The sequence below is a fragment of the Cherax quadricarinatus genome, chromosome 76 (genome assembly GCF_038502225.1).
Source record: "Cherax quadricarinatus isolate ZL_2023a chromosome 76, ASM3850222v1, whole genome shotgun sequence".
In the NCBI taxonomy this organism is placed as follows: Eukaryota; Metazoa; Arthropoda; class Malacostraca; order Decapoda; family Parastacidae; genus Cherax; species Cherax quadricarinatus.
In genome coordinates, this window is record NC_091367.1 from 20,804,742 (window position 1) to 20,876,830 (window position 72,089).

Sequence of the window (72,089 nt, forward strand, 5' to 3'; positions counted from 1 at the left end):
AATGCTATGCGAGCGCCTAGATTTTTTGTTTATGGCGCACACCCACCACGCAGACCCGTTCTCTCATATGTAGGCCTATGAGCGTTTTCACGTTAAATTTGACGGCGCTAGAATTTTGGCGTAGATCTATGGTTTGGACACTCAACGTAAAGCCGTTGATCTACGGGACAGACCCTGAAAGGGTTAAGGGTGCTACTGAGAAAGGGTAGGGGGAAAAGAGGGGAAGGGTAGGGGGGGAAGAGGAGAAGAGTAAGAGGGGAGAGTAAATAACAGCAGCTAAAAGGAGAAACAAAGAGTGAATATTAAAATGGTATAAAAATACCGACAGGTTGTTAGGTAGCTTTATTTCGAAACGTTTCGCCTACACAGTAGGCTTCTTCAGTCGAGTACAGAAAAGTTGATAGAAGCAGAAGAGACGTGAAGACGATGTAATCAGTCCATCACCCTTGAAGTTTTGAGGTGGTCAGTCCCTCAGTCTGGAGAAGAGTATTGTTCCATAGTCTGAAACAATATGGAGTTGAAGTGACAGGATGTAGCCTTATATACCGCCAGGAGGTGAGATGTAGGCCACTAGTAGAGGTAAGAATGTAGTCGATGGGAGGTCACGTCCCTCTCAAACCAAGCCATTCTCACTAGTTGAAGTTGTCCAAATTGTTTTCTGTTCTGTACCAAGATACCATTGTGTTGCAGTGTCTAACACAGTGAATACTAAAATGATATAAAAATACCAACAGGTTGTTAGGTAAGACACACATGCAACAGTTAGTTATCTTTATTTCAAAACGTTTTGCCTACACAGTAGACGAAACATTTCAAAATAAAGATACCTAACTGTTGCATATGTGTCTTACCTAACGAGAAACAAAGAGGCCATATATCCCCATTCTCATCCAAGAGTTGCTTTGGTGTGACAGGTATTGCTGATGTTGCATGAAACATGCTCCCTACTTTACCCTTTGTGCCAGTAAATCAGCATTCAGAATGAGGACCTCATGTCCACCGAGCCACTTCAGTAGACAAGAGAGGACGGTTAGAAGCTCGCTGCAAGGCATACCCCGGTTGGCTGCCACCTTCCTGAAACAACAGGCAGTCACTTAAAGGTACACCAGCCACTTGTCATGTTGATACATTGCATCAGTTAAGGATACTGATGCCATCCTCTAGAATTCCTGAGACCACATCAGTACATCCCTTGATGATCTAGATTCCACAGCAAATAACACAACCACTGAGGATCTCATCTCAATGTGATGAATAATGATCCCCTTTCCCTTAACCTAGGAGCTGTAACTTACAAGGGGAAAAAGACCCAAACGTCAAGTGGATAGGAGTTTGAATACATAGTAGAGTTACAAGTGGAGAGGGTAACAGGAGTTGAATGGGAAAAGCCAAACTATAAAAGGGGGACTACACAGGTTTGAGGAACTTCCTGCAGGAGGTTCAGTGGGACAGACCAGAACGAGTCCCTTGTTTACCAGACGGTTGTAGGGAGGCAAAAACTAAGTGCACTAGAGAATGAAAAAAGTACAGAAGGCAAAGAACACAGGAAAATAAGGAGATTAGTCGAAGAGCCAGAAACGAGTATGCACAGGCAAGGAGAAAGGCTCAGCGACAGTATGGAAACAACATAGAATCGAAAGTCGAGTCTGACCTGAAACTGTTGTATAGCCACATCAGGAGGAAGACAACAGTCAAAGACCAGGTAATCAGGCTGAGGAAAGAAGGAGGGGAACTCACAAGACCTGAGGTATGGAAGACGGCAAATGTAGTCCCCATTTTTAAGAAAGGAGATAGAAATGAGGCACTTAACTACAGACCAGTGTCTCTGACGTGTATAGTATGCAAAGTCATGGAGAAGATTATCAGGAGGAGAGTGGTGGAGTACCTGGAACGGAACAAGATTATAAACGACAACCAGCACGGATTCATGGAAGGCAAATCCTGTGTCACAAACCTTCTGGAGTTTTATGACAAGGTAACAGAAGTAAGACACGAGAGAGAGGGGTGGGTTGATTGCATTTTCCTGGACTGCAGGAAGGCCTTCGACACAGTTCCTCACAAGAGATTAGTGCAGAAGCTGGAGGATCAGGCGCGTATAACAGGAAGGGCACTGCAATGGATCAGAGAATACCTGACAGGGAGGCAACAACGAGTCATGGTACGTGATGAGGTATCACAGTGGGCGCCTGTGACGAGCGGGGTCCCACAGGGGTCAGTCCTAGGACCAGTGCTATTTTTGATATATGTGAATGACATGATGGAAGGGATAGACTCTGAAGTGTCCCTGTTCGCAGATGATGTGAAGTTAATGAGGAGAATTAAATCAGATGAGGATCAGGCAGGACTACAAAGAGACCTGGACAGGCTGGACACGTGGTCCAGCAACTGGCTTCTCGAATTCAACCCCGCCAAATGCAAAGTCATGAAGATTGGGGAAGGGCAAAGAAGACCGCAGACAGAGTATAGGCTAGGTGGACAAAGACTGCAAACCTCACTCAAGGAGAAAGATCTTGGGGTGACCATAACACCGAGCACGTCTCCGGAAGCACACATCAACCAGATAACTGCTGCAGCATATGGGCGCCTGGCAAACCTGAGAATAGCGTTCCGATACCTTAGTAAGGAATCGTTCAAGACACTGTACACTGTGTACGTCAGGCCCATACTGGAGTATGCAGCACCAGTTTGGAACCCACACCTGGTCAAGCACGTCAAGAAATTAGAGAAAGTACAAAGGTTTGCAACAAGGCTAGTTCCGGAGCTCAGGGGAATGTCCTACGAAGAAAGGTTGAGGGAAATCGGACTGACGACACTGGAGGACAGGAGGGTCAGGGGAGACATGATAACGACATACAAAATACTGCGTGGAATAGATAAGGTGGACAGAGACAGGATGTTCCAGAGAGGGGACACAGAAACAAGGGGTCACAATTGGAAGCTGAAGACTCAGACGAGTCACAGGGATGTTAGGAAGTATTTCTTCAGTCATAGAGTCGTCAGGAAGTGGAATAGTCTAGCAAGTGATGTAGTGGAGGCAGGAACCATACATAGCTTTAAGGAGAGGTATGACAAAGCTCAGGAAGCAGAGAGAGAGAGGACCTAGTAGCGATCAGTGAAGAGACGGGGCCAGGAGCTGAGTCTCGACCCCTACAACCACAATTAGGTGAGTACACACAAAGGGTTAAGATAAGCCAGCTAGCAACTAACCCAGGTGTCTTACCCCAGTACTCAAGCAAGCCATGTGAGTAGTCTTCATCACTTGTGTTTCAAGCTCCAAGCCATCCTGAGTGCTCTTTTTTCATCCTTGTGGTGTGGTATTTCGTGGGTGTATTTTAAGCTAGCCAGCTTAGAATATCTTCGCGGCAGTGTGGCTGTCCTCAGTGAGGCTTATGCTGTTCAACTCATAGACCCAACCACCCACTCACCACGTGTGTCTCACCATTGCCGGTCTTAGCCCTGTTTACCCACAAACCCAACCACTATCACTGTTGTGGTACTCACCCAACCTCCGCCAGTGTTTTGGGTACACAACTCCGGGTTCCAGCGGCATATTTTAAGGACCACATAGGGGGTTAAGAGCTAGAGTGTGTCTTCGACAGTGGCGCCACCGTTAAAAGCCTCCTGTGTGAGTTCATCGTCGATGTAAGCGCAATTTTACAGTCACGTGTGCAGAGGACAGCAGCAAGATGACATAAACAATCCTCTACTCTCCACTACCATCAACCTTATTCTACACCAAGTCGTTACAGCGATAATTAATATATCTTTTCATAGAGACATTTGCGAGTGTTGAGACATTTCTTTTGTGTTTCCAGTGATTTTTCTCTTAGTGACATTCAGTGACTCTCGATCAGACTCAGTGTTTGTTTGCAATAATCTTTTTATCTCCTTAATTCAGTGTTAATTTTCGTGCATTATCTTATGTCTGTTGTTTACCTGGAGTTTACCTGGAGAGAGTTCCGGGGGTCAACGCCCCCGTGGCCCGGTCTGTGACCAGGCCTCCTGGTGGATCAGAGCCTGATCAACCAGGCTGTTGCTGCTGGCTGCACGCAAACCAACGTACGAGCCACAGCCCGGCTGATCAGGAACTGACTTCAGGCGCTTGTCCAGTGCCAGCTTGAAGACTGCCAGGGGTCTGTTGGTAATCCCCCTCATGTGTGCTGGGAGGCAGTTGAACAGTCTCGGGCCCCTGACACTTATTGTATGGTCTCTTAATGTGCTAGTGACACCCCTGCTTTTCATTGGGGGGATGGTGCATCGTCTGCCAAGTCTTTTGCTTTCGTAGTGAGTGATTTTCGTGTGCAAGTTCGGTACTAGTCCCTCTAGGATTTTCCAGGTGTATATAATCATGTATCTCTCCCTCCTGCGTTCCAGGGAATACAGGTTTAGGAACCTCAAGTGCTCCCAATAATTGAGGTGTTTTATCTCCGTTATGCGCGCCGTGAAAGTTCTCTGTACATTTTCTAGGTCGGCAATTTCACCTGCCTTGAAAGGTGCTGTTAGTGTGCAGCAATATTCCAGTTGTGGTGTGTGTCTTTTTATACACTAGAAGTAAGTACCTTAGTGTTTTTCCTTTGTGTGTGCAACATATGAGCAGTATAGAACTTGTGTTTATACTTCAGAATCACCTTGTGTTCTCAGTATTCCAGTGAAGTATTTCAGTAATTTATCAGCTTTATTCTGCATCACAACTCAGTGTTGTCTGTTATATTTTTTTTTTCTTCCCAGCATTTGTGTATTCTTGTTTTGTTCCCTGTGTGTTGAACATTCCTGTGTTCATGTTCTTTCATTTAGCCAGTGTCTAATTTGTCTTATTTCCACAGACAATAGTGCCATTGTTTTGTTCAAGCAAGATAATTATTATCTTATCAAAGTTTTCACACATCAAGTTTCATTGCAAGAAAATTCTAGTGTTGTGTTTATGTTGATGTGTTGTGTTCTGCATCACTAAGTGTTCAAGCTTTTTGTTCTGTGTTTTAGCACCTATTATTTTTTCATGTTTCATTGAACAAATTCACTCTTAGTGCAATTTTTAAGTTCTTCTTTTAGAGTAAATTGTTCTTTTGCTTGTTAAGTGTTGTTTAAGTTGCAGTTAAGAGTTAAAGTGTTCATTCCTTGATATATTTCTTTTCTTGTGTGTAATAATTTTTTTTTATTGCACATTGACTCATTTTGCAATAATTCTTGTGCAAATATTGTGTTGCCACTAAAGTTTTTCTTGCAGAGATTCTATGCAGTGTTTTTTTGATTAGCAATTATTTGCAATATTGCTACAGTTTATTTCAGTGCAGTTTCTTATGCTCTGTTCTGTGCATAATATTTTATTCTTTCTGTGCCATTTTATTTTATTCAAGCTTTACTGAGTTCATTTTATCAGGGTGGATAGGGGGGCAATGTGGCAGATGTTGCAAGTGTATGGTGTAGGAGGTAGGTTACTGAAAGCAGTGAAGAGTTTTTACGAGGATAGTGAGGCTCAAGTTAGAGTATGTACGAAAGAGGGAAATTTTTTCCCAGTAAAAGTAGGCCTTAGACAAGGATGTGTGATGTCACCGTGGTTGTTTAATATATTTATAGATGGGGTTGTAAGAGAAGTAAATGCGAGGGTCTTGGCAAGAGGCGTGGAGTTAAAAGATAAAGAATCACACACAAAGTGGGAGTTGTCACAGCTGCTCTTTGCTGATGACACTGTGCTCTTGGGAGATTCTGAAGAGAAGTTGCAGAGATTGGTGGATGAATTTGGTAGGGTGTGCAAAAGAAGAAAATTAAAGGTGAATACAGGAAAGAGTAAGGTTATGAGGATAACAAAAAGATTAGGTGATGAAAGATTGAATATCAGATTGGAGAGAGTATGGAGGAGGTGAATGTATTCAGATATTTGGGAGTGGACGTGTCAGCGGATGGGTCTATGAAAGATGAGGTGAATCATAGAATTGATGAGGGGAAAAGAGTGAGTGGTGCACTTAGTAGTCTGTGGAGACAAAGAACTTTGTCCTTGGAGGCAAAGAGGGGAATGTATGAGAGTATAGTTTTACCAACGCTCTTATATGGGTGTGAAGCATGGGTGATGAATGTTGCAGCGAGGAGAAGGCTGGAGGCAGTGGAGATGTCATGTCTGAGGGCAATGTGTGTTGTGAATATAATGCAGAGAATTCGTAGTTTGGAAGTTAGGAGGAGGTGCGGGATTACCAAAACTGTTGTCCAGAGGGCTGAGGAAGGGTTGTTGAGGTGGTTCGGACATGTAGAGAGAATGGAGCGAAACAGAATGACTTCAAGAGTGTATCAGTCTGTAGTGGAAGGAAGGCGGGGTAGGGGTCGGCCTAGGAAAGGTTGGAGAGAGGGGGTAAAGGAGGTTTTGTGTGCGAGGGGCTTGGACTTCCAGCAGGCATGCGTGAGTGTGTTTGATAGGAGTGAATGGAGACAAATGGTTTTTAATACTTGACGTGCTGTTGGAGTGTGAGCAAAGTAACATTTATGAAGGGGTTCAGGGAAACCGGCAGGCCGGACTTGAGTCCTGGAGATGGGAAGTACAGTGCCTGCACTCTGAAGGAGGGGTGTTAATGTTGCAGTTTAAAAACTGTAGTGTAAAGCACCCTTCTGGCAAGACAGTGATGGAGTGAATGATGGTGAAAGTTTTTCTTTTTCGGGCCACCCTGCCTTGGTGGGAATCGGCCAGTGTGATAATAAAAAAAATAAAAAATTTTCCTGTTGCATTGAAAGTAAAGACAACTCACTGTGCCATTCATTCAATTTAAAGTAAAAGTTGAGCAAATCAGATTTGAGTAAAGTACAAGTTCTCTTGATTTTCAAAGTGTTGTTTGTTAGGTTGAATATTTTTTTTGTGTGAGTTCTTTGCTTACTGTGTGACCTGTCAATTTTTAATTACTTATGCAGAATAGTTAAGCATTTTTTTTTTCCCCATTTAAGTCCACTGTGTTGTGTGTTCCTCAGCTACATTTTTTTTTATTTCTCTAAAGTCTTGTTTTACATTTTGCAAATATGTCTCAAGTTTTCTCAAGCGATGCCTCAGCACATGCTGCTAGTACAACCATTAATGCGTAAGCCCAAAATTCGAGTAACTCCTTATCAAACAATAGATATACTCAGACTTCTAGCCTGCATAATTTCAGTCATGATCCTTATGATGCTATGCCATTGTTCAATGGTAATCCAGACAACCTTGACGGTTGGTTTACCGCAGTTAGAGCCAGAGCTGATGCTTCAGTTGATGGTCTTCCATCTGAGAGTTGTTTAATCAGTATCGGAAAGGAGAGTCTAGCCCGTTCTCCAGCAGCCTCACATGTATTTAACTTAATTCGTATGATGGATTTCCAAGATCTGACCAGGTGGCAAGATTATGAACAGTTAATTTGCAATTATCTTGAACCGGTGCGAGAAACCGATCCGTTCGTTGTTCTCAAAGAATTAGTTTGCACAGCTCCGAGACCAGAAGAGTCATTAGATGAGTTTGCTCTTCGTCTTAATAACCTAATGTCCTCATTCGTTAAAGCAGGTCAAAATTCCAAGTACCTTATAAAGATAGTGATAAACCAGCCCTTGATGGGTTTGCCAAATTAGCCGCATTCGGAGTTATTAAACAACTAATGCCACCGACATCTATGTATGTGTACAATTCAAGTCCGCTAGATGCTACTATGGGACCGCTTGCAGCTCTAATCCATGTACGAAATTTGTGTCCCGAGGGAACCTTCCCTTATCGTAAGTCTATGCCAAACACCTTGTCCACTCCTGTACTTCCTCTAGTTTGTGCTACTACCAAAACTCCCAACCTTAATCACTCGCGTCCATCATCCAAAGCAAGTGTTAAGAGCCATCATTCCCGTAGCACCCGTAGTATGTACAGTACCCACAGTCAAAGAACTTGCTACAATTGTGGTTACCGTGGCCATATTGCTATTAATTGTCATGATAGTCACCCTAAGAAGCGTCGTACTGATGATGAGTACCAGTCAGATCTTCCCTACTGTACTTATCATAGAATTCATGGACATGACACATCTGAGTGCAATGCTCTCTACAACCTGCAGTACTCTAGATCTTTCCGTGGCCGTTCCAACCGCAGAGCCAGGAGAGGAAACAGACGTCGTGGTTCACAAACTAACCAGAACCAGGCTCATTCTTCCAATTCGGGGGAATCCGAGCGCCCAAGTCTACTCGTCCAGTCGTGACAGTAGTAGGTGATAACGAGTACACCATCCCAGTCCAAAATTCCTATGAAGCCTTAGCCAGCCTTGAGAATGACAACCCTGCTGTTGATGCTGCTTCACACGTCTCTGACGTAGAGGAATTTGGGGATGAAGTAGAAAATGCCTTCTCCGATGACAACCCACCTTTCTGTTTGCATATAACTCCTAACGAAACGATTGGTCCTTTAGTACAAGCTTCTGTCCATAATGCGCCCGTTCATGTGTTCATGGACTCTGGTGCGCAAGTTAATATCATTAGGTCTAGCTTGTTTAAAGAGAAGCAGTTACGACGTGTCCTCCTCGTTGAACCAACTACTGTAACCTCCCTTAGTGGAGTAGCTGGTTCCCTTCTGCGAGTCCGAGGTCAGACTTCGCTCACCTTTACTATCCAAGGCAGAGACTTTACTGCTGCTTTTCTTGTTGTCGACCAGATTACTTTCCCTGGTGACCTTCTACTGGGATTTGCTTCCATGCGAGACTTACGCATTGTGCTCGACCCGTACCGATGGCATGCCCAAATTGACGACTTGATCGTTCCATTCTGGGGTTACCAGCTTGGATCAGAAATCTGTCATACTGCTGCAGAGTATGATGTACGCATTAAGTCCTTACAAGCCAATGCATTCTCCAGTAGCGTACCCAAGCGGTCAGGCACTGGTAACTCTGTCACTCCCATCTGTGTTCCACCTACACCTTCAGATATGCAAGATAGTGTATTGCCTCAAGTGTCCGAGGACGCTCAGACTGCCTTGAGTGCTCTGCCTATCTCTGCAATGTCTGCTAGTCCAAGTAGTAGTTTCTCCACAGGGGACGCCTTGTCGGAAAACGATTACTTGAAACTAGTAATGCCATCTCTTGTTGATGTCACATGCCGTCTGCAGAAAGACGTCTCTGTTGCGGCTAGTGCTCTCACTAGAGTGTCTGTTGTTGTTCCTAATGTTCCAGATGGTGATAACGTCCTAGTTGACAGTGATTCCTGCAAGGTCAAGGGTTTATTTGTTGAACCTTCCTTACACGTTGTAAGAGACAGTAAGATCCATTTACTCCTTGCTAACACTTCGGGTCACAGTGTTCGTCTCAGAGCAAATACCAACCTCGTTGACCTAGTTCACTATCCTTACCCTGTTCAAGTACAGGATGACGTGCCACCTGACCAGTGGGTCGGTGCTATTTCAACAGTGGAGACCTCATCCACTCCACTGGATCAATCCATCCCACCAGTTGAGGAGAAAGACTTAGCTCCCACTGATTTCCCAGACGAAGTCCAGCGCTTGTTGACGCTGTTGAACAAACGTCGTAAAGCCATTGCCTTACCAGGTGAGAAGATGGGTATAACGAACTTATTGTCCCATCGTATTCCACTTGAACCTGGTACTAGACCTATCTATATACCTGCGTACAGAATGCCTCATTCCCAAGTTGCTGTCGCAGAGGAACTGATCAATCAAATGCTCAATGATGGAGTTATTGCACATAGCAATTCACCCTGGAATGCGCCCTTGATCCTAGTGCCTAAGAAGGACGGCACTTGGCGCCCGGTGATTGACTTTAGGAAGTTAAATGCGAAAACCATTCCAGATCGTTTCCCACTTCCTGTACTAGGTGACCTTTTACGCAATATCGGAGATAACAAAGTCTTCTCGACCCTGGACTTGTTACAAGGGTTTTGGCAAGTCCCTCTTCACGAGGACAGCCAAGAGTTAACTGCATTCTCCACTCCCACAGGTCATTATCACTTCCTCCGTATGGCGTTTGGATTACGATCGTCTCCTATCACGTTCTCTAGACTCATGACCAACATCTTTAGAGGTCTTATAGGTAAAGCACTTATGGTGTACTTAGACGACGTAATCGTCATGTCCGAAGATGTGGATACACACCTGAAAAGACTTGATATAGTACTTGGTAAGCTTGAAGAAGCCAATTTAAAGATCAAACTGTCCAAATGTCAATTTTTCAGATCAGAAATTAAGTTTCTTGGTCACGTAGTCACTCCTAGAGGGGTTACGACTGATCAAAGTAAAGTAACTGCAGTACTAAATTTTCCAACTCCCAAAACTGCTGATGCCGTAAGATCCTTTGTGGGCTTAGCAGGTTTTTATAGATCTTTCATTGCCAATTTTTCTTCCATAGCTGCTCCACTAACTGAATTGCTTAAGAAAGATGCTCCTTTTGTTTGGACCTTCCGTCAAGAAAGAGCATTCCAAACTCTAAAAGAAAAGTTAACATCTGCTCCAATTTTGAAATTCCCAGATTTTTCTAAGCCCTTCTATCTGACAACTGATGCTAGTTCAATTGGCATAGGTGCCGTACTAGCTCAGAAGACTGATGGCAAGTACAACGCAGTTGCATTTGCTAGCCGAGTCCTTACGAAGGCTGAACGTAATTATACAGTAACGGAGCAAGAAGCTTTAGCAATAGTATGGTCTTTAAAGCACTTCCGAGACATTATTTACCAGTACCCTGTTCATGTCTTGACAGACCATGCGCCACTGATACCTTTATTCCAGAACAAACAGCCTACTGGAAGGTTAGCCAGATGGACCTTGACTATCCAAGAGTTCAATCCCACTTTTGAACATTTACCTGGCAAGTCGAATGTAGTCGCAGATGCTTTATCGCGACACGTTAGTGTAGTTACTGCAGATCCTCCATTTACTGTCGAGGATGTCAAAAATGCCCAAAGAACAGATCCCATGTGGTCTGGTGTGATTCGATTCCTGCTCCAGGAAGATCTTATTCTTACTGTGAAGCCACCAGCACCCATTAGTGACTTTGTAATGAGCCAAGAATTACTGTATCGAACAGCCGAGTTGGGTACTCCAAGTAGAAGAGTTTACCAGTTAGTAATTCCACAGTCACTAGTGAACGTAGCTCTACAGCTAGTTCATGATGCACCAGGTGTTGCACACCCTGGTATGGATCGTTCTGTGAAACAAGCCAGAATGAAATACTTTTGGCCACGTATGGCAACTGACATTTCCGAGTATGTTAAGAAATGTAGTGTCTGTATGCAACATAAAGGAAATGTCAATGGTCCTAATCCAATCCAAGTGTACCCAACCACTAGCGAACCGTGGGAAAGAGTTGCCCTTGACTTGTTAACCAATTTTAAATGTTCCCTCCAAGGCAACAAACATCTGTGTGTTATGGTAGACCATTTCACCAGATATTGTGAGTTAGTTCCTATTGCAGATAAGACTGCAGAGACAGTAGCTAAAGCGTTTAAAGAACGCATTATCTGCAGGCATACCACCCCTAAGTCCTTAGTAACAGATAATGGAGGTGAATTCTGTAATGAGATTCTTGAAAATTTGTGTACTTTATACAAGATCTCTAAATCCACCATTGTTCCTCATCATCCTGCCAGCAATGGGTTAGCCGAAAGAACCAATAAGAAAGTACTTGATGTCCTGAGAGCCACTATCAACCCCAATAGTGAAACTTGGGATGAAGTCATACCAGATGTTCAATGTGCCATAAATTCTGCTTACAATGCTTCCATAGGTGATACTCCACATTATGCATTGTATGGTGTAGACAAGCGTTTACCCTATGAGTTGTTATATTCCACTCCGAAACCTAATTACAACCCTGATGATTTCGTAGCAACTCGTACCAGCATGGCTCAAAGTGTTTTTAGAAGAATCCGTGAAACACTTCATAAATCAACAGCAGAATTTACTAGAGTAACTAATAGCCGTGCTAAGCCATCAAAAGTCAAAGTAGGTTCAAGAGTAATGCTGACAAATTTCAACAAAACATCCGAAATGCCTAAGCTCGATCAAAAGTTTGTCGGACCTTATCGAGTTGTAGAACATATCTCTGGTAATAAGTATAAGGTTAGAGAAATTAGTACTGGTAAGTACAAAGAATCGCATTTAGATCATATGAAATTAGTATGCGATGTTGATGATATTGCTACCCAGACTAATGTGACAGATGCTGAAAATCCTCTTGACTCTGTACCCTCTACCTCAAATACTCAGTCAGATAACCAACCTGAATGTCGTTACTCCTTGCGTACTCGACAAGTAATGAGAAACCCACAAGTATCTTTTGTAGATACTCGTTCAGATCTCCCTCAGTCAAGGCATGTGTTAGCCATTGCAGAGGAATTCGATCCTCCCAGAGATGATAACCATTCTGCATATGTAAACCTCACCCTCGCAGAATTGGGTTTAAATGTACATAGTCTGTATAACTAGATGTCCGAGATGAAGTAAATTGTCAACTGTTTGTTATTAACTGATTAGTTTTTCAGAATTTTTTTTTTTTTTTCGTATTCACGTTCCCTCCGTATTCTGAGAATTTGACAGTAATGATCTGAGTGCGCACCAGATGCCTTTGCTGTTAATTTCACCTTGTATATATATATTTATTCTTCCTCAGAATCCGTAGAGTGCATGAATACAGATCGATCGATCAATTCCATCCATATTGTACAATGATTTGTTCTTATAGTTTGTAATGCATTACGTTAAAAGTGATTACGTTAACACCCATTACGTAAAACTCATTTTGTTAACATCCATTATGATACCATCCATTAGTTCTAAGTTATATATGAATTTGTTATTGTATAGAATCAGCCCAGAACCGCCTGCCTGTTCAGCCTATAGATAGTAGTGTATGTCGAGACGACATACGTAACATGACCGAGCTGTCAGCATAGTTGCTGATCCCTGTGTTATATAGCATAGCATATAGTATCATCCATGTGCTTTAGATAGGAGATCCCTTTTAGGCCTGTGACTTTGTGTGACGTCACGGGATGCGCATGTGTACGTTCGTACCTCTGCCCTGGCTCTCAGTCGGCGTGTAGACCATCCAGGCTAAGACAGGCAGAGGCTGGGCTCCATTTCCCATCATCACAGTCTGACAAGTGTGTATATATCGTTACCATCCAACAAGTGTGTCTACCTTCAACCCTCGAATATCTAAATTTAAGAACTTCCTTGGACAGGCTGGACACGTGGTCCAGCAACTGGCTTCTCGAATTTAACCCCGCCAAATGCAAAGTCATGAAGATCGGGGAAGGGCAAAGAAGACCACAGACGGAGTATTGGCTAGGTCGCCAAAGACTGCAAACCTCGCTCAAGGAGAAAGATCTTGGAGTGAGTATAACACTGAACACCTCTCTGGAAGGACACAACCAGATAACTGCTGCAGCATATGGGCGCCTGACAAATCTGAGAATAGTGTTCTGATACTTTAGTAAGGAATCGTTCAAGACACTGTACACCGTGTATGTCAGGCCCATACTGGAGTGTGCAGCACCTGTTTGAAACCCACACTTGATCAAGCATATCAAGATATTAGAGAAAGTGCAAAGGTTTGTGACAAGGTTAGTTCCAGAGCTAAGGGGAATGTCCTACTAAGAAAGGTTAAGGGAAATCGGCCTGACGACACTGGAGGACAGGAGGGTTAGGGGAGACATGATAACGGCATACAAAATACTGCATGGAATAGACAAGGTGGACAAAGACAGGATGTTCCAGAGAGGGGACACACAAACAAGGGGTCACAGTTGGAAGTTTGAAGACCTAGATGAGTCAAAGGGATGTTAGGAAGTGTTTCTTCAGTCATAGAGTAGTCAGGAAGTGGAATAGCCTATCCAGTGAGGTAGTGGAGGCAAGACTCATACATAGCTTTAAGATGAGGTATGATAAAGCTCATAGAGCATGGAGAGAGAACCTAGTAGCACTTAGTGAAGAGGTGGGGCCAGGAGCTGAGTCTCGACAACTTCAACTACAATTAGGTGAGTACACACACACACATTCATTCTACAATTCTCTAGAATATTCCAACACCCTCAACAATTCTTTACAACATGCCACCACACATTACGACCCTCCACAAAGTGCCACTCCATACTACAACCAACTACTAAATACCACCACACACAACCCACCAAAACATGTCACAACAGTTTACAACTCACAACTCTCCACAATATTCTACAATCTGCCACAACATCCCCCCCCCTCCCAATGACATACTGCTGCACTCTACAATTCTCCACAACATTCTACAACAACATACTGCTTCACTCTACAATTTTCCACAACATTCTACAACAATAGTGCTTTGCTCTACAATTCTCCACAACATAGTGCTTCACTCTACAACTTTCCACAACAACATAGTGCTTCACTCTAACAATTTTCCACAACATTCCACAACAACATACTGCTTCACTCTACAATTTTCCACAACATTCTACAACAACATACTGCTTCACTCTACAATTTTCCACAACATTCTACAACAACATACTGCTTCACTCTACAATTTTCCACAACATTCTACAACAACATACTGCTTCACTCTACAATTTTCCACAACATTCTACAACAATAAAACCTTCTACAACATGGTACAAAACCTTACAACTTGCAATTATATGTATATCTTCACTCTCAAGAACACTTCACATCATGTCAACCCCCTTAATACCTTACATCATGTCAGCACTCTCAATCATGTCAACACCTCTCAAGAACACCTCACATCATGTGAATACTATCAACACTTCACATCATATCAACACCCTCAAGAATACTTCATATTATGTCAGGCCCCTAAGCATCTCACATCATGTCAACATCCTCAAGAACATTTCTCATGTCAACACAATCTACATGTTAACACATTCAACAACACTCCACATTATGTCAACACACTAAATCATGTCAGCACATTACATCATGTCAGCACACTGCATCATGTCAAAATTCCACAATATGTCAACACACTCAACACTACACATCATTTCAACACAGCAACATGTCAACACACTCAACAACACTACATCATGTCAACACACTCAACAGCACATCAACACACACTACATGTCAATGAACTCTACAACACACTACATATCAACACACTACAACATATCAAAACATTCAGCGTCCCACAGCACATCAACACACTTTGCAACATGCTTGTAACCTCCATACAATTAAACTGTTTACCTTTTGTTATGTTCTACGAGTGTGTTGATCTTTTGTGTTTACAAGCATCAACACTGACAAATTAAATATTTTAAATATCCTCTCGTTATTCTTCTATTTGGAATATTCAGTAGTACATTAATGTAATTGTAGACACTATACATGTACTATATGCAAGATAATGTACACTAAATGTGTTTTGTACAAAAATTCCTCCTAAAATTCGTAATATACAGTGGAACCTCGGTATGCGACTTCAATTCATTCCGGAAGGCTGTTCAAGAGCCGCTCCGTTTGAGTATCGAACAAATTCTTCCAAACCAATTTTCCGTTTCATTGGCTGTTATCACTAACCATCGTATGCCCCATGGTGATGAAACATGAAATAGTTTACAGTGAAGTTCTGGCAGGTCGTATTTGTTTGGTCAAGTGCTGAGCTTTGTTCGAGTAGGGAGCTGGTCGTATATCGAGGTTCTACTGTATCTACTATAATGGCGTGTCTTCTGAAAGGTAACAAAAAATGATAATTATTTAAATTGCACTTAACCCAAGCGGGTCATAATTTATTCAAGTCTTTGAACACTTGGAACATGATGTGGTTTCATATCTGTATGATCCTTCATATTTCATACTAAGAGTTAAATACTGATTTTTTGGCAACCTGATTACTTACACTGAATCATTCATGTATGAGTTTTCATATGTGATACCAGACTAGATTTTAGTCTAAAGTCTTTTCCACATTCTGCACAGTGATATGGTTTCTTTCCTGTATGAAGTCTCAAATGATAAACAAGAGTCTTATTTTCAGTAAAACATTGCTGACATTCTGAACACTGATATGGCTTCTCTCCTGTATGAACCCTCATATGACTTACTTGAGCCGATTTATCCGAAAACTCCTTCAGACACAGTGAACACTGATATGGTTTCTCTCCAGTGTGAAGTCTGAAATGTAGTACCAGATGAGCTTTTTGAGTAAAACATTTTTGGCACTCGGTACACTGAAATGGTTTCTCTTTTGTATGTAGTCTCATATGCAGCTCAAGGTGAGCTTTTTGTGTAAAGTTTTTTAAACATTCAGTACAATGAAAGGGCTTCTCTCCAGTATGAACTCTCATATGATGGTCCAGGTGATGTTTGCGAGGAAAAGCTTTCAGACACACTTTACACTGATGAGGTTTCTCCCCTAAGTGAAGCTTCACATGTCTGACTAAATTTGATTTAGTTTTCAGCTTTCTTGGGCAATAAGAACACTTATATTGATTTTGCTGCTCCTCAGTGTGAAATTTCTCATATGAAAATAAACGAGATTTATGTTTAAAGTCTCTCAGACTCTCTGAAGACGGCTTCTGTTTTGTATGGCGTTTCATGTGATTGATTAGGTTTTCTTCTTGCGGAAATGTTTTTAAACATAACGAACACTGATATGGTTTCTCCTCTGTATGAGTTCTCTCATGAATTCCTAGATGACCCTTTTGTGCAAAGCCCTTATGACATACCAAGCATCTATATGGTTTTTCTCCCGTGTGAACTCTCAAATGTCTTGTTAAATGGGATTTATTTGTAAAGTGTTTAAAGCACACTGAACACTGGTGTGACTTCTTCAGTGAATGAGCACTCATCTTGCTGTATTGTTTTTTTCAAAATTCTGATACACTAAACACTAGTCTATTATTCTTTTTCTCTGGTATGAGGTATCAAAGATTTAATTAAATATTTCTTTTAAGTCGAGTGTTCTGGCTACTTATTCCTGATATGGGTTTCTCTACTATATAGCTTCTCTAATAAATTACAGAAGTAGATATATTTGAAGATTTTTTTTAGATACACTGAACAATGGTGGGGTTCCACTTGCATACTGCAAAACAAGGGAAAACAATAGTGTTTTTAATGAACATGACATAGGGTATAATTATGGAACAGTGTAACTGTCTGTTAGGAATCTAAATAAGTCATGAAGGTTAGAACCAAATATTTTGACAATAGTAAACATCAAGAAAGTCCTCAACTCATACAAGTTATTCAGCATTATATTAGCCTTTAAAAAAATTTCTTTGTCAATATACATACCTTAACTAATCTTATGACCATTTCATAAGAACTTATGGCCATTTTCCTAGTTCGGTCATTTAGCTATGAGAAAGACAAAATTATTAATACTCTCAAAAATTTTAACATAAAAATACAATTATTTTTATGTTAGGGGATGTGTAAAACCAAGTGTTTACAATGAAGCATATTAGTAAACAAAATGTAGATAAGGGTGCAAAACTTTCGTTGCATTTATGGATTAAAAACATATGACTGAGTAGATTGGAGAGCATTGTGACAGATGTTACAAATGCATGGAATAGATTGTAAGTTACTCTTTTTTTTTAACATACCAGCAGTCTCCCACTGAGGTGGGGTGGCCCAAGAAAAAAGAAACTCTCTCATCATCACTTACAACACTGCTGTCTTGCCAGAAGTGCATCTATACTACAGTTTAGATGCCCCTCCAAGCTGTAATATCTTCACCAATGACTCAAGAAATCGTAATGACACGATTGCAAACAAACCATACCCCCGCGGATTCAATCCCAGCCGGGGGTATGGTTTATCTTCACCAATCCTTCAGAGTGCAGACACTGTAATTCCCACCGCCAGGACTCAAGTCTGGCTAAGTTTCACTGAATTCCTTCATAAACATTACAAAATGAGAGGGTACAATGTGAACAGGAACAACAATGAACACACTGTACAGCCAGCTGTTGGTGTAGACAATTAAAAAAATGGGCAACTAGTCAACACGTGTGACATGCAAATAAGGTTCACTGACTGTGGGTGTAGGAGTCGCCAGTGGCATATGAAATTATTTTTCCACCTTGTAGGCATAGCAGTGCTCAATGCCTACAATATGTAACACATAAAAACCAGGAAATGACTTCAGTATGCTGAATTTACCCTCAGTGTCATAAACCAGATTGTATGTATCATGTCACACCTGTGCTTGCCTCTCAACAATGACCTGTCCTTCACCAACATCCAGAGGGGAAAGCACCAAACTGATTACCTACTAGCTGTCACTTCATCACACAACTCTTGTCTGCCCAGAAAAAGAAGTGTACGGAAGGGCCCTGCATATGCAGCTCCCACTTTTTGGTGTTCCACATTTTCATTGGCTTTCAACTGAGCCATTGTTCATTATGTTCGGTGCTTTTACTGCTTTTCTGCAGCTATCACTGTTTTTGTAAAAGAGTTGTGTAAGGGAAGGACAAACAGGGCCATATTTGAAGGTAAGTATTGTATGTACTCTGCATTTATATTAATATTTTATGTCTAGCTGTAGAGAGGACTTAATATATGATAGTGTAAACATGTTATCAGGGTTTTAGATGGATTCAGTAATGAAAAAGGTGCTCTTTTCCATCCTCCAGCGATTTTTACCTATCGGCCGAGGTCGCAAACCTTCAGAGCCATTTGAACAAGGTCCACCTGTATCTTGGAAAAGGTGTGTTGTGTGTGCCCACAGCACAAGACGAAAGAATACGTGATACATGTGTCAGCAATGTGGGGTGCCACTCTGACACCGTGCTTAAGGAGTTTCATAAGGATACATAATACAGTAGACCCTCGGTTTTCGTGTTTAATCCATTCCAGAGCCATCGGTCAAAACTGAAATATGGGGTGCTACTCTGACACTGTGCTTAAGGAGTTTCATAAGGATATTTTATGTCTTTGCAAACAGTGCTTGAGATTTTGTATTTACAATAGTGGGTTGCAATGCAGAGTGCGCCTCTATTATGCCTACTTATTATGCCTACTTATTATGGGCCTACTTAACATTATTGGCTTACAGACTACTTAACACTAAGTATTATATCACAGTTGTACAGTAGGATAGTAATTATTTCATAGTTGTACAGTAGATTATTAATTATAAGTGAATCAAAATTTGTATAAGACAAAAGATATACTCGTATAATCAAAAATGCTTTTTGTGAAAACAATGATTCAGTTATATTCCTATCAACAATGGATAAAAGGTTGAAAGTGATTGTTGAAGTTATGATGTGGGAGTATGTGTGTACTGAGTATTTAGCGTTTAGTCTAGGGTGATTAAGTGGTTTTTCAGAAGTCTTAAATTGATTTTCAGACCGGGTTACTTTAACATCGTCTGGTAATGAATTCCATATTTTTGGGCCCTTTATGTGCATAGAGTTTTTACACAGTGTGATATGGACACGAGGTATATTAAAGAGACCTGTGTCTTGTGTTGTGGTCATGTGTCCTGTTTAGGTTGTGAGGAGAAGTTTGAGTGGAGGGTTTATATTTGCGTGTACTGTTCTGTGTATGTAGTAGGCACATGAATAAGTATGGATGTTCTTAATGGTGAGCAGATTCAGACTTTTGAAAATTGGTGGAGTATGCTGGCAGGAGTGGGAATTTGTTGTCATTCTTACTGCTGCCTTTTGCTGGGCTATGAGGGGGTTTTAGGTGATTGGATGTTGTTGATCCCCATGCACAAATTCCATATGTAAGATAAGGGTATATGAGTGAATGGTACAGTGCCAGGAGAGCTGATTGTGGAACGTAGTACCTTATCTTTGATAGTATGCCTACAGTCTTGGAGATTTTCTTGGTGATTTGTTGCATGTGTGTCTGAAACTTAAGGCTACTGTCAAGGTGGATACCTAGGAATTTTCCCTCTGTGAATCTTGTGACTGATGATCCTTTTAGCGTTATGTTAATTGGATCATTTGCAGCTTTGTTTCCAAATTGAATGAAATAGGTTTTATCAGTGTTCAGGGTAAGTTTGTTAGTGATCATCCAGGCAGATATTTTCTGCAATTCGCCATTGACTGTGTTTGCTAGTATGACTGTGTTTGGGTGGGAAAAGACATATGTAGTGTCATCTGCAAATAATATGGGTTTGAGTAGCTGTGATGCATTCGGTAGATCATTGATGTAGATGAGAAAGAGGAGTGGTCCTACATAAGGACTCTAGGTACCAAGTCCTTATCCGGGGTCACTTCCCTCCTTTGTTTTTTTATTGCCACTAGGACCAGCTTGAGAGTCACTGGACCCTTGTTGCACAAAATATCTGTCCAGATAGGTCTGTTTCTGGCCTCTCTTTAAAATTTCCTTAAAATGGGACATGGCATTGTCATTGTAAAAGTCGCAAGCATGGATTGTAATAGCTTTCTCAGGGTGATGTTGCTCCACAAATGAATACACTCCAGTCTACATTGCACAAATCTCCTTAATCTCTGAAGAAGGCACCTGCTTCCATCTCTCTTCCTCCTCCTCTGCATCAATTTCCTGTGCTGTGGTCTGTTGCTGTTGCAGATGAAGCTCTTTCAGCTCATCAGTGGTTAGCTCTTGATTGTGGTCATCCACCAACTCTTCCACATCCTTGCCACTCACATTCAACCCCATGGAATTCCTCAATGCCACAGTTGACTGCACAACAGGTGCAGAGTCAACAGGGTCAGCCTCAGACCCTTCAAAATCCTTCTTTTGAACACAATCTGGCCACAGTTTTCCCCAAGCAGAGTTCACTGTCCTTAAAGTCACTCCCTGCCATGCCTTATCTATAAGGCTTATGCAATGGAAGATATTGAAGTGATTCTTCCAGAACTCTCTTAGGGTCAATTCAGAGCCCGTGGTTATGTCAAAACACCTCTGAAACATTGCTTTGGTGTACAGTTTTTAAAGTTTGTGATGATCTGGTGGTTCATGAGCTGGATGAGAGAAGTGGTGTTAGGAGGCAAGAAATTCACTGTTACAAAACTGAATTCCTTAGACAATTGGTCTTCCAAGTCGGGAGGATGAACAGGAGCATTGTCCATTAACAGGAGGCACTGGAGTGGCAATTTATTATCCAGGAGGTATTTTTTCACACTGGGGCCAAACACTTCATTGAACCATTCCAGGAAAATTCCCCTTGTGACCCATTCCCTACTGTTTGCCTTCCACATCACATACAATTTACTCTTGGCAACACTGTTTTCTTGAACACTCTGGGATTTTCAGAGTGCTACACCAGTCAAGGCTTCACTTTGAAATCCCCACTAGCATTACCACACAACAAGAGAGTTAGCCTGTCTTTCACTGGCTTGTGTCCTGGGAGTGCCTTTTCCTCCTGTGTGATGTAGGTCCTCTTTGGCATTTTGTTCAAAAAGAGGCCTGTTTCATCACAATTGAACACTTGTTGGGGTTGATATTTTTCAGCCTCTACATAACATTTGAATTCTCGCACAAATTTTTCAGCTGCTTGCTTGTCTTAACTGGCATTCTCACTGTGCAATACAACACTGTGTATGCCACTTTGCTTCTTGAATTATTTTTAACCAGCCTTTGCTGGCCTTGAATTCACCTACATCAGCACTTATTTCAGGAAGTTTCTTTATGAGATCATCGTGCAACTGCCTTGCCTTTTCACAAATTATGGACTGCACAACAGTATCTCCCACTAATTCTTTCTCTCTGATCCACAACAACAACAATTTCTCCACTTATTCAATTATTTGGGATCTCTGGTTTTCGCATTCACCCCTTTTGCAACATCAGCTTCCATGATTTCTTTTCTCTTTGCCACAATGGAGCTGATAGTTGATGGTGACCCGTACATCCCGCCGACTACAGCAATGCATATGACACTATCATATTTTCTTAGGATTTCTTTTTTCAGTTCTACGGTGTTCCTTACTTTCTTTACCAAAGCACTGGCACTAGGAGCTTCCTTTGGGGCCATGGTTGCTTATTTAGCAGTCATACACAATAAACAAGTGGCAGAAACATGGATTATTACAAAATGTTTCATATGACCTGGCAAGATATAGTCACTCACCGAGAAACAACGCTACACTGGCTGAGAATGCACGTGGGAGGCGGCTTTGTCTGTGCGCTGGGCACTGGACAAGTTTCGTACGATTGACGAAAACGGAGGTAATCGACGAAAAAAGTCGGCCAAAACCAACATCGGTGATAACGGAGATCGACGAAAATGGAGGGTCCACTGTACATGTGTCAACAATGTGAAGTGACACTGTCTGACACCATGCTTTAAAGAGTTTCATACACTTGAGGACTTCTAAAAACATTGCTTGGACTTGTAAAAAAATTGTATGTATTTGTAGACATTATGTGACTGATGCTGGCAGACATGTTCACCTGTCAGTGCGTTAATATGTGTTTGTGACCAATTACTATTTCCATACCTAATAGAGTGGAACCTCAGTTGTCAAACTTAATTCGTTCCAGATGTTGGTCCAACAACCAAACCAATTTTTCCCACAAAGAGTAATGTAATGTGTAACCCATCAGTTACACAACCCAGGGCAGCATGGGTTAAGAGCAGGTCGCTCCTGTCTATCCCAACTACTGGACCACTACGACAAGGTCCTGGATGCTCTAGAAGACAAACAGAATGCAGATGTAATATACACAGATTTTGCAAAAGCCTTCAACAAGTGTGACCATAGTGTAATAGTGCACAAAATGCATGATAAAGGAATAACAGGAAAAGTTGGTAGATGGATCTATAATTTCCTAACAAATAGAACACAAAGAGTAATAGTCAACAGAGTAAAGTCTGAGGCGGCTACGGTGAAAAGCTCTGTTCCACAAGGCACAGTACTCGCACCCATCTTTTTCCTCATCCTCATATCAGACATAGACAGGGATATAAGCCACAGTGCCGTGTCTTCCTTTGCAGATGGCATCCAAATCTGCATGACAGTGTCCTCCATTGAAGACACTGCAAGGCTCCAGGCAGACATCAGCCAAATCTTTAAATGGGCTGCAGAAAACAATATGAAGTTCAATGAAGAGAAATTTCAACTACTCCGATGGGGTAAACGAGAGGAAATTATAATATCATCAGAGTATAAAACAAATTCCAACCACACAATAGCGGTGTTCCTCAGGGGTCAGTGTTGGGCCCATTGTTGTTCACAATTTACATAACGACATAGATGAGGGAATAAATAGCGACATAAGCAAATTTGCTGATGACAACAAAATAGGCTGTCCAATTCATTCTAATAAGGACACTAGAGCACTCCAGGATGATTTGAATAGACTGATGCAATGGTCGGAGAAGTGGCAGATGCAGTTTAATATAGACAAATGCAAAGTTCTAAATGTTGGGCAGGAAAATAACCATGTGACTTATAAACTAAATAATGTAGATCTTAATACTACTGATTACAAAAAGGATTTAGGAGTTCTGGTTAGCAGTAATCTAAAACCAAGACAACAGTGCATTAGTGCTCGCAATAAAGCTAACAGAATTCTTGGATTCATATATAGAAGTATAAATAATAGAAGTCCTCAGGTTGTTCTTCAACTCCATACAGTGGACCCCCAGTTAACGATATTTTTTCATTCTAGAAGTATGTTCAGGTGCCAGTACTGACCGAATTTGTTCCCATAAGGAATATTGTGAAGTAGATTAGTCCATTTCAGACCCCCAAACATACACATACAAACGCACTTACATAAATACACTTACATAATTGGTCGCATTTGGAGGTGTTCGTTAAGCGGGGGTCCACTGTATATCCTTGGTTAGGCCTCATTTAGACTATGCTGCTCAGTTCTGGTCGCCGTATTACAGAATGGGTATAAATGCTCTGGAAAACATACAGAGGAGGATGACAAAGATGATCCCATGTATCAGAAATCTTCCCTATGAGGATAGACTGAGGGCCCTGAATCTGCACTCTCTCGAAAGGCGTAGAATTAGGGGGGATATGGTCGAGGTGTATAAATGGAAAACAGGAATCAATAAAGGGGATGTAAATAGCATGCTGAAAATTTCCGGCCAAGACAGGACTCGTAGCAATGGTTTCAAGTTGGAAAAATTCAGATTCAGGAAGGATATAAGAAATAGAGTTGTGGATGAGTGGAACACACTCCCAAGTATAGTTACTGAGGCTAAAACATTGTGTAGTTTTAAAAATAGGTTACATAAATACATGAGCGGGTGTGGGTGGGTGTGAGTTGGACCTGACTAACTTGTGCTGCTGGGTCTGGTGCCGTGCTCCTTCCTTGAATGAAGGTGACCAGACTGGGCTGGTCACTGGGCTAATCTGGGGGGAGGACATGAACCTTCTCCACATGGGTCAGTAGGCCTGTTGCAGTGTTCCTTCTTTCTTATGTTCTTATGTTCTTAAAAACTAATGTCAAAGACCTGAGAGTGATCATGTCAGAAGATCTTACCTTCAAGGACCATAACATTGTATCAATCGCATCTACTAGATAAATGACAGGATGGATAATGAGAACCTTCAAAAGGGATGTCAAGCCCATGATGACATTCAAGTTGCTTGTTCTATCTAGGCTGGAATAGACTCAGAAGTGTCCCTGTTTGCAGATGATGTAAAGTTGATGAGAATTCAATTGGACGAGGACCAGGCGGAACTACAAAGGGATCTGGATAGGGTGCAGGCCTGGTCTGGAAACTGGCTCCTGGAGTTCAACCCCCAGCAAGTGTAAAGTCATGAAGACTGGGGAAGGGCAAAGAAGACTGGAGATAGAGTACAGTCTAGGGGTCAAAGACTACGAACCTTACTCAAGGAAAAGGATCTTGGTGTGAGTATAACACCAGGTACATCTCCTGAGGTGCACATCAACCAAATAACTGCTGCAGCATATGAGCACCTAGTAAACCTAAGAATAGCATTTCAACATCTCAATAAGGAATTGTTCAGGATCCTGTACACCGTGTATGTCAGGCTTATATTGGAGTATGAGGCACCAGTTTGGAACAGACACCTAGCCAATCATATAAAGAAATTAAAGAAAGTACAAAGGTTTGCAACAAGACAAGTCCCAGAGCTAAGAGGCATGTTTTATGAGGAGAGGTTAAGGGAAACCAACCTGACAACACTGCAGGACAGGAGAGATAGGGCAGCAGAGACAAGATGTTCCAGAGATGGGGCACAGCAACAAGGGGTCACAATTGGCATGCAAGACACAATGAGGTCAATGACGTCATAAAACTGGATGCCCAGCCGAGAGAGAGCCCCGATCACTAGCAGCCTAATACTGGGCGATAACTCAAACTGTGGTCCTTGCATCTACCAGGTCTAATATTGTACAGTGGACCTTCGGTTATCGGCCATTCCTGTTATCAACCAACTTGGTCATTGGCCATTTTTTCAGCTGCCGGTGATCGGCTGTTTCGGATGCGTCCGTCAGCCAGCTGGGGCCGCTTGTGTGTCAGTTTGGCTGTGTCTCTCGGTGCATAAGGAAGCTTCTACTAATACATCGAGACATTTCGCTTTTTTCCATTGTTTTTGCGTTTTTTTTTTTTGCAGTGCAACTGTGAAAGAAAGTTCCTAGTAAAGTTCCTGTAGTAAAGACAGTGAGAAACACCATGGAATTTAACCCTTTGAGGGTTTTCGTCGTACTAGTACGTCTTACGCGTAGGGGTTTTTGACGTACTAGTACTCATAAATTCTAGCGGCCTCAAATCTAGTGGGAGAAAGCTGGTAAGCCTTCATATGAAAGAATGGGTCTATGTGGTCAGTGTGCACAGTCTAAAAAAAATCCTGCAGCACACAGTGCATAATGAGAAAAAAATAACTTTGACCATTTTTTTTAATAAATCAGCGACTTTGCAGTGTATTTTCGTATGGTATTTATTGTTGTATTCTAGTTTTCTTGGTCTCATTTTATAGAATGGAAGACATATTACAGAAATTGAGATGATTTTGACTGGTTTTACAATGAAAGGTGCCTTGAAATTGAGCTCAAAGTAGCAGAAATGTTCGATTTTTACCAAACTTCAAAAGTAAACAAATCGTGCCAATCGTGCAATACACGTCAACTGGTGAGTCTAATATTCTTTTACAAGTGCACCAATAATATTTATACCATTTTTTACACTAATGCAGTAGTCTGCATAACAGTAAATCTTATATTTTTTGTGAAAATAAAAATTCAAAGTGGAAAGCAAAAGAATATCAGAGGGGCCTTGAGACATGACTCATGACTAGAGGAAATGTCATTTTAGTGCCAGGAATGTCTATCTTGTTTATTCTGGACCCTATTCGGAAATTGGCATCATTTGAAATTTGTGTGAAATTGGCAAAATTGCTAAATTCTGACCACTGTACTGGATAGTTGAATTTATAAATGGGTGGTTTCTTGCACCCATTCGATAGAAAAAATGGAGTTCTAGCGAAATATTCATGTTTTTTGTCGACTAGTACAGTGAAATTGGCCGAAAATGGGGCTCAAAGTGGGCAAAATCGCCGATGCGTAAACATCGCCGAGACCACTAACTTTGCGAGAGCATAATTCCGTAAGTTTTCTATCAAATTTCAAACTTTTGGTGTCTTTATGATCGGGAAAAGATTCTCTATCTTTTCATAAGAGAAAATAATTTTTTTTTTTTTTAAATTTGGCCAACCCTGAGAACGAGTTTCGGAGAGGGCCTGTCGACCCTCAAAGGGTTAAGCGTGAAGTGGTTGATAAATATGAGAGGGGTATGCGGGTGCTGGAACTTCCCAGGATGTACGGGAAAAACAAATCAACAATAGCATCCATCCTGGCAAAGAAAGAACAAATCAAGGATGGTAATGTTGCTAAAGGAGTAACTTTTCTAACGAAACAAAGGTCACCAATAATGGAACAGATGGAAAAATTGTTGTTATTGTGGATTAAGGAAAAATAATTAGTGGGAGACACTGTTATGGAATCTATTATTTGTGAGAAGGCAAAGCAGCTACACAAGAATCTTCTACAGAAAACTCCTGGAACAAGTGCTGCTGGTAGTGAATTAAGGGCCAGCAAAGGGTGGTTTGAGAGATTCAAGTTTTTCATTCCTTCAAATTTGGCGCGATAGGCCTGAGTCTCCTAGACATGAGAGAATGGGTCTGCGCCCTAAGTGTGCGCAGTATGAAAAAATTCGGGATGCTGGGGTACCGCATGGTAGCACCAGTTAGTTTCAGCTCCATCTTGGGTTAACATCATGGCAAACCCCCGTGATTCACTCACGCCTCGTCGTATTAACACTCTACTATTCTCGGAAAGTGTAACAGAATGTGAGGTTAGTGAATTTGACACCGATATAGCCACTAATGTTCAAGGAATTAGTGAAACTGTTGATGATAACCCAGATGACCCTCAGCCCATCACCTCTGGGGTGGCCCAGTGTGGCCATAACAGACGCTCAGCCCTGCACCTCTGGGGTTGCTAGTGTTACTACCCAAAAGCAACTCCGCAAGAGGAAATAATAATTTTCCAAGCGTTATGGTGTTGACGATAATGAAAGTGATATGTCATGATGATGAAATGGATTTTATGCCCATAGAGGATTTGTCGAGTGAAAGTGATTATCATTATTCCCCAGTGAAACGTACTTTTAGGTGGCATCGCCTACATTCAGGTAGTGTGCTATATGCAGTCGGCGGCAAGGGTTGTGGCAGGTCACGATCCAGAACCCCAGCCACTGATAGTAATAGTGATTATGAAGGTGAATATGCTGGGGTGGAGGAAGAGGAGGTGGATGGCACGGTGCCTGGACCTTGTGGTGTGGTGGGTGGGCAGACAAAGGACTGCCCGGCACCTCCACTCCTGTCCCTCCTCCTGCTCCCCCATGCCACAGGTACACCCTGTAACATGCGACCACTAATGGAACTGGACAGAAAGTACACCATTCGTGCCACATCCTTTCAATTTTGATACCAATGGAAGTGGCATCATGCCACACTGTCTCATCACAATGAGTCTACAGAGTTTAGACTATTTTCAACTATACTTGGATGAGCCGATAATGAACCCGATTGTTACCCAGACCAACATGTACTACCGGTATACAGTGGACCACACAGATGTTTCAGAATTGTCACGGCTGCACAGGTGGAAAGATACAACTGTGGCTGAAATGTACTTATTCCTTGGCACTGTCATGGTTATGCCACACACGTAGAAGAACAATATAGCACAGTACTGGTCCACAGACCACTTCATCAGCACTCCAGTCTTCCGTGACCTCCTTCCCTGCAACAGATTCACTCTGTTGCTACGAATGTTGCACTTCTCAGACAGGAATATGCCAAACTGAAATGACCTCCTATACAAAATCAGGGAATTGTTTATGTATCTGAAGCAAAAATTCAGTGCCTACATTTATCCATTCAAGAACATTGTTGTTGACGAGTCCTTGATTCTGTTCAAGGGACGACTGTCATTCAAACAATATATACCAAGAAAACATAATCGCTTTGGTATAAAACTCTTTGTTATGTGTGACTGAGACTGGTCTTGTGTTGGATGCCATTATCTACACGGGGAAAAAACACTCGACGATACCAGGCACATGTTGGGCATTTCTGGGGATGTTGTTCACAAGATGATGCAGCCATATCTTGGCAAGGGCCATACATTGTTCACAGACAACTGGTATACAAGCTCTATGCTTGCTGATATCCTACGTGTGGACAGTACTGATATATGTGGAACAGTGAGAAGCAGTAGAAAACACATGCCAAGGTTCACTGGAGGAAGTGTAGTGCAAGCATTTCAGGCCAATGACATCATGGCACTGACGTGGCATGACAAACGGGACGTGACGTTGCTGTCAACCATCCACAGAAACGAGATGGTACAAACAGACTGAGCAAGCACAACAATGAACCTATTGTAAAGTCAGCTGCTGTCGTCGAGTATACGAGCAATATGCGACTAGTCGACAAGTGTGACATGATGATAGGGATTGTTGACTGTGTGCGTAGGAGTTGCAAGTGGTATATAAAAGTGTTTTTCCACCTTGTGGACATTGCAATACTCAATGCCTTCAGTATATAAGAAAAAAAGACAGGGAAGCAACAACGATATGCGGAATTCACCCTCAATGTCATCAAGCAGATAGCTGCCTATACCTATACCTGCCACTCCACAGCGACCTGTCACCCTACAACAGGGACCTGTCACCCCACAACCAGAGGGGGAAGTGCCCAACCAAATAATCCCTAAATGTCACTGCCTGATACCAGTACCATCTACTCCAAAGAAGAAGTACTCTCAGAAAAAGTGTGCTGTGTGTGCTTACACTACACAGCAACCCCAAGTGTGAAAAGACATGATTCATGTCAGCAATGTGGGGTGGCACTCTGTATGAATCCATGCTTCTTCGAGTATCATACAGTGGTGGACTTCTAAAAACATAAATGGAACCTGTAAATACTGTGTATTTATATGTAAACAATAGTATGTGATTGAACCAGGTGTACAAATTCAAATATCAGTGTGAACATGTGTGTTTGTGACAGTATGATTACTAATTCATTACCAAACATTTGTCTCAACAAAAATTGGCTATGAAATCAAAAGATATGCAGCAAAACATTATTATCATAACATGAAAACAACAAAAAATAGAAAAGAATTGGAAAAAAAATGATGAATGTTTATTACTTTTGCAAGCGGCAGTGCTCCATGTTGCCGACACCTCATTATTTAGCACCAACTTTGATGGCTTATATCTCGGTAAGTACTGGCCCTAAATTTTTTTTTATCCTATAATATTTATAAAAATGCGTGAGGATGTGGAAGAGTTGGTGGAGGACCACAGGGAAATGCGAACCACTGAAGAGCTGCAAGAGCTTCAATTCGAACAGCAACAGACTGCAGCTGAGGAACTTGTTTCAGAGGAGGAAGAGGGAGTGAAGGAGGTGCCTTCTTCAGAGATTAAAGAGGTGTGTGCAATGTGGACTAGGGTGCAAGCTTTTGTAGAGAAACATCACCATGACCAAGCTGAAACAAGCCATATCTGCAACATGTTCAGTGACAAAACCCTGTCCCACTGCAGGGTAATCTTAGAGATGCCAGAAACAGAGCACTCTTGACAGCTATTTTGTGTGGCAGGGGTCCAGTGACCTCTCAAGCTGGTCTTAGTGGCATTAAAAGACAAACAAGGGAAGTAACCCCAGAGAAGCTTTGCTACCTAAAGTCTTTACGGAGGGGGATTTCCCTTCCTCCTCCCTATCTTCCAGAAGCCAGCATTAGCCTTCAATAAAGTTATGTAATATTTAAATAATTGTTAAAAAAATTATTTTTTTGTGAATATTTTTGTCTGGAACAGATTAATTATATTTCCATTAATTCCTACGGGAAATATTAATTCGGTTTTCGGCCACTGCGGTCTGAGGCTGACCTTCTGGAACAGATTCCAGCCAATAACTGAGGATCCACTGTAACCACTTAGCCACAGAGATTATGATGAAAATTTTACAGCTAGCAATACTGTGACACTGTTGTACCTGTGGAACTAAATATGATCCAAATAGTTTCTCTCACAGCCCAAGAAATTTTATGGTACAATACATTTATTCCCATATCCTTTAACCCTTTGAGGGTTTCGGACGTACTAGTACGTCTTACGCGCAGTGGTTTTTGACGTACTAGTACGCATAAATTCTAGCGCCCTCAAATCTCGCGGGAAAAGGCTGGTAGGCCTCCATATGAAAGAATGGGTCTATGTGGTCAGTGTGCACAATATAAAAAAAATCCTGCAGCACACAGTGCATAATGAGAAAAAAAAAACTTTCACCGTTTTTTTGGCATAAAACAGCGACTTTGCACTGTATTTTCGTATGGTATTTATTGTTGTATTCTAGTTTTCTTGGTCTCATTTTATAGAATGGAATGCATATCACAGAAATTGAGATGACTTTCACTGGTTTTACAATGAAAAGTACCTTCAAATTGAGCTCAAAGTAGCAGAAATGTTCGATTTTTACCAAAGTTCAAAAGTAAACAAATCATGCCAAGCGTCCAATACACGTCAACTGGTGAGTCTAACATTCTTTTGCAAGTGCGCCAATATGATTTATACCATTTTTTACACTAATGCAGTAGTCTGCATAACAGTAAATCTTCTATTTTTCGTGAGAATAAAAATTCAAAGTGGAAAGCAAAAGAATGTAAGAGGGGCCTTGAGACGTGACTAATGAACAGAAGAAATGTCATTTTAGTGCCAGGAATGTATTTCTTGTTTGTTCTGTACCCTATTCGGAAATTGGCATTTTTTGAAATTTGTGTGAAATTGGCAAAATTGCTAAATTCTGACCACTGTATTGGATAGTTGAAAATGGTAAATGGGTGATTTCTTGCACTCATTCAATAGAAAAAATGTAGTTCTAGCGAAATATTCATGTTTTTTGTCGACTAGTACAGAGGAATTGGCCGAAAATGGGGCTCAAATTGGGCAAAATCGCCGATGCGTAAACATCGCCGAGACCGCTAACTTCGCAAGAGCATAATTCCGTAAGTTTTCCATCAAATCTCATAATTTTGGTGTCATTATGATCGGGAAAAGATTCTCTATCTTTTCATAAGAAAAAGTTATTTTTTTTTTTTTTAAATTTGGCCGACCCTGAGAACGAGTTTCTGAGAGGGCCTGTCGACCCTCAAAGGGTTAATGGCATATAGTATGTAAAACAGGCTAAATCGTAATGAATGACTGTCAATGAATAAACAGAAGAATGCATAGGATCTTGAACACTGTGTATGTACAAACTTATATCTTTAACCATTTTGTGACATGATTTGACAAGCAGAACTTTTGCGGAATGGGGACTGAAGAGTGAGACAGTAGGGTCACAGTTGGTGTCACCAATACTGGTTAGCCTTGTCAGGCAAACTGGTTAGCAATGCCAGGCATAGCAATCTTGCCACAGAGTTTTTTGAGGGAGAACTGAAGACTGAGAAGTACAACTGATAGAATAATCACCAAAGATGGGCCAGTAATCCTGCTGCAGTGTTCCTCCATTCTTATGTCCTTAACTCTTCATTCTCAGCAGTTCCTGATCTGCAATGGAAGTGCATGAAGGCTACCCATGAAGACACACATGACACTAAACAAATTCTAATTTTTTAAACTGCCACCCAACTTCCAAGCAATTCTGCTAAATTTGATGCCAACACATCATCTGCCATAATTATAATGCCCTAACACTCCATGTTAAAGTTCATGGAAAACAGCTCATCAGTCAGTGTTCCCTCCAACCAATAGCAAATAACTCTTGCAGAATTCCAGTGTTTAATGATATTTTAATTAATTTTATATATACGTAGAAGAAGACTTTGCCAGGAAGATAATATCAGAGACCTCTCCTGGCTGACTGAAGACTTGGAAATGCTGGAAAGATTAGTAGCATTTGTACTCCTGTATTCATTATGTTTTCATAATGAACACAGTATCCATAGGGAATGTCAGCGAACTCGCTGACATTACCAAGTCATCGATTGGTCAGTCGAGATATCAGATATTGAATTTTCCTACTAGCAAAAGTTCCCCTTTGTATATGTTTACTTAACCTATCGGTAAGTACTAATCTTCAGTAACCTACGCTAACCTATGATAATCTAACCTAAACTATACTAGGATAAACTAATTTATTTTAATGTAAAGTAAATGAAGTTGAACTAGTTAAACTAAGATAGACCTAAACTACATTGTTGGATAACTCATGATGATAAGATAATTTAAGATTTTGTTCAAAATTTTAACCCCAGAGGGTTATCCACCCAGGATAACCCACGAAAGGTAGTGTGCCATTGAGTGACTGTCTGTCATATTTCCATTGAGGTCCTCAATTTTGTCCCCCAGGATGTGACTCACACCAGTCAACTAACACCCAGGTACCTGGTACCTACTTGCTAGGTGAACAGGACAACAGGTGTAAAGAAACACAATGTAATGTTTCCACCCGCCAGGAATCGAACCTGGACCCTCCGTGTGTGTAGCGAGAGCTTTGCCAGCCAGGCCACGACAAGTCGCTGAACCTGCGCCTGGATGATAACTTTCTGCCGCTGGTGATCTGAAAAAGTCAGTGACTTTGCCGAATTACTACGAAGATGGACAAGTTAAATAAGTGATATAGGTACACGTACACATAAATACAGTTGCACAAATTAACATACATAGTAACATATGCATAACTTACCTAGGACAACCAAAAATAAGTCAGACAAAGTAACATATTTCCACCTGGGTGCCACACCAGGCACCGAGTTAATATCTTGCATTATAAAGAACAGAATACCTCACCAGTCCATCACCAGAGCCCTAGTGGCTAAAGTTCTCGCTTCACACACGGAGGGCCCGGGTTCGATTCCCGGCAGGGTGGAAATACTTCGATGCGTTTCCTTACACCTGCTGTCCTGTTCACCTAGCAGGAAATAGGTACCTGTGTGTTAGTCGACTGGTGTGGGTGGCATCGTGGGGGACAAGATTGAGGGCCGCAATGGAAATAAGTTAGACAGTCCTCAATGACGCACTGACTTTCTTGGGTTATCCTGGGTGGCTAACCCTCCAAGGTTAAAAATCCGAAGAAAATCTTATCTCTATCTTATTTCCAGGCTTCTTGTCTTACTGGCATCCCAATCCTCAAGTCCAGAGTGAACAAGACTACAAAACTACTGTTGGTTAAGTATACTAGAGCAGTAAACTAGTACGAGTCCACATACAGGCAAGGAAGATGCTACAATATATACCTGGCCATTATTTGCAGTAAAGACGAGTATCTCAGACGCGGATTTTTTATGGCAAAAATTATTATTATTATTATAATAAAAAAGAAGCGCTAAGCCACAAGGGCTATACAGCTTTATGGCAAAAACTGCCCGTGATAGTTAAAATAAGATTAATTTATAATTATGCAGCTATTACTTGTTCATAGTGTTGGTAAGTGTAAATGGTACACTAACCTGGTGTTGTATAATGCGGTATGTAGTGTATTTCTTCAGAGTTTCATTGGTGCTTCACTGGTGTTGTTGTTGTTGTTGGGAGTTAAGGGAGATGACGACTCGAGGGCCGCATGAACCCTTAAGTGAATCATCCGCGGCCAGGATAAGATTTCTTGTGATCCTCAGTTCCTTCCAGTAGAAATTTCCACTCTTCATAATTTGTTTTCCCGTCTTGGCTACCCTTCCCATTTCATAGACTCTGCCCTCTCATATGCTAAACGCAATTTCTGCTCTCCCAAACTCTCTACTCCTGGGAACTCTTCTATCCTCTGCCTTCCCTACATTTCCGGTCTTTCTAATCTCAACAATTCTCTCCGTCCCTTAGACATCAAACTTACCTTCCGCCAGACTAACACTCTTCGCACTAATCTCGTTCATATCTCTCCTCCCTCTACAGATGTTCCTGGTGTCTACTCTATTTCTTGCTCCTCCTGTCCTCTTCAATACTTCGGAGAAACTGGTCGATCTCTTTCTGACAGACTTAGGGAGCACAAAAATAGTGTTAGGCTTGCCGACACTAAAAATGCTCTTTTCTGTCACGTCAGAGATCATAGCCATCCTATTGACTGGTCTTCTGCTAAAACTGTCTTCCCTACTTCCAACTCGAACAGTCGCCGTCTAGTTGAATCCTCTCTAATACACAACTTTCCTTGTATGAATCTTAGCCCTGGCTTCGTCTCTGTAGATGCCTTCCTCTCCCACTACATTGTAAAATGCTCCAAACTTCAGAACACCCGTGACTTAACCTGACTCCTCATTTTTTCTTTTTCTTTTTCTTTTTCTTCCTCTCCCTCTTCCCCTTTCCTCTTTCCTTTTCTCCTCTGGGTTGTCTTTCTCTCTTCTGTCTCGTGTTTCTGTTCCTTCTTCATTTATTTCACCACTTCCCCTTTCACGCACCTCTGTGCGCTTGCTCTCCCTCAGTGGGCACCTAGCTCTCTTGCAGTGCTCCCCTTCCTATGTATTTGACTGGCTCGTCCTCCTTATTTCCCACTTCTACCACTACCACTACCTCTTCTACTACTACAACTACTGATGAAATTAAGACACATGTGCGACGTCTGGCTGTCTTTGTTGTGGACGTTTCGCCATCCAGTGGCTGGCTGGATGGTGAAACGTCTGCGATAGGGATGCCCGGGTGTTGCACGTATCTTAATTTCATCTTGTCGGTATTATATACTATTCTTGTACTACTACTACTACTACTACTACTACTACTACTACCTCCACCTCTTCCTGCCTATATATAGCCGTCCTGCTCCACTTCTGGTTAGTGTGACTTTGTCAATGGTCCAAGTCGGACCGAAACGTCGTCGTAAGCTTCTCTCTTTTATGTGCGGGTTATTTGTGTATTGTGTATTTCTTTCAGATTTTTAACCCTGGAGGGTTAGCCACCCAGGATAACCCAAGAAAGTTAGTGCGTCATCGAGGATTTTCTGACTTATTTCTATTGTGGTCCTCAATCTTGTCCCCCAGGATGCCACCCACACCAGTCAACTAGCACACAGGTACCTATTTGCTGCTAGGTGAACAAGTCAACAGGTGTAAGGAAACACGTCAAAATGTTTCCACCTCCACGACACAGACTAGTGTTTACCTAATAGACCACATCTGGACCAACACCATATCCCCTTTAAAATCAGGAGTAATCACAGATAATACCACAGACCACTACACTACCTTCCTCATAACAAACCTTGGCAAATTACCCCAAGACACTACTAAAGTCACTTTCAGACTTCACAATGAGGCAGCCATTAATAACTTCACAGCAGCAGTGACAAACATTGGCTGGCACACTGAGCTAGAAATCTATACAGATATTGATGAATGTATTAATAATTTTCTAAAAAAGAACCAATACCTCTATAACAAGCACTGCCCTAAAAAAAACTAAACAGATGACAGCTATGAGACTGAACAGTCCCTGGCTAACACCCAGCATCCTCAAATCCATAAATACAAAGCACCTATACGAAAAACAGTACAGAATGGGTCACATAACCAGAGACCAAACAAAACGTTACTCGTCAATCCTAACCAGCCTGATAAGAAGGGCTAAAAAATTGTATTATGAGAACAGATTATCCAACTTACGAGGTGATATAAAAAAGACCTGGAAAACCCTATCAGAAATTCTAGGAACAAAAAAGATATCACGAAATAGCGAAATTGAATTAACAAAACCAGATGAACCCCAACTCCCACCAACTGAAACAGCAAACAGACTCAATGATTTCTTCTCCACTATAGGAAAAAACCTTGCCAATAAAATCCCAAGCTCAGATACCCCACCCAATGACTACCTCACTGGCAACTACCCGAACACACTGTTCCTAGCTCCGACTAACCCAACTGAAGTCTCCCTTATTATCAACACACTAAAAAACAAGACAGGAGATTTAAATACCTTACCACCCTTTATATACAAAAAAGCGTCACAAGTGCTATCACCAATCATTGCAACACTCTTTAACAAATCCATCGAATCCTCTACCTTCCCTACAGTTCTCAAAATAGCAAGGGTCACCCCGATCCATAAAGGAGGAGACCAAACAGACTTGAATAACTATAGGCCAATATCCAACTTACACCCTCTCTCTAAAATCTTCGAAAAATTAATTCATAAGCGAATCTATTCCTACCTCATCTCCCACAACATACTCAACCCCTGTCAGTTTGGGTTCAGGCCTAATAAAAATACTAATGATGCTATTATACACATGCTAGAACACATATACACTGCAATAGAGAAAAAAGAAGTCCCACTGGGGATCTTCATTGACTTACGTAAAGCTTTTGATACAGTTGACCATGACTTGCTCCACATAAAATTGTCGCACTATGGTATAAGAGGGCACTCCCTCAACTACCTAAAGTCATACCTCAGCAACAGAAGCCAATATGTGTACACAAATGGGGCAAACTCTTCCGCACAGCCAATTACAGTTGGTGTCCCACAGGGAAGTGTCCTTGGCCCTCTTCTCTTTCTCATATACATAAATGACCTACCAAATGCATCGCAACTACTCAAACCCACACTATTTGCAGATGACACTACATACGTCTTCTCTCACCCGAGCCCAGTCATGCTAGCCAATACTGTAAATACCGAATTACAGAAAATATCTACCTGGATGAGGACTAACAAACTTACTCTAAACATTGACAAAACCTACTTCATTCAGTTTGGTAACAGAGCTACAGATGTCCCTCTTAACATAATGATAAATGGATCACCTATCACAAAGCTCACAGAGGGAAAATTCTTAGGAATCCACCTTGATAATAGACTCAAATTTCAAACACATATACAACAAATTTCCAAGAAAATTTCCAAGACCGTAGGCATACTATCGAAGATACGGTACTATGTTCCACAGTCAGCCCTCCTGGCCCTATATCACTCACTTATTTACCCCTATCTCACCTATGGAATTTGTGCATGGGGCTCAACAACAATAAACCATCTCAGACCATTAATTACCCAACAAAAGGCTGCAGTCAGAATGATAACAAATTCCCACTACAGGCAGCACACTCCACCAATATTCAAAACTCTAAACCTACTCACCATACAAAACATCCATACTTATTACTGCACCTACTACATACATAGAACACTTAACTCTGATATAAACCCTCCCCTCAAACATCTCCTTACCAACCTCAACAGAACACATGACCATAACACAAGGCACAGATCACTCTTTGATGTTCCTCGTGTCCATCTCACACTATGCAAAAACTCAATGCACATAAAAGGCCCTAAAATCTGGAATTCTGTGAATATACTGTCTCAAGTTTACCTGGAGTTTACCTGGAGAGAGTTCCGGGGGTCAACGCCCCCGCGGCCCGGTCTGTGACCAGGCCTCCTGGTGGATCAGAGCCTGATCAACCAGGCTGTTGCTGCTGGCTGCACGCAAACCAACGTACGAGCCACAGCCCGGCTGGTCAGGAACCGACTTTAGGTGCTTGTCCAGTGCCAGCTTGAAGACTGCCAGGGGTCTGTTGGTAATCCCCCTTATGTATGCTGGGAGGCAGTTGAACAGTCTCGGGCCCCTGACACTTATTGTATGGTCTCTTAACGTGCTAGTGACACCCCTGCTTTTCATTGGGGGGATGTTGCATCGTCTGCCAAGTCTTTTGCTTTCGTAGTGAGTGATTTTCGTGTGCAAGTTCGGTACTAGTCCCTCTAGGATTTTCCAGGTGTATATAATCATGTATCTCTCCCGCCTGCGTTCCAGGGAATACAGGTTTAGGAACCTCAAGCGCTCCCAGTAATTGAGGTGTTTTATCTCCGTTATGCGCGCCGTGAAGGTTCTCTGTACATTTTCTAGGTCAGCAATTTCACCTGCCTTGAAAGGTGCTGTTAGTGTGCAGCAATATTCCAGCCTAGATAGAACAAGTGACCTGAAGAGTGTCATCATGGGCTTGGCCTCCCTAGTTTTGAAGGTTCTCATTATCCATCCTGTCATTTTTCTAGCAGATGCGATTGATACAATGTTATGGTCCTTGAAGGTGAGATCCTCCGACATGATCACTCCCAGGTCTTTGACGTTGGTGTTTCGCTCTATTTTGTGGCCAGAATTTGTTTTGTACTCTGATGAAGATTTAATTTCCTCATGTTTACCATATCTGAGTAATTGAAATTTCTCATCGTTGAACTTCATATTGTTTTCTGCAGCCCACTGAAAGATTTGGTTGATGTCCGCCTGGAGCCTTGCAGTGTCTGCAATGGAAGACACTGTCATGCAGATTCGGGTGTCATCTGCAAAGGAAGACACGGTGCTGTGGCTGACATCCTTGTCTATGTCGGATATGAGGATGAGGAACAAGATGGGAGCGAGTACTGTGCCTTGTGGAACAGAGCTTTTCACCGTAGCTGCCTCGGACTTTACTCTGTTGACGACTACTCTCTGTGTTCTGTTAGTGAGGAAATTATAGATCCATCGACCGACTTTTCCTGTTATTCCTTTAGCACGCATTTTGTGCGCTATTACGCCATGGTCACACTTGTCGAAGGCTTTTGCAAAGTCTGTATATATTACATCTGCATTCTTTTTGTCTTCTAGTGCATTTAGGACCTTGTCGTAGTGATCCAATAGTTGAGACAGACAGGAGCGACCTGTTCTAAACCCATGTTGCCCTGGGTTGTGTAACTGATGGGTTTCTAGATGGGTGGTGATCTTGCTTCTTAGGACCCTTTCAAAGATTTTTATGATATGGGATGTTAGTGCTATCGGTCTGTAGTTCTTTGCTGTTGCTTTACTGCCCCCTTTGTGGAGTGGGGCTATGTCTGTTGTTTTTAGTAACTGTGGGACGACCCCCGTGTCCATGCTCCCTCTCCATAGGATGGAAAAGGCTCGTGATAGGGGCTTCTTGCAGTTCTTGATGAACACGGAGTTCCATGAGTCTGGCCCTGGGGCAGAGTGCATGGGCATGTCATTTATCGCCTGTTCGAAGTCATTTGGCGTCAGGATAACATCGGATAGGCTTGTGTTAACCAAATTTTGTGGCTCTCTCATAAAAAATTCATTTTGATCTTCGACTCTCAGTCTGGTTAGCGGCTTGCTAAAAACTGAGTCATATTGGGACTTGAGTAGCTCACTCATTTCCTTGCTGTCATCTGTGTAGGACCCATCTTGTTTAAGTAGGGGCCCAATACTGGACGTTGTTCTCGACTTTGATTTGGCATAGGAGAAGAAATACTTTGGGTTTCTTTCGATTTCATTTATGGCTTTTAGTTCTTCCCGCGATTCCTGACTCCTATAAGATTCCTTTAGCTTAAGTTCGATGCTTGCTATTTCTCTGACCAGTGTCTCCCTACGCATTTCAGATATATTGACCTCTTTTAGCCGCTCTGTTATTCTTTTCCGTCGCCTGTAAAGGGAGCGCCTGTCTCTTTCTATTTTACATCTACTCCTCCTTTTTCTTAGAGGAATAAGCCTTGTGCATACATCGAGTGCCACCAAGTTAATCTGTTCTAGGCATAAGTTGGGGTCTGTGTTGCTTAGTATATCTTCCCAGCTTATATCGGTTAGGACTTGGTTTACTTGGTCCCACTTTATGTTTTTGTTATTGAAGTTGAATTTGGTGAATGCTCCCTCGTGACTAATCTCATTATGTCGGTCTGGGGCTCCACGCATACATGTCTGAACCTCAATTATGTTGTGATCTGAGTATATTGTTTTTGATATGGTGACATTTCTTATCAGATCATCATTGTTAGTGAAGATGAGGTCTAGTGTATTCTCCAGTCTAGTAGGCTCTATTATTTGCTGGTTTAAATTGAATTTTGTGCAGAGATTTAAAAGCTCGTGTGAGTGTGAGTTTTCATCAGAGCTGCCTCCTGGTGTTATTACTGCAACAATATTATTTGCTATATTCCTCCATTTTAGGTGCCTTAAGTTGAAATCCCCCAGGAGCAAGATGTTGGGTGCAGGAGCTGGAAGATTTTCCAGACAGTGGTCAATTTTTAACAGCTGTTCCTGGAATTGCTGGGATGTTGCATCCGGAGGCTTGTAGACTACCACAATGACTAGGTTTTGGTTCTCGACCTTTACTGCTAAAACTTCCACTACATCATTTGAGGCATTAAGCAGTTCTGTGCAAACAAGTGACTCTGCAATGTACAGGCCAACCCCCCCCCCCCTTTGCCTGTTCACTCTGTCACATCTGTATAGGTTGTAACCTGGGATCCATATTTCGTTGTCCAAGTGATCCTTTATGTGGGTCTCAGTGAAAGCCGCGAACATTGCCTTTGCCTCTGCAAGCAGTCCACGGATGAAAGGTATTTTGTTGTTTGTTGCTGGCTTTAGACCCTGTATATTTGCAAAGAAGAATGTCATCGGACTGGTGGTATTGTTGGTACTGGGGGGGGGGATTTTTTTCCGGCATTAGTATCTGTATCTGTTGGTTTGGAGTGGAGGCCATCGACTGTGGTTCCACTCCAGGAATGACTGGATTTGGTGTACGATTTCTGCCATTTCCTGCCAGTTTTTTTTCCTTCCTGGCACTAAAAAACCTCTCCCTCTTGAGTGGCTGTGGCTACCCAGGTTTTCCCATGGCCTGGATGTTTTGTATCTTTTTGTCCCCTTTAGATGGTGTGCCTGGCAATTTAAGTTATAGCACAGTCTTTCCTGTACTGAAGAGGGACACATTTCAGGGTGAAAAAGCTTACAGGAAGGGAGTTTGCATTTTCCTGTTGTCATATGGGCATGGCATTTTCTAGGGTGGTCATAGTTGCACGTCCCATCTGTTTTTCCAGATTTCCCATGTCTGCAGATACCAAGTGCATAGTATGTGCACAGGCTTGGTTTCCGTTTGCCTTGGGTTTCTGTGACTGTATTCCCTGTTGGTGCATGTTTCCCTGTCTTATTCCTATCCTCCCTAGCACCAACAATGGAGCTCCCACCAGTTGCACAGGCACCTCTGTGACCACAAATGCAAGTTTTTACAGACGAATCTCCAGCTAGCGTGGCCGTGACGAACTCTAGCTCAAGTCCCTTCACTGCCGTCAACATGACTCAAGAAATCGTAATGACACGATTGCAAATAAACCATACCCCCGGCCGGGATTGAACCCGCGGTCATAGAGTCTCAAAACTCCAGCCCGTCGCGTTAGCCACTAGACCAGCTAGCCACAATAAGATTCATCCAACTAGGTATATTTCTACACCATAGGAAAGTTAGCACAGGCACCTCTGTGACCACAAATGCAAGTTTTTACAGACGAATCTCCAGCTAGCGTGGCCGTGACGAACTCTAGCTCAAGTCCCTTCACTGCCGTCAACATGACTCAAGGTGTAGAAATATACCTAGTTGGATGAATCTTATTGTGGCTAGCTGGTCTAGTGGCTAACGCGACGGGCTGGAGTTTTGAGACTCTATGACCGCGGGTTCAATCCCGGCCGGGGGTATGGTTTATTTGCAATCGTGTCATTACGATTTCTTGAGTCAGATACATGATTATATACACCTGGAAAATCCTAGAGGGACTAGTACCAAACTTGCACACGAAAATCACTCACTACGAAAGCAAAAGACTTGGCAGACGATGCACCATCCCCCCAATGAAAAGCAGGGGTGTCACTAGCACGTTAAGAGACCATACAATAAGTGTCAGGGGCCCGAGACTGTTCAACTGCCTCCCAGCACACATAAGGGGGATTACCAACAGACCCCTGGCAGTCTTCAAGCTGGCACTGGACAAGCACCTAAAGACAGTTCCTGATCAGCCGGGCTGTGGCTCGTACGTTGGTTTGCGTGCAGCCAGCAGCAACAGCCTGGTTGATCAGGCGCTGATCCACCAGGAGGCCTGGTCACAGACCGGGCCGCGGGGGCGTTGACCCCCGAACCTCTCTCCAGGTAAACTCCAGGTAACCCAGGAAAAGTCTGACAAAGTGGCTTGTTTCCATTGGTGTCATGATGCTGATCACTGCCAGTCATTATAATTTATTTATTTATACACGTACATGTACAAGGTATAGAGGCCTACCTGACATCAATGACATACTATTATATAGAAAACCTCTTGTTATGCAGAACATTTTGGGCAAATTAGGTCAGTTTTGTCCCAGGATGCGACCCACACCAGTCCACTAACACCCAGGTACCCATTTTATACTGATGGGTTAACATGGGCAGCAGGTGTCTTATGGAAACACGTCCTAATGTTTCCAGCCATACCGGGGATTCGAACTCCAGACCTCAGTGTGTGACCTGAATGCGCTAGTGATCGACCTACGGGAAAACCTTGCTCATCGATTTTGTCTCATTTGTCCCCCTCTGCCTTATTTCTATGGTCTTCCTAAAACTCATAAACCTGATATTCCTGTGCGGCCCATCACATCCTCCAGAGGTTCTGTCTCTTATTGTCTTGCCTCTTGGCTGGCCAAAACCCTCACTCCCTCCCAAGACTGTTCAACTGCCTCCCAGCATACATAAGGGGGATTACCAATAGACCTCTGGCTGTCTTCAAGCAGGCGCTCGACAAGCACCTAAAGTCAGTACCTGAACAGCCGGGTTGTGGTTCGTACGTTGGATTACGTGCGGCCAGCAGTAACAGCCTGGTTGATCAGGCTCTGATCCACCAGGAGGCCTGGTCACAGACCGGGCCGCGGGGGCGTTGACCCCCGGAACTCTTTTCAGATATACTCCAGATAGTTTTTCTCCTGCTCACCTCCGTCACTCTCAAGACGTGTTCGTCCTCTCCCGACCTGAAAGATCTTAGTCTTGGTGAGTCCCTCTTCACTAATGTCCCACTTCATGATGATCTTAATTTTTTTCAGACAGAAGGCCAAAAGGGTCACTTCATCTCTTTGTACCTAACGATATCTTTACTTGATTATATTTGTCTTTGTGTGGCTCTAACTCCTTTTCCTTACGAGGTAAATTTTACTCTCAAACTTTTGGTAAAGCTATGAGCTCTCCTCTGTGTCCTGCCTGAGTACCTTCCATTTACCTGGAGTTTACCTGGAGAGAGTTCCGGGGGTCAACGCCCCCGCGGCCCGGTCTGTGACCAGGCCTCCTGGTGGATCAGAGCCTGATCAACCAGGCTGTTACTGCTGGCTGCACGCAAACCAACGTACGAGCCACAGCCCGGCTGGTCAGGAACCGACTTTAGGTGCTTGTCCAGTGCCAGCTTGAAGACTGCCAGGGGTCTGTTGGTAATCCCCCTTATGTATGCTGGGAGGCAGTTGAACAGTCTCGGGCCCCTGACACTTATTGTATGGTCTCTTAACGTGCTAGTGACACCCCTGCTTTTCATTGGGGGGATGTTGCATCGTCTGCCAAGTCTTTTGCTTTCGTAGTGAGTGATTTTCGTGTGCAAGTTCGGTACTAGTCCCTCTAGGATTTTCCAGGTGTATATAATCATGTATCTCTCCCGCCTGCGTTCCAGGGAATACAGGTTTAGGAACCTCAAGCGCTCCCAGTAATTGAGGTGTTTTATCTCCGTTATGCGCGCCGTGAAGGTTCTCTGTACATTTTCTAGGTCAGCAATTTCACCTGCCTTGAAAGGTGCTGTTAGTGTGCAGCAATATTCCAGCCTAGATAGAACAAGTGACCTGAAGAGTGTCATCATGGGCTTGGCCTCCCTAGTTTTGAAGGTTCTCATTATCCATCCTGTCATTTTTCTAGCAGATGCGATTGATACAATGTTATGGTCCTTGAAGGTGAGATCCTCCGACATGATCACTCCCAGGTCTTTGACGTTGGTGTTTCGCTCTATTTTGTGGCCAGAATTTGTTTTGTACTCTGATGAAGATTTAATTTCCTCGTGTTTACCATATCTGAGTAATTGAAATTTCTCATCGTTGAACTTCATATTGTTTTCTGCAGCCCACTGAAAGATTTGGTTGATGTCCGCCTGGAGCCTTGCAGTGTCTGCAATGGAAGACACTGTCATGCAGATTCGGGTGTCATCTGCAAAGGAAGACACGGTGCTGTGGCTGACATCCTTGTCTATGTCAGATATGAGGATGAGGAACAAGATGGGAGCGAGTACTGTGCCTTGTGGAACAGAGCTTTTCACCGTAGCTGCCTCGGACTTTACTCTGTTGACTACTACTCTCTGTGTTCTGTTAGTGAGGAAATTATAGATCCATCGACCGACTTTTCCTGTTATTCCTTTAGCACGCATTTTGTGCGCTATTACGCCATGGTCACACTTGTCGAAGGCTTTTGCAAAGTCTGTATATATTACATCTGCATTCTTTTTGTCTTCTAGTGCATCTAGGACCTTGTCGTAGTGATCCAATAGTTGAGACAGACAGGAGCGACCTGTTCTAAACCCATGTTGCCCTGGGTTGTGTAACTGATGGGTTTCTAGATGGGTGGTGATCTTGCTTCTTAGGACCCTTTCAAAGATTTTTATGATATGGGATGTTAGTGCTATCGGTCTGTAGTTCTTTGCTGTTGCTTTACTGCCCCCTTTGTGGAGTGGGGCTATGTCTGTTGTTTTTAGTAACTGTGGGACGACCCCCGTGTCCATGCTCCCTCTCCATAGGATGGTAAAGGCTCGTGATAGGGGCTTCTTGCAGTTCTTGATGAACACGGAGTTCCATGAGTCTGGCCCTGGGGCAGAGTGCATGGGCATGTCATTTATCGCCTGTTCGAAGTCATTTGGCGTCAGGATAACATCGGATAGGCTTGTGTTAACCAAATTCTGTGGCTCTCTCATAAAAAATTCATTTTGATCTTCGACTCTCAGTCTGGTTAGCGGCTTGCTAAAAACTGAGTCATATTGGGACTTGAGTAGCTCACTCATTTCCTTGCTGTCATCTGTGTAGGACCCATCTTGTTTAAGTAGGGGCCCAATACTGGACGTTGTTCTCGACTTTGATTTGGCATAGGAGAAGAAATACTTTGGGTTTCTTTCGATTTCATTTATGGCTTTTAGTTCTTCCCGCGATTCCTGACTCCTATAAGATTCCTTTAGCTTAAGTTCGATGCTTGCTATTTCTCTGACCAGTGTCTCCCTACGCATTTCAGATATATTGACCTCTTTTAGCCGCTCTGTTATTCTTTTCCGTCGCCTGTAAAGGGAGCGCCTGTCTCTTTCTATTTTACATCTACTCCTCCTTTTTCTTAGAGGAATAAGCCTTGTGCATACATCGAGTGCCACCAAGTTAATCTGTTCTAGGCATAAGTTGGGGTCTGTGTTGCTTAGTATATCTTCCCAGCTTATATCGGTTAGGACTTGGTTTACTTGGTCCCACTTTATGTTTTTGTTATTGAAGTTGAATTTGGTGAATGCTCCCTCGTGACTAATCTCATTATGTCGGTCTGGGGCTCCGCGCATACATGTCTGAACCTCAATTATGTTGTGATCTGAGTATATTGTTTTTGATATGGTGACATTTCTTATCAGATCATCATTGTTAGTGAAGATGAGGTCTAGTGTATTCTCCAGTCTAGTAGGCTCTATTATTTGCTGGTTTAAATTGAATTTTGTGCAGAGATTTAAAAGCTCGTGTGAGTGTGAGTTTTCATCAGAGCTGCCTCCTGGTGTTATTACTGCAACAATATTATTTGCTATATTCCTCCATTTTAGGTGCCTTAAGTTGAAATCCCCCAGGAGCAAGATGTTGGGTGCAGGAGCTGGAAGATTTTCCAGACAGTGGTCAATTTTTAACAGCTGTTCCTGGAATTGCTGGGATGTTGCATCCGGAGGCTTGTAGACTACCACAATGACTAGGTTTTGGTTCTCGACCTTTACTGCTAAAACTTCCACTACATCATTTGAGGCATTAAGCAGTTCTGTGCAAACAAGTGACTCTGCAATGTACAGGCCAACCCCCCCCCCCCCCTTTTGCCTGTTCACTCTGTCACATCTGTATAGGTTGTAACCTGGGATCCATATTTCGTTGTCCAAGTGATCCTTTATGTGGGTCTCAGTGAAAGCCGCGAACATTGCCTTTGCCTCTGCAAGCAGTCCACGGATGAAAGGTATTTTGTTGTTTGTTGCTGGCTTTAGACCCTGTATATTTGCAAAGAAGAATGTCATCGGACTGGTGGTATTGTTGGTACTGGGGGGGGGGATTTTTTTTCCGGCATTAGTATCTGTATCTGTTGGTTTGGAGTGGAGGCCATCGACTGTGGTTCCACTCCAGGAATGACTGGATTTGGTGTACGATTTCTGCCATTTCCTGCCAGTTTTTTTTCCTTCCTGGCACTAAAAAACCTCTCCCTCTTGAGTGGCTGTGGCTACCCAGGTTTTCCCATGGCCTGGATGTTTTGTATCTTTTTGTCCCCTTTAGATGGTGTGCCTGGCAATTTAAGTTATAGCACAGTCTTTCCTGTACTGAAGAGGTACACATTTCAGGGTGAAAAAGCTTACAGGAAGGGAGTTTGCATTTTCCTGTTGTCATATGGGCACGGCATTTTCTAGGGTGGTCATAGTTGCACGTCCCATCTGTTTTTCCAGATTTCCCATGTCTGCAGATACCAAGTGCATAGTATGTGCACAGGCTTGGTTTCCGTTTGCCTTGGGTTTCTGTGACTGTATTCCCTGTTGGTGCATGTTTACCTGTCTTATTCCTATCCTCCCTAGCACCAACAATGGAGCTCCCACCAGTTGTTTTTGGTAATATATCCTCACTATTGCTAGTGGAGTCCTCTTGTTTGCTATTTCCTGTGGTATTTCTAGTTTGCAATATTGGTTTTATCTTATCTTTGACTACACTTGTTTCCCCACTACGGCTCCTGTCCCCTATGAGGTCATTTATATGTATTCCTTCCTGCGTATAATTCCCGACTACCTGGATCTCCAAAACTGTCTCTCCAGCTTCACCATTACTGTCTCCCAGGACAGCACCTCCAGCTTCACCATTACTGTCTCCCAGGACAGCACCTCCAGCTTCACCATTACTGTCTCCCAGGACAGCACCTCCAGCTTCACCATTACTGTCTCCCAGGACAGCACCTCCAGCTTCACCATTACTGTCTCCCAGGACAGCACTATCAGCCCCACATTTACTGACTACCAGGACATCACCTCCAGCCTTACAGTTTCTGACTACATGGCCAGTATCAAGGGCAGTACCATTCAGCCCAGACTTTTTATGTTCCCATCTGTTGTAGAAAGCTTCCAGGTTGTCTATGAAAGCAGCTTTGATGTTATCCTCTTTTAATACCCTTGTGATTTTAGTCCACAGATTTATCTCATTTGGGCATACCCAAAAACACTTCCCTGTTTTAATACTGCTTGTAGCTAGTTCTTGGATATCTCACAAGGGGCGTGACACCAATTTCCACAAAAATGACAATTTACATGTGGAAATTTGCAGACTACACAGAGCTTCATAATGATTTGAATGTTGATTTACTGTAATTCTACTAGCAACCTCCCGTTCTGTTTGATTGATTGCAGACTACACAACCGTTTGAAAGCTTCATAATGATTTGAATGGTTGATTTACTGTAAGTTTACCTGGAGAGAGTTCCTCAACGCCCCCGCGGCCCGGTCTGTGACCAGGCCTCCTGGTGGATCAGAGCCTGATCAACCAGGCTGTTGCTGCTGGCTGCACGCAAACCAACGTACGAGCCACAGCCCGGCTGATCCGGAACTGACTTTAGGTGCTTGTCCAGTGCCAGCTTGAAGACTGCCAGGGGTCTGTTGGTAATCCCCCTTATGTGTGCTGGGAGGCAGTTGAACAGTCTCGGGCCCCTGACACTTATTGTATGGTCTCTTAACGTGCTAGTGACACCCCTGCTTTTCATTGGGGGGATGGTGCATCGTCTGCCAAGTCTTTTGCTTTCGTAGTGAGTGATTTTCGTGTGCAAGTTCGGTACTAGTCCCTCTAGGATTTTCCAGGTGTATATAATCATGTATCTCTCCCTCCTGCGTTCCAGGGAATACAGGTTTAGGAACCTCAAGCGCTCCCAATAATTGAGGTGTTTTATCTCCGTTATGCGCGCCGTGAAAGTTCTCTGTACATTTTCTAGGTCGGCAATTTCACCTGCCTTGAAAGGTGCTGTTAGTGTGCAGCAATATTCCAGCCTAGATAGAACAAGTGACCTGAAGAGTGTCATCATGGGCTTGGCCTCCCTAGTTTTGAAGGTTCTCATTATCCATCCTGTCATTTTTCTAGCAGATGCGATTGATACAATGTTATGGTCCTTGAAGGTGAGATCCTCCGACATGATCACTCCCAGGTCTTTGACGTTGGTGTTTCGCTCTATTTTGTGGCCAGAATTTGTTTTGTACTCTGATGAAGATTTAATTTCCTCATGTTTACCATATCTGAGTAATTGAAATTTCTCATCGTTGAACTTCATATTGTTTTCTGCAGCCCACTGAAAGATTTGGTTGATGTCCGCCTGGAGCTTTGCAGTGTCTGCAATGGAAGACACTGTCATGCAGATTCGGGTGTCATCTGCAAAGGAAGACACGGTGCTGTGGCTGACATCCTTGTCTATGTCGGATATAAGGATGAGGAACAAGATGGGAGCGAGTACTGTGCCTTGTGGAACAGAGCTTTTCACCGTAGCTGCCTCGGACTTTACTCTGTTGACGACTACTCTCTGTGTTCTGTTAGTGAGGAAATTATAGATCCATCGACCGACTTTTCCTGTTATTCCTTTAGCACGCATTTTGTGCGCTATTACGCCATGGTCACACTTGTCGAAGGCTTTTGCAAAGTCTGTATATATTACATCTGCATTCTTTTTGTCTTCTAGTGCATTTAGGACCTTGTCGTAGTGATCCAATAGTTGAGACAGACAGGAGCGACCTGTTCTAAACCCATGTTGCCCTGGGTTGTGTAACTGATGGGTTTCTAGATGGGTGGTGATCTTGCTTCTTAGGACCCTTTCAAAGATTTTTATGATATGGGATGTTAGTGCTATTGGTCTGTAGTTCTTTGCTGTTGCTTTACTGCCCCCTTTGTGGAGTGGGGCTATGTCTGTTGTTTTTAGTAACTGTGGGACGACCCCCGTGTCCATGCTCCCTCTCCATAGGATGGAAAAGGCTCGTGATAGGGGCTTCTTGCAGTTCTTGATGAACACAGAGTTCCATGAGTCTGGCCCTGGGGCAGAGTGCATGGGCATGTCATTTATCGCCTGTTCGAAGTCATTTGGCGTCAGGATAACATCGGATAGGCTTGTGTTAATCAAATTTTGTGGCTCTCTCATAAAAAATTCATTTTGATCTTCGACTCTCAGTCTGGTTAGCGGCTTGCTAAAAACTGAGTCATATTGGGACTTGAGTAGCTCACTCATTTCCTTGCTGTCATCTGTGTAGGACCCATCTTGTTTAAGTAGGGGCCCAATACTGGACGTTGTTCTCGATTTTGATTTGGCATAGGAGAAGAAATACTTTGGGTTTCTTTCGATTTCATTTATGGCTTTTAGTTCTTCCCGCGATTCCTGACTCCTAAAGGATTCTTTTAGCTTAAGTTCGATGCTTGCTATTTCTCTGACCAGTGTCTCCCTACGCATTTCAGATATATTGACCTCTTTTAGCCGCTCTGTTATTCTTTTCCGTCGCCTGTAAAGGGAGCGCCTGTCTCTTTCTGTTTTACATCTACTCCTCCTTTTTCTTAGAGGAATAAGCCTTGTGCATACATCGAGTGCCACCGAGTTAATCTGTTCTAGGCATAAGTTGGGGTCTGTGTTGCTTAGTATATCTTCCCAGCTTATATCGGTTAGGACTTGGTTTACTTGGTCCCACTTTATGTTTTTGTTATTGAAGTTGAATTTGGTGAATGCTCCCTCGTGACTAATCTCATTATGTCGGTCTGGGGCTCCGCGCATACATGACTGAACCTCAATTATGTTGTGATCTGAGTATATTGTTTTTGATATGGTGATATTTCTTATCAGATCATCATTGTTAGTGAAGATGAGGTCTAGTGTATTCTCCAGTCTAGTAGGCTCTATTATTTGCTGGTTTAAATTGAATTTTGTGCAGAGATTTAAAAGCTCGCGTGAGTGTGAGTTTTCATCAGAGCTGCCTCCTGGTGTTATTACTGCAACAATATTATTTGCTATATTCCTCCATTTTAGGTGCCTTAAGTTGAAATCCCCCAGGAGCAAGATGTTGGGTGCAGGAGCTGGAAGGTTTTCCAGACAGTGGTCAATTTTTAACAGCTGTTCCTGGAATTGCTGGGATGTTGCATCCGGAGGCTTGTAGACTACCACAATGACTAGGTTTTGGTTCTCGACCTTTACTGCTAAAACTTCCACTACATCATTTGAGGCATTTAGCAGTTCTGTGCAAACAAGTGACTCTGCAATGTACAGGCCAACCCCCCCCCCTTTTGCCTGTTCACTCTGTCACATCTGTATAGGTTGTAACCTGGGATCCATATTTCGTTGTCCAAGTGTAAGTAAGTAAGTAAGTAAGTTTATTCAGGTATACACAAATACAGTTACATAGAATTATCATACATAGCAGCATATGTGTAGAGAACCTGGGATAACCCAAAAAAGTCAGACAGAGTGACTTATTTCCATTGGGGTCCTTTTACCTTATTATTATAATATAAAGGTTATAATATTTTCTTATTATTCTACAATGAAGATAACATCTTATTATCATACTAAAAAGACTATCTACTACACCAAGGTCATTAAGACTATCTACAATACGAGGGTCATTACTAGGAATAAGGTAAAATTTACACGTATGTTAGCTAAAAAATAGAAAATCATTCCCCTCCCTTTCTGTAGCTACATTCATCAGACACCTTTTGGCACTCTTCTTGAACTGGTTCATGCTATGACTGGCTTTGACATGTGTGGGCAGTCTGTTCCATTCCTTTATTGCTGTACAATAAAAGGTGTTTGAAGCCTGGCCACTGACTGTGGGTACTACAAAGTTGTGCTCTCTCCCCCTAGTACTATGATTGCTTTGGTTCCCAACCTTGACAAAATTGACAGCAAGATATTCTGGACATTGTTTGTGAGCAATTTTATAAACATGATTTATCTTCAGTTGTTTTACTCTGTCTTCAACATTCAGCATATCCAACTGCTGTAATTCATCCTGGCCTACATGTTCTCTTGGTCCCAGCCCCAGGATGAATCTTACGATTTTGTTCTGGGTGATTTGCACTCTATCTTTCAGTTTTTTTGTCAAGGCAGAGTACCAAGAAGAGCAAGCGTAATCCATATGGCATTGTATAAGGGCTAGACATAGGGTCCTGCGAGCCTCAGTAGGTAGACACTGTGCTTGTCTATACAGGAACTTCAGTCTGGCATTCGCTTTCTTTACTACACTGTTCCCTATCAATTCTCCTGACATGCATGGGTCAAAGGGGATTCCCAAATATTTTACTGATGAAACCAAAGTGATGGGCTCCCCATTACATTGAACATTAAAATTATTTACCCTTCTCAGTTTATGTTTCGTGCCAAAGAGAATGGCTTCAGTTTTCCCTAGGTGTAATGATAGTTTGTTGTCTACTAACCATTTGCTGCAGGACTCCAGTTCCAGTGTTAAAACATTAGCAATATCTTGTGGGTCTTTACCTGACACTAACAGAGCACTGTCATCTGCATACAGTAGGAGTTTGCACTTGACACTGATAGGCATATCATTGACATAACATAAGAATAATAAGGGACCCAGAATACTACCTTGGGGAACTCCACATGTTATCGGCAGGGGTTCTGATTCTGTTTTGTTGATTTTGACTATTTGTCTCCTGTTGCTAAGGTAGGACTTAAACCAGTCTACAGAACCTATACCGATAGCTTGAAGTTTATTACATAATATATTGTGGTTGACAGTATCGAAGGCCTTTTGCAGGTCTAAGGTTACCATACCTATGAGGTTCCCCTTTGACATTTCAGTTCTCAGGTAATCCATCAGATTAATAAGGGAGGTGTCGGTTGAGTAGGATCTTCTAAAGCCCGATTGATAGCTATGGAGAATGTTGTTGTCATTAAGGTACTTAACTACTTGAGAATACACCGCCCTCTCTAGAATTTTAGATATTATACTGAGTATACTAACAGGCCTATAGTTGCTTACATCAGACCTACTATTTTTCTTGAAGATAGGAGTAACTCTGGCCTCCTTGAACCCCTCCGGTATGGTATTAGTGGTGATTGATAGATTTATTATGTGAGCAATAGGGATTGACAGTTCAGAAGCACCATCTTTTAGGAACTTAGACGGGATGTTATCAGGGCCTGTGCTCTTAGTTGGGTTTAACCTGCTTAGTTCTTTTTGAATAAAGTCATGAGATACACTTACTAGTTGACAACTGTTTGGGGTTACCCCTTTATTGGTATAGTAAGTTTGAAACTTATCAGAGTCTGTGTTAAAGGTATTTGATGCAGCTGGTAGTTTACTTACTAGTGTTGATGCAACAGATGTGTAGTAGGAATTAAAGCAATTTGCCACCTTAGATGTTTCGTGGCATACCTCGTTATCAATAGTGAGTACTATGTTAGACCTATCTACTGGCTTATTGCTATACCCCAACTGTTTTAGTTGTTGCCAGAGCTTTCTGGAGTTATGCTTATACTCTTCAATTTTTGAGCAATAGTGCTTTGCCTTTGCTCCTTTTATAAGTCTCTGTACTCTGTTCCTCACCCTTTGGAATTCATTTAGTGCTGCAATATCCTGTCTGTTTGCTTTAAATCTTTTTAGCAGCTGGTCTCTAAATTTCATATTATCTAATATCTCGGTATTCATCCAGGGTTCAGTTCTTCATTTAATCCTAACCTCTTTAACTGGTGCAATATTATCAAGGATGGTAGTGAACGTCGTTTTGAATTTTTCCCAGGCATCGTTTACGTCCGTGCAACTTGTTATCTCTGTCCAGTCACAATTGTGTAGCCTATTTACCAGTGTTTCTTTACTGTAGTTTCTAGTTGACCTCATTTTTATTGTCCTGTGTAGGCCTATCCTATCCCTAGTGATTTTCCTGGTGCAGTAAATGATGAAATGATCACTAAGACCTGTGGTAATGACGCCTAACTGACTAATGTTCTCATTGCGGTTACAAAGTATGTGGTCAATTAGGGTGGCTGAGAACTGTGTGATCCGGGTTGGAGTATTAATTAGTTGAGTGTAACTATTTAATCCTAGAATTTGCTTATACCTTTTGCATAGCCCGTTATTTTGCTGCTGAAAACAGATATTGAAGTCGCCCAGTATTATTGTCTCGCAATTGTTTTCAACTCCGGACAAGACTCTGGAAAAGTCTTCTAAGAACTGGTCCTGGGTAGGAGGGCGGTAACTAGTTTCTACTAAGATGGGTTTGGTCTTAGGAAGCAGCACTTCAAACCATAGAATCTCCAGTTTATTGTTATTTAAATCAGGTCTTGGGTTGTAAGCTATTTCTAATGTAGGCACATACTCCACCACCCTTTCTGTTCCTATCTAAGCGTTTTATATTGTAACCATCTATTTTGACCTCGTCGTCAGTCACCGTATCATCCAACCAAGATTCAGAGATGGTTATAACTGCCGCCCTAATTTTGTTAGCTGGAATCCTAATCTCTGCCAATTTAGGAAGAAGTGATCTTGCATTGACATGAATAAAGTGAAGGCCTGTTTTCATAAAACAATCATAATCATCAATATATGGCAATGGGTCATTTGTATTAAAATTAGGTAAATCAATGTCATCACTGCTAAAGGGTAACTGTGCCAAAGTGCATTTGTTACACACAAAATGAATTCTGGCACCGTTGCTATAATTGTACATACATCCATCATGCACCCACCCCTTACACATTTTACATAAGGTGCCTTTTCTGTTTTTCATGCGTACTTTAGTACAGTGTATGCACCTGTTTGGTAGTGTTTGAGATAATAATGGCTGTATTGTCTCACATTGACCTATGTATGCATTACATATGGAGTTAAGGTTATCGTTCCTAGCTACTATACCGTCATTATTGCCGTCATTTATCTGTCTGTTTTGCCTCTGCACAATGACTCAGCCATTTTTAAAACACTGAGGGGAGTAACGCCACCTACAACCTGACTTTCCTTGAGTTTATAGATATATTTGGCGTTTTCTGCTATGATTCTCTCACTGTACACTGGTCAGCTGAATATAGGTCAGCTACTAAAACATTAACCTTGACTGTTTAACTATTCACTTCTTTCTCACGACTAGCACTGAGGGATATCCGACCTATAACCTTGGAGTTTTGTACTGTTGATTTGACGATGTCTCCTGTGTTTCCCTCTCGTTAGCACTGGTACAGGTGATATGATGGTGGTACAGATATGATGCTACTGTCAACAGATGAACGTCAGTAAAGATGAGAATTTCACTTCGCTTGTTTATCAATCGCTGTATCTAGCTTTTCTAGTTTTTCTTTTTGGCCTCCACCACAATAAATGCTATATTATCACTATAGTTGACTGGTGGAAATTTTAGAGGAGGGACGCTTTTTCTGTAGTAATAATTGCTTCTCGTTGTGTATATTGCGACCGCTGGTAACTACAGGTTATATGACATTCACAGTAACGTCTGGTATTTCAAGAAAAAGAAACTAATGAAAGTCACTCCACTCCACTAAGTACATTATAATACTGGTTAGTTGCTACTACAACACTGTATTCTGCTATTCACTGGTATCACTAGATTATATGCGAGTACACTAGCAGGCCAGGAAGATTATTAAAAACAGCTGACCTGTGGTAAGTTTCTGGCGACTTCTGGCACCTGCCTCTATAGGCTTATCACTTCATTTACAAATTCACCTGTTTTCAAATGATACTTTAGCCTTTATCATCTATATACTAGGGAGCCACTGTAGTATACACTATAACACTATGTATACACAATGCTATCAGGGAGACTTTCTTTCCTCTGACAAGAAAAGTTCAATTATTATTATTTTTTCACACGGCACCCAGGCCTATGATTCCCCTCTGGTAGTAAACTCTGCTAGGTAGTGCACACTAATTCTCCCTTTTTGACTCAGTATATAATGTTTTCGGCCCAAGATTGGTTCCAGGCGCTAGAGGGATGTATCGTATAGGATTGATGACACAAATTAAAGTTCTAGCACGTAAGAGCGACCGTGAAAACACCAGAAAACCGGGAGCACAACGAGGCACGCTGACACACACACACTGTCCTTGTGTAATTTATCATATGCCAGTTTTATTAATCAAATTGGTTTCTGTGAAACAGTTCGAGAATATCTCTTCTGATGAGAAATAAGTCACAGTCTTTGAATTTATTTGATTATCCAAAGTTAAATCAGCTTAATTTTCTCTTGTGTCTGTAACATGTGTGGACATTCATTACTATTCTTAAATACTTATATGTTCTGCACACAAAAGCTAAAAGTCAAAATCAGAGTCAAAGCTTTATTTCCACATGATTTTATGTTTATAAAGAGATGGGTAATATTTGGTTATGCATGCAGAAACCCGCGGTTATACACACCATTGATGGCAAACTTAACACTACAGTCACTGTTATTACGTGCTTGCATTCATGAACATTACGGTATACAAACACATTCAGGCATTACAAACAGAACAACCAAGCCAGCTATTTCTTTCAAGAGTTAGTTTAATGTTTATTATGCACCCCATACCCATATTGTGGGCGGTAGTTATACCCATATTGTGGGCGGTAGTTATACCCATATTGTGGGCGGTAGTTATACCCATCCTGTGGGTGGTAGTCATACCCATCCTGTGGGTGGTAGTTATATCCATCCTGTGGGCGGTAGTCATACCCATCTTGTGGACGGTAGTCATACCCATCGTGTGGGCGGTAGTCAAAAGATTACAAAGGTACACAATGGGTCCAGGGACTGGACCCCAAAGTTATGATAGCTGAACTAGTTACAAAGGTAATGAACTCCAGGTAGATCTGGTCACAATCATGGCAAGTTACAGAGGTAATAAATCAGCCTCACTCCTTGAATTACAAGTTATGAGAACAAGAAAATTTAGTTTTTAACATATTTGTGGTTGAAAGAATTGTTTAGCATATTTAACACATTTTAACATAAGCTTATATACAACCTACTTGTTCAGGAACAATTCCTAAATGGTTACAACTATGAGCATAATTTTTAAGGGGTGGACCGGTAAGCCAGTGGAAGGCCTCGGTCAGATGACCAAAACTTCCAACAGCGGGTCATCTGACCAACACCAGCATCAGGACAGTGTTTCCTGACGACCCTTACCTAACCTAAAAGCTATTCAGTCTTAGAGAAAAGTTTTAGATAACTGCAAATAGGAAGCGCATCTGTCTCGTGCTTGGCAAACGGAGGATCAAGCCTACACTATATCTTACGCTGGATGACCCACATGGGTTCAGCGCTTCACATGAATTAAACATTAAAACAGAAAAAAGTGCGGATAGATTCCACTTCACCGTTTTGGGAAGAAATTGAAAAAATTAAATACTGTTTTTCATGTTAATATTTCTGAGTGTCGCATTTGATTAACATCAAACCTTTCATGTTTTATAATGTGATAATGCAACTTCTGATCGGCTTCAAACTTAGTGAGCTTGTGTATTATATATAAGACTTTCTGGTCCTCCTTGAACTCTCTCCATATTACTTTGAGATGGGAAATTTTTAATTCTCGGATTTTGTTAAGCAAAATTTATTCCATTTAATAACTTATGAATTCCTCTTCGGATCAGATTCAAACCTCAAGTGGTGGTGTATCTTCGTAAATTTTTTTGCTTTAATTTTTATCTGTGTGGCTGCCGGTCTGCCAATTTTATCAAATCAGAGCTGTTAAAAATTCGTAATAAAATATTTTTACCTCAGAGCATTGTGGAGAATTTTAAAAGTAATGTAACTGCAAATAGAAAACTGAAAAATATAGAGAGGCTCCCTTGTTGTCTTCAGGAAGGCACTGAACAGGGATCTAAAATCAGTACCTGACCAGCCGGGCGGTATACCTGGAGAGGGCCCCGGGGGGTCAACGTTCCCGTGACCTGGTCTGTCACCAGGCCTCATGGTGGATCAGTGCCTGATCAACCAGTGTACGATCCACAGCCCGGCTGGTCAGGTACTGCCTTTAGGTGCCTGTCCAGTGCCTGCTTAGAGAGAGCCGGGAGTCTATTAGTAATCCCCTTCATGTATACTGGGAGGCAATTTAAGTCTTGGGCCCCTGACACTTATTGTGTTGTCTCTTAGCGTGTTAGTGGGGCGTACGTCAGTTTGCGTGCGGCCAGCAGTAACAGCCTGGTTGATCAGACCCTGATCCACCACGAGGCCTGGTCACAGACCGAGCCACGGGGGCGTTGACCCCTAAAACCCTCTCCAGGTAAACTCCAGGTATTGCTTAGTTGAGTGAACCATTAAACAGTACACGGCTTGATGCCAGAGCCATCCGTGTGTCAGCTACTGATTGATCATTCTATCAAAAGCCTGTGATAATAACTTCAGAACGCCTTATTCAATCGACTTAACATTTTAAACACTAGTCAACTATTACTAGTTGAAGGTTCGTACAGCAACTGGCATTTGTAGATGCTCTCTGCTCAATTTTATGCGGACGATTCACAAAATTGATTTTAATTAGACTCTGTACCGAGCCTCGACTTCACTGTTGTAAACACCCCTGACACACTGACTAATGTTGTTATAGGTTATAGATTCACTTGTGTACACATGTATATGATAGTGGTAGCGATGGTTGTTTTTTTTTTTTTGAGGCCTCAATAAGGAAGTTCACAGCTGACCTAGAGACTGCTGACTGGTCTACAGAATTCTCCAATGCCAATGGTATTGACGATTGGACAGACATTTTTCTTAACAAATTACTTAGACTATACAACAAACATTGTCCTATAAAAACGAAACAGATCACAAACAAACGGCTTGGTTGCCCATGGCTAATCAGCACCATTCTGAAATCCATTGACAAGAAACACCAATATGAAAAGCAATATAGACAGGGCTTAATACACAAAGATATTCTTAAACACTATTCATCAGTTCTCACCACTGTAATAAAAAATGCCAAACAACTATAATACTCCAGTAGATTCACTGACACTAGAGGAGACATAAAAAAGACCTGGAAAACACTCTCTCAGATTCTAGGGACCCACAAACTGAAAAAAAACAAGAATATTGTCCTAACTAAACCTAATGAAACACCACTGCATCCCACTGACACAGCTAACAAGATAAACGACTTCTTCTCAACCATAGGATCTAATCTCGCGAATAAAATCCCACGTACCAATGCCCATTCCGGGGACTACCTGGATGGGAATTTCCCAAATTCCTTCTGTCTTGCACCAACTGAGCCCACGGAAGTCACCGAAATTATAAAGTCACTTAAAAATAACTCAGGGAATTGTTAGGTAAGACACATATGCAACAGTTAGGTATCTTTATTTCGAAACGTTTCGCCTACACAGTAGGCTTCTTCAGTCGAGTACAGAAAAGTTGATAGAAGCAGAAGAGACTTGAAGACGATGTAATCAGTCCATCACCCTTAAAGTTTTGAGGTGGTCAGTCCCTCAGTCTGGAGAAGAGCATTGTTCCGTAGTCTGAAACAATATGGAGTTGAAGTGACAGGATGGAGCCTTATATAGCGCCAGGAGGTGAGACGTAGGTCACTAGTAGAACGCAGATGTTGGGAGGTCAGGTCCCTCTCAAATCCAGCCGTTCTCACTAGTAGAGGTTGTCGAAGTTGATTTCAGGTCTGTACCAAGATACCCTTGTGTTGCAGTGTCTGACAGATTGAACATTAAAATGGTATAAAATACCGACAGGTTGTTAGGTAAGACACATATGCAACAGTTAGGTATCTTTATTTCGAAACGTTTCGCCTACACAGTAGGCTTCTTCAGTCGAGTACAGAAAAGTTGATAGAAGCAGAAGAGACTTGAAGACGATGGAGATTTGAGAGGGACCTGACCTCCCAACATCTGCGTTCTACTAGTGACCTACGTCTCACCTCCTGGCGCTATATAAGGCTCCATCCTGTCACTTCAACTCCATATTGTTTCAGACTATGGAACAATGCTCTTCTCCAGACTGAGGGACTGACCACCTCAAAACTTTAAGGGTGATGGACTGATTACATCGTCTTCAAGTCTCTTCTGCTTCTATCAACTTTTCTGTACTCGACTGAAGAAGCCTACTGTGTAGGCGAAACGTTTCGAAATAAAGATACCTAACTGTTGCATATGTGTCTTACCTACTACATGTAAACCACACAATAACAAAATTCTGTAAACTCAGCATTGTAATCCTTATAGTGAATAAACTTTATGGCCGTTACTGTGGTGATAGTGGAGGTGGTGTGATAGTGCTGAAGGTGGTGGTTGTGGTGATAATGGTGTGATAGTGCTGAAGGTGGTGGTTGTGGTGATAATGGTGTGATAGTGCTGAAGGTGGTGGTTGTGGTGATAGTGGTGTGATAATGCTGAAGGTGGTGGTTGTGGTGATAGTGGTGTGATAATGCTGAAGGTGGTGGTTGTGGTGGTAATTGTGTGATAGTGCTGAAGATGTTTGTTGTGGTGGTAATGGTGTGATAGTGCTGAAGGTGATGGTTGTGGTGGTAAAGGTGTGATAGTGCTGAAGGTGGTGGTTGTGGTGATAGTGGTGTGATAGTGCTGAAGGTGGTGGTTGTGGTGGTAATGGTGTGATAGTGCTGAAGGTGGTGGTTGTGGTGATAGTGGTGTGATAGTGCTGAAGGTGGTGGTTGTGGTGATAGTGGTGTGACAGTGCTGAAGGTGGTGGTTGTGGTGATAGTGGTGTGATAGTGCTGAAGGTGGTGGTTGTGGTGATAGTGGTGTGATAGTGCTGAAGGTGGTGGTTGTGGTGGTAATGGTGTGATAGTGCTGAAGGTGGTGGTTGTGGTGGTAATGGTGTGATAGTGCTGAAGGTGGTGGTTGTGGTGATAGTGGTGTGATAGTGCTGAAGGTGGTGGTTGTGGTGATAGTGGTGTGACAGTGCTGAAGGTGGTGGTTGTGGTGGTAATGGTGTGATAGTGCTGAAGGTGGTGGTTGTGGTGGTAATGGTGTGATAGTGCTGAAGGTGGTGGTTGTGGTGATAGTGGTGTGACAGTGCTGAAGGTGGTGGTTGTGGTGATAATGGTGTGATAGTGCTGAAGGTGGTGGTTGTGGTGATAGTGGTGTGACAGTGCTGAAGGTGGTGGTTGTGGTGGTAATGGTGTGATAGTGCTGAAGGTGGTGGTTGTGGTGATAGTGGTGTGATAGTGCTGAAGGTGGTGGTTGTGGTGATAGTGGTGTGATAGTGCTAAAGGTTGTGGTTGTGGTGATAGTGGTGTTGATAATGGTGTGATAGTGCTGAAGGTGGTGGTTGTGGTGATAGTGGTGTGATAGTGCTGAAGGTGGTGGTTGTGGTGGTAATGGTGTGATAGTGCTGAAGTTGGTGGTTGTGGTGGTAATGGTGTGATAGTGCTGAAGGTGGTGGTTGTGGTGATATTGGAGTGATAGTGCTGAAGGTGATGGTTGTGGTGGTAATGGTGTGATAGTGCTGAAGGTGATGGTTGTGGTGGTAATGGTGTGATAGTGCTGAAGGTGGTGGTTGTGGTGATAGTGGTGTGATAGTGCTGAAGGTGATGGTTGTGGTGGTAATGGTGTGATAGTGCTGAAGTTGGTGGTTGTGGTGGTAATGGTGTGATAGTGCTGAAGGTGGTGGTTGTGGTGATAGTGGTGTGATAGTGCTGAATTTGGTGGTTGTGGTGATATTGGAGTGATAGTGCTGAAGGTGATGGTTGTGGTGGTAATGGTGTGATAGTGCTGAAGTTGGTGGTTGTGGTGGTAATGGTGTGATAGTGCTGAAGGTGGTGGTTGTGGTGATAGTGGTGTGATAGTGCTGAATTTGGTGGTTGTGGTGATATTGGAGTGATAGTGCTGAAGGTGGTGGTTGTGGTGGTAATGGTGTGATAGTGCTGAAGGTGGTGGTTGTGGTGATAGTGGTGTGATAGTGCTAAAGGTGGTGGTTGTGGTGATAGTGGTGTGATAGTGCTGGAGGTGGTGGTTGTGGTGGTAATGGTGTGATAGTGCTGAAGGTGGTGGTTGTGGTGATAGTGGTGTGATAGTGCTGAAGGTTGTGGTTGTGGTGATAGTGGTGTGATAGTGCTGGAGGTGGTGGTTGTGGTGGTAATGGTGTGATAGTGCTGAAGGTGATGGTTGTGGTGATAGTGGTGTGATAGTGCTGAAGGTGGTGGTTGTGGTGATAGTGGTGTGATAGTGCTGAAGGTGGTGGTTTTGGTGGTAATGGTGTGATAGTGCTGAAGGTGGTGGTTGTGGTGGTAATGGTGTGATAGTGCTGAAGGTGGTGGTTGTGGTGGTAATGGTGTGATAGTGCTGAAGGTGATGGTTGTGGTGGTAATGGTGTGATAGTGCTGAAGGTGGTGGTTGTGGTGGTAATGGTGTGATAGTGCTGAAGGTGGTGGTTGTGGTGGTAATGGTGTGATAGTGCTGAAGGTGATGGTTGTGGTGGTAATGGTGTGATAGTGCTGAAGGTGGTGGTTGTGGTGGTAATGGTGTGATAGTGCTGAAGGTGATGGTTGTGGTGGTAATGGTGTGATAGTGCTGGAAGTGGTGGTTGTGGTGATAGTGGTGTGATAGTGCTGAAGGTGGTGGTTGTGATGGTAATGGTGTGATAGTGCTGAAGGTGGTGGTTGTGGTGATAGTGGTGTGATAGTGCTGAAGGTGGTGGTTGTGGTGATAGTGGTGTGATAGTGCTGAAGGTGGTGGTTGTGGTGATAGTGGTGTGATAGTGCTGAAGGTGGTGGTTGTGGTGATAGTGGTGTGATAGTGCTGGAAGTGGTGGTTGTGGTGGTAATGGTGTGATAGTGCTGAAGGTGGTGGTTGTGATGGTAATGGTGTGATAGTGCTGAAGGTGGTGGTTGTGGTGGTAATGGTGTGATAGTGCTGGAAGTGGTGGTTGTGGTGATAGTGGTGTGATAGTGCTGAAGGTGGTGGTTGTGGTGGTAATGGTGTGATAGTGCTGAAGGTGGTGGTTGTGGTGGTAATGGTGTGATAGTGCTGAAGGTGGTGGTTGTGGTGATAGTGGTGTGATAGTGCTGAAGGTGGTGGTTGTGGTGATAGTGGTGTGATAGTGCTGAAGGTGGTGGTTGTGGTGATAGTGGTGTGATAGTGCTGAAGGTGGTGGTTGTGGTGATAGTGGTGTGATAGTGCTGAAGGTGGTGGTTGTGGTGATAGTGGTGTGATAGTGCTGAAGGTGGTGGTTGTGGTGATAGTGGTGTGATAGTGCTGAAGGTGGTGGTTGTGGTGATAGTGGTGTGATAGTGCTGAAGGTGGTGGTTGTGGTGATAGTGGTGTGATAGTGCTGAAGGTGGTGGTTGTGGTGGTAATGGTGTGATAGTGCTGAAGGTGGTGGTTGTGGTGATAGTGGTGTGATAGTGCTGAAGGTGGTGGTTGTGGTGATAGTGGTGTGATAGTGCTGAAGGTGGTGGTTGTGGTGATAGTGGTGTGATAGTGCTGAAGGTGGTGGTTGTGGTGATAATGGTGTGATAGTGCTGAAGGTGGTGGTTGTGGTGATAGTGGTGTGATAGTGCTGAAGGTGGTGGTTGTGGTGGTAATGGTGTGATAGTGCTGAAGGTGGTGGTTGTGGTGATAGTGGTGTGATAGTGCTGAAGGTGGTGGTTGTGGTGGTAATGGTGTGATAGTGCCTTGAATTAGAGAATAAGAAGTTAACTTTCTCACAACAGCAATTAGATGAAGGAGTAATGGAACAACGTGCAGCTAGTGCACATATTCCAACACCTAATTTACCTCCCTTCACAGAGGGGGAAGACATAACTTCTTACATTATCAGGTTTGAAAATACCGCTACCCTCTGTGAATGGCCTGCTGACACCTGGGCTACCAGGTTAGGAATGTTATTTTCATGTACAGCTTTGAATATCTATGCAACTTTGTCGCAGGATATCATATGTAATTATAACCTACTGAAGAAGGCGATCCTTAAAGCATATCAAAAAACCACAAATTCTTACAGGAAAGATTTCAGGTATGCCACCTTACAGCCTGGCCAGAACTTTCAGCAGCTACAGGTAACACTCTTTCGTTTGTTCGACATTTGGATAGAGAGTTCAGGAATTGATCACAGTTATGAATCTCTTAGAGACTTCATGGTTGCTGACCAGTTCCTGACAGCTCTTCCCCACCAGATACGAACATTCATCAGAGAACGTAACCTATTAAAGCTGAGGAAGTTGCTGAGGCTGCTGACCTGTATGCTGAGGCTCACAATTCCTATAAAGACCTAAAGGGATCGAACCCTAAGGGCAAGGGTTCATCAGACCTTAAGAAATCAAAGCCTCTAGTGGAAAGTAAAATGACTTCTTTTATTCCTGTTTGTCATTTGTGTGGTGTTAAGGGACATAAACGTCCAGATTGTCCTTCTAAGAAGGTCCAAAAAGTTGGAAGATGTTTTAAAGACTGTAATGACCAAGCACCCTTCTGTTCAGGAACAGTTAATGGACTTAATGTATCTTCCATTTTACGAGACACTGGATGCACATGTATAGTCATTTCTGATAAGCTGTTCCCTAACCTTAAAGAAACTCATTCCTCTGCTATACTTTCAGACTACTTGGGCCATACGGACACTTTTCCTACCATCCGTTGTTACATTAGGTCTAAATGGTTCACAGGTTGGTCTGAAGCCGTACTAGCTCCCATCAATTCTTGCTCCGTACTAAAGTTGGTAGAATTACCGACAATATGTAAAGTAAAAGGACACAAGTGCAACTAATGTGACATTTATTGTGGCAACGTTTCGCTCTCCAGGAGCTTTATCAAGCCATTACAAACAATACATGGACACAGAGGGTATATAAAGGCTCAGAGTGAGGTGAATACTAGTGAGGTACCATTTTCATCAAAGACTGCAAGAAAAGAGCTCTTCAGATCATCAATTCTCCACGCATCAACACCGCTCCCAACAAAGTTATAATTCTTCCCAACAGCCAGGTTGCACTAAACGTCTCAAAAGTACTTTCACAAGCTAACACCAGAGTCGCCATCGCTTCTACCACTTCAATAAAGGATCTAACCAGGACAAAACCCAAGCACCACGAACCAGTCAATGCAGGAGTTTACACTATACCCTGTGGAGGCTGTGACAAGATCTACGTAGGTGAAACAGCAAGAAACCTCGACACCCGCCTCAATGAACACATATACGCATGTAGGAACGACAACTTAAACAACGCCTGTGTACAACACCGAAATTCCACCAATCATCTTATGAAATTCAGAGACGCCCAATTAGTGATAAAAGAAACTAATTTCCGCACACGCAAGTGCCTTGAATCAGCACTGATCGCTGTTTCGAATACAATTAAACAAAACAACGGCAGCTTCACCATCTCCGAAGTCTTAGCAAGAATCCTCCTGAAAACAGTAAACCCTGCCATCACATAGTCTCTCCTGTTATACTACACAAAGCACAGAGAGTGAACACTGAAACAAGCTGCCTCATTCCAGTTTATATTTGTCCAACCTATTTTTATGTTACCCAAGTAATAGCTTTTATATCCTTTTACTCATGTACGAATTAATTGCTCTACCATATTGTATTACTTTTGTCACTACCACTACTACTACTACTACTACTACTACTACCACTAGTGAACATCGAAATGGTACCTCACTAGTATTCACCTCACTCTGAGCCTTTATATACCCTCTGTGTCCATGTATTGTTTGTAATGGCTTGATAAAGCTCCTGGAGAGCGAAACGTTGCCACAATAAATGTCACATTAGTTGCACTTGTGTCCTTTTACTTTACAGAGGAGGTGAATGCTGAGGTTCAGTCTTCTTACCAGTTTCTCCTTGACCTTAGATCCAAACTTGAGGAGACCTCTGACATAGTTTCGAAAAACCTAAGCTTGTCAATGGACCAGTACAAAACCTATTTTGATTCCAAAAGTCAGAGGAGAAGTTTTAAAGTAGGAGATGAAGTTCTTGTACTTTTGCCTATCAAGTCAAATAAATTGTTAATAGCATGGAAAGGTCCATATAAAGTATTAAAAAGTTGTGGGAAAGTTGACTACCTCATAGAAGTCAAGGGCAAACCTAAGCTTTATCATATCAACATCCTTAAGAAATATTACCGAAGGAATTCGGTTAACTGCCTTAATAATTTTGAATTAGTTTTTCCACACGAACTTGATAAAACAACTGAAGAATGTAAAGTGTGCGTAATTGACACCTCTAACTTAGACTATGATGAAGAACTACATGACTTGGTGACTTTTCACCACTCGGACGCAACCACCATTAATATTAATGAATCTTTGGATGACCATAAGAGAGATAAACTACTTCAATGTGTGAGTAACTTTTCAGACGTCTTTACTGATATTCCAGGTGTTACCTCCACGGTAGTCCATAAGATTGACTTATTGACGGACAATCCTATCAAACGGAAATTATACCCAGTTCCAGTTCACCTTAGGGATGCATTTGACCGAGAGGTAGACAAATTATTAAAACTAAAGATCATTGAACCTTCAATATCTTCATATTGTTCACCAGTGGTCATGGTATTATGGCTAAGTGACTAAATACTAGTTTGTGAGTTTAGCAATGTGAATGCTTTTGTTTTGGCACAGTACATAGTTTCAGTATTGGAGTACCACAGGATTCATTATTTTAAGATTGAGATTAATATTTCTGTTTATGGTCAAATGGGTGAGTGAGTGTAAGTGTGAACCACCAGATGGTATTCGTGTAGTTAGTTGACGGGGTGTATCAGGGAGATAAGATGTTTTCTAATGGTAGTTTTGAAGGTGATGAATGTGTCTGCAGTTCTAGAGTTCTCAGGTAGGGTGTTCCAGATTTTAGGGCCTTTGACATAAATTGAATTTTTGTAAAGGTTTAGTCGGACACGGGGAATGTCGTAGAGATGTTTGTGTCTGGTGTTATACCTGTGGGTTCTGTCACAACTATCAAGAAAGCGTTTTAGGTCAAGGTTGATATTGGAGTTTAAGGTCCTGTAGATGTAGATTGCACAGTAGTAAGTGTGGATGTACTGAACAGGGAGTAAGTTTAGATCTATGAAGAGTGGGGGGGGGGTGTTGCCAGGGATGGGATTTAGTGATTATTCTTACTGCAGCTTTTTGTTGGGTTATTATTGACTTTAGGTGTGTTGCTGCAGTTGATCCCCAAGCACAAATAGCATAGGTGAGGTATGGATAAATAAGTGAGTAATGGTATAGTGTGAGAAGGGCAGTTTGCGGCACGTAGTACCGTATCTTGGAGAGGATCCCAACGTTGAAGGATAAGATATGGCAAAGTGGGTAATAATGTTGTAGAGGGAGTAGTAGGTAAATTTGGGGTGCCAAGGGTAAATGAAAATGGGGAGCCTTTAATTGAGCTATGTGTAGAAAGAGGTTTGGTAATAAGTAATACATATTTTATGAAGAAGAGGATAAATAAATATACAAGGTATGATATAGCACATAATGAAAGTAGTTTGTTAGATTATGTATTGGTGGATAAAAGGTTGATGGGTAGGCTCCAGGATGTACACGTTTATAGAGGGGCAACTGATATATCGGATCATTATTTAGTTGTAGCTACAGTTAGAGTAAGAGGTAGATGGGACAAGAGGAAAATGGCAACAACAAGTAAGAGGGAGGTGAAAGTGTATAAACTAAGGGAGGAGGAAGTTCGGGTGAGATATAAGCAACTATTGGCAGAATAGTGGGGGGGTTGTATAGGGTTGGAATAGTTTTAAAAATGCAGTATTAGAATGTGGGGCAGAAGTTTGTGGTTATAGGAGGGTGGGTGCAGGAGGAAAGAGGAGTGATTGGTGGAATGATGAAGTAAAGGGTGTGATAAAAGAGAAAAAGTTAGCTTATGAGAGGTTTTTACAAAGCAGAAGTGTTATAAGAAGAGTAGAGTATATGGAGAGTAAAAGAAAGGTGAAGAGAGTGGTGAGAGAGTGCAAAAGGAGAGCAGATGATAGAGTGGGAGAGGCACTGTCAAGAAATTTTAATGAAAATAAGAAAAAATTTTGGAGTGAGTTAAACAAGTTAAGAAAGCCTAGAGAACGAATGGATTTGTCAGTTAAAAACAGAGTAGGGGAGTTAGTAGATGGGGAGATGGAGGTTTTGGGTAGATGGCGAGAATATTTTGAGGAACTTTTAAATGTCGACGAAGAAAGGGAGGCGGTAATTTCATGCACTGGCCAGGGAGGTATACCATCTTTTAGGAGTGAAGAAGAACAGGATGTGAGTGTGGGGGAGGTGCGTGAGGCATTACGTAGAATGAAAGGGGGTAAAGCAGCTGGAACTGACGGGATCATGACAGAAATGTTAAAAGCAGGGGGGGATATAGTGTTGGAGTGGTTGGTATTTTTGTTTAATAAATGTATGAAAGAGGGGAAGGTACCTAGGGATTGGCGGAGAGCATGTATAGTCCCTTTATATAAAGGGAAGGGGGACAAAAGAGATTGTAAAAATTATAGAGGAATAAGTTTACTGAGTATACCAGGAAAAGTGTACGGTAGGGTTATAATTGAAAGAATTAGAGGTAAGACAGAATGTAGGATTGCGGATGAGCAAGGAGGTTTCAGAGTGGGTAGGGGATGTGTAGATCAAGTGTTTACATTGAAGCATATATGTGAACAGTATTTAGATAAAGGTAGGGAAGTTTTTATTGCATTTATGGATTTAGAAAAGGCATATGATAGAGTGGATAGGGGAGCAATGTGGCAGATGTTGCAAGTATATGGAATAGGTGGTAAGTTACTAAATGCTGTAAAGAGTTTTTATGAGGATAGTGAGGCTCAGGTTAGGGTGTGTAGAAGAGAGGGAGACTACTTCCCGGTAAAAGTAGGTCTTAGACAGGGATGTGTAATGTCACCATGGTTGTTTAATATATTTATAGATGGGGTTGTAAAAGAAGTAAATGCTAGGGTGTTCGGGAGAGGGGTGGGATTAAATTATGGGGAATCAAATACAAAATGGGAATTGACACAGTTACTTTTTGCTGATGATACTGTGCTTATGGGAGATTCTAAAGAAAAATTGCAAAGGTTAGTGGATGAGTTTGGGAGTGTGTGTAAAGGTAGAAAGTTGAAAGTGAACATAGAAAAGAGTAAGGTGATGAGGGTATCAAATGATTTAGATAAAGAAAAATTGGATATCAAATTGGGGAGGAGGAGTATGGAAGAAGTGAATGTTTTCAGATACTTGGGAGTTGACGTGTCGGCGGATGGATTTATGAAGGATGAGGTTAATCATAGAATTGATGAGGGAAAAAAGGTGAGTGGTGCGTTGAGGTATATGTGGAGACAAAAAACGTTATCTATGGAGGCAAAGAAGGGAATGTATGAAAGTATAGTAGTACCAACACTCTTATATGGGTGTGAAGCTTGGGTTGTGAATGCAGCAGCGAGGAGGCGGTTGGAGGCAGTGGAGATGTCCTGTCTAAGGGCAATGTGTGGTGTAAATATTATGCAGAAAATTCGGAGTGTGGAAATTAGGAGAAGGTGTGGAGTTAATAAAAGTATTAGTCAGAGGGCTGAAGAGGGGTTGTTGAGGTGGTTTGGTCATTTAGAGAGAATGGATCAAAGTAGAATGACATGGAGAGCATTTAAATCTGTAGGGGAAGGAAGGCGGGGTAGGGGTCGTCCTCGAAAAGGTTGGAAGGAAGGGGTAAGGGAGGTTTTGTGGGCGAGGGGCTTGGACTTCCAGCAGGCGTGCATGAGCGTGTTCGATAGGAGTGAATGGAGACGAATGGTATTTGGGACCTGACGATCTGTTGGAGTGTGAGCAGGGTAATATTTAGTGAAGGGATTCAGGGAAACCGGTTATTTTTATATAGCCGGACTTGAGTCCTGGAAATGGGAAGTACAATGCCTGCACTCTAAAGGAGGGGTTTGGGATATTAGCAGTTTGGAGGGATATGTTGTGTATCTTTATACGTATATGCTTCTAAACTGTTGTATTCTGAGCACCTCTGCAAAAACAGTGATTATGTGTGAGTGAGGTGAAAGTGTTGAATGATGATGAAAGTATTTTCTTTTTGGGGATTTTCTTTCTTTTTGGGTCACCCTGCCTAGGTGGGAGGCGGCCGACTTGTTAAAATATAAATATATATATATATATATATATATATATATATATATATATATATATATATATATATATATATATATATATATATATATATATATATATATATATATATATATATATATATATATATATATATATATATATATATATATATATATATATATATATATATATATATATATATATATATATATATATATATATATATATATATATATATATATATATATATATATATAATTAAGTCCTTTCTAAAATTTTCTCTTATACGTTTAAAGATATATTTTTTTCATTAATGTTGATGTAAAAATTTATAATTTTGCACTAAAAAGAACTTAGAAAACTTACTTAACCTTATTATAACAAGAACAATTTATTTTAGCCTAACCCAACTAAATATATTTTAGATTTGTTTACAATAATTTAATACTAAACAAACACAGTGAAATATATTTTTTTCGTTAGGTTCAGAATGATTTTGGCGAAATTATTGCATACACAAATTTTCACTTGTCCTATATGGCAAGATGAGCGTTGCTATTTAAGCCAAGATCGCAAGTTCTGCCTATTCGGCACGATATATATATATATATATATATATATATATATATATATATATATATATATATATATATATATATATATATATATATATATATATATATATATATATATATATAAAATCGCCGACACAGTACTCACCAACGCTTCAGGAAAGGACAAACCTCATCTCCTAGCAATATATATATATATATATATATATATATATATATATATATATATATATATATATATATATATATATATATATATATATATATATATATATATACATGTATCTATATATATGTCGTGCCGAATAGGCAGAACTTGCGATCTTGGCTTAAATAGCAACGCTCATCTTGCCATATAGGACAAGTGAAAATTTGTGTATGCAATAATTTCGCCAAAATCATTCTGAACCTAACGAAAAAAATATATTTCACTGTGTTTGTTTAGTATTAAATTATTGTAAACAAATCTAAAATATATTTAGTTGGGTTAGGCTAAAATAAATTGCGCTTGTTATAATAAGGTTAGGTAAGTTTTCTAAGTTCCTTTTGGTGCAAAATTATAAATTTTTACATCAACATTAATGAAAAAAATATATCTTTAAACGTATAAGAGAAAATTTTAGAAAGGACTTAATTTTAAATGAGTTCTTGCTAATTGACCAGTTTTACATATTCGGCACGACATATATATATATATATATATGTCGTGCCGAATAGGCAGAACTTGCGATCTTGGCTTAAATAGCAACGCTCATCTTGCCATATAGGACAAGTGAAAATTTGTGTATGCAATAATTTCGCCAAAATCATTCTGAACCTAACGAAAAAAATATATTTCATTGTGTTTGTTTAGTATTAAATTATTGTAAACAAATCTAAAATATATTTAGTTGGGTTAGGCTAAAATAAATTGCTCTTGTTATAATAAGGTTAGGTAAGTTTTCTAAGATTCTTTTGGTGCAAAATTAAATTTTTTTACATTAACATTAATGAAAAAAATATATCTTTAAACGTATAAGAGAAAATTTTAGAAAGGACTTAATTTTAAATGAGTTCTTGCTAATTGACCAGTTTTACATATTCGGCACGACATATATATATATATATATATATACATACATACATATATATATATATATATATATATATATATATATATATAGGTATAATAGGCCGATATGTAGGCAAACACTAGTATATATAGGGAGAACTAGCCCTAGTTTATGAGGGTCTGGAAGAGGGACCAGCTCGCTTCAGTGAGCAACAGAGAGAGCATGCCCAGTAAGTACCAGTGTCTCAGAGCCGTCTGAGGCTAGGGTCTGAGTCTGCATAGTTATACTAGTGGATACATACCCTCTTGGATATAGGAATTTCTGAGGTGCAGGCAGGACACTAATTACGATTGAATATTGCAGGAATTAATGCTCCCGGTTGCATGTGGCTCCTGAGGGGGAGTCCAAAGGGGCTAAGGCTAGCTTAGGGAAGTGAAGATCAGGATATATGCTGCAACACCAAGTAAGTTAGTCCTTTATACGTGCATGCAGACGAGGTTTCTTGCAATATCAATCATTTGTGAAAATCTGTCCTATAAGCCACTTGTGAGGCTGAGGTACCCACCTCAGAGCTCGGTGTCAACAGAATTTGCCAGGGTAGGCGACTCACTTGGAGGCAGTCCACACAAATTTTCACAAAAGTGGTCCTTCGAACCGGATGTGGAATAGCTAGGTTAAGCTATCATAGCTAGGCCACAGTTAGGAACCAGTTTAACATAGCTAGGTTAAGCTATCATACCTAGGCCACAGTTAGGAACCTGTTTAAAAAAGTTAGGTTAAGTTAGCACACCTAGGTCAAAGTTACACAGAGGCTAGGCCAAGCTGGCTATACACAGAAGTTGTTATTTGCAGTAATTTACAGGCAGGCCAGGTAGGCTAGAGAAGCTTGTGAATTTAATTATTTACAGTGATTACAAGTAATCCAGAGTAGGAGACTTGTGTGTTGATTACTTACAGTGGATTTGCAAGGTAGCCACAGTTAGGCTAGGCTTGTGCAAATTTTTACAAAGGTTATAGTAGCTAGGACAGATTTAACCTAGTTATTATTTACAGGGAG

General features: G+C 41.8%; 1 protein-coding gene across 13 annotated transcripts; it reads right to left on the reverse strand.

Moving 5' to 3' along the window:
• Positions 1 to 329: 329 nt before the first annotated feature.
• On the reverse strand, positions 330 to 34,019 carry LOC128703668 (zinc finger protein 300). 13 transcript variants are annotated; one of them, XM_070101358.1, is made up of 6 exons: positions 33,875 to 34,018; positions 32,891 to 32,985; positions 31,896 to 31,973; positions 23,664 to 23,784; positions 17,237 to 17,299; positions 15,697 to 17,024 (listed from the first exon to the last, which is right to left on the reverse strand). In XM_070101358.1, the coding sequence occupies exon 6, from the start codon at positions 16,786 to 16,788 to the stop codon at positions 15,847 to 15,849; it is 942 nt and encodes a 313-aa protein (XP_069957459.1). In that variant the 5' UTR covers positions 16,789 to 17,024; positions 17,237 to 17,299; positions 23,664 to 23,784; positions 31,896 to 31,973; positions 32,891 to 32,985; positions 33,875 to 34,018; the 3' UTR covers positions 15,697 to 15,846. The 13 variants fall into 13 exon arrangements, 12 of the variants coding, with proteins under 12 accessions (XP_069957459.1, XP_069957455.1, XP_069957460.1 ...); XM_070101354.1 differs by having other exon boundaries at positions 32,822 to 32,985; XR_011394152.1 differs by lacking the exons at positions 15,697 to 17,024; positions 17,237 to 17,299; positions 23,664 to 23,784 and adding exons at positions 330 to 1,074; positions 15,518 to 15,666 and having other exon boundaries at positions 32,822 to 32,985; positions 33,875 to 34,019.
• Positions 34,020 to 72,089: the final 38,070 nt, after the last annotated feature.

Coding starts and splice junctions, on each gene's coding strand:
- LOC128703668 (XM_070101359.1), bottom strand. CDS start 16,788: ATGAGTGCTCATTCACTGAAGAAGTCACACCAGTGTTCAGTGTGCTTT.